Source organism: Diplotaxodon limnothrissa, linkage group LG20, assembly GCF_057381915.1.
Source record: "Diplotaxodon limnothrissa isolate DT_005_m linkage group LG20, D_limnothrissa_male_GT1.1, whole genome shotgun sequence".
NCBI classification, from domain to species: Eukaryota; Metazoa; Chordata; class Actinopteri; order Cichliformes; family Cichlidae; genus Diplotaxodon; species Diplotaxodon limnothrissa.
Genome location: NC_140615.1, coordinates 29,161,927 through 29,215,176, shown reverse-complemented (window position 1 = coordinate 29,215,176; position 53,250 = coordinate 29,161,927). Strand labels below are relative to the sequence as shown.

At 45.3% G+C, this 53,250-nt stretch overlaps 1 protein-coding gene across 3 annotated transcripts; it reads left to right on the top strand.

Moving 5' to 3' along the window:
• The first annotated feature begins 3,322 nt into the window (after window positions 1–3,322).
• Window positions 3,323–47,037, top strand: flna (filamin A, alpha (actin binding protein 280)). 3 transcript variants are annotated; one of them, XM_085344829.1, is made up of 49 exons: window positions 3,323–3,614; window positions 12,417–12,883; window positions 23,013–23,264; window positions 25,083–25,180; window positions 26,582–26,729; window positions 26,851–26,969; window positions 27,044–27,121; window positions 27,252–27,414; window positions 27,495–27,695; window positions 29,069–29,206; window positions 29,826–29,952; window positions 30,026–30,162; window positions 30,249–30,445; window positions 30,891–31,004; window positions 31,087–31,230; window positions 31,307–31,430; window positions 31,614–31,774; window positions 31,872–31,962; window positions 32,878–33,047; window positions 33,186–33,303; window positions 33,514–33,626; window positions 33,923–34,072; window positions 34,193–34,511; window positions 34,780–34,953; window positions 35,038–35,200; window positions 35,276–35,436; window positions 35,565–35,732; window positions 35,836–35,959; window positions 36,349–36,505; window positions 36,578–36,767; window positions 37,868–37,891; window positions 38,382–38,629; window positions 39,692–39,766; window positions 40,415–40,514; window positions 40,607–40,747; window positions 40,839–40,967; window positions 41,068–41,241; window positions 41,690–41,851; window positions 41,982–42,185; window positions 42,267–42,419; window positions 42,502–42,624; window positions 42,771–43,037; window positions 43,125–43,262; window positions 43,438–43,553; window positions 44,406–44,538; window positions 44,629–44,805; window positions 44,898–45,116; window positions 45,209–45,406; window positions 45,793–47,037. In XM_085344829.1, the coding sequence occupies exons 2-49, from the start codon at window positions 12,514–12,516 to the stop codon at window positions 45,975–45,977; spliced, it is 7,635 nt and encodes a 2,544-aa protein (XP_085200955.1). In that variant the 5' UTR covers window positions 3,323–3,614; window positions 12,417–12,513; the 3' UTR covers window positions 45,978–47,037. The 3 variants fall into 3 exon arrangements, with proteins under 3 accessions (XP_085200955.1, XP_085200957.1, XP_085200958.1); XM_085344831.1 differs by lacking the exon at window positions 37,868–37,891; XM_085344832.1 differs by lacking the exons at window positions 37,868–37,891; window positions 39,692–39,766.
• The last annotated feature ends 6,213 nt before the right edge of the window (window positions 47,038–53,250 follow it).

The window sequence follows — 53,250 nt, the reverse complement described above, 5'->3', positions numbered from 1 at the left end:
GTGTACAAGAACAAGAGATGAAAAGTAACTGCAAAGTAACCATTACTGACATCACTTTAATAATTGAAGAGTTCAGCTTTGAAGCTTTGTCCTTGTTCATTCCTGATTTTTCGCTGTTTTCTCTCAAACACATTATCTTTACGTACGTCTTTTCTCATCAGCGGTCCCTTCCCACTGGGAATGTCTGTCTCTTTGCCTGTGACATTTTTGGTCTGTGTAGTTGCAGCTGTACTTAAACACTGTGACTTGTCCTGCTTTAAAAGGAGCAGTCAGGCCAGCCCTGCTCCTTTTAAAGGAGGACAAGTCACAGTGTTTAGGTACAGCTGCTGAGCCCACAGTGTGTCAGACACAGCCCGACAGGAAAAACTTTATCTTTTCTTTTACAGTCTGGTGCCCAGTTGTCACACTCTTTAAGAGAGAAGCCCTTCGTGTGGCATTAGAGCTCGTTCATTCCTCAGTGACGTTGTGAGTTTTCCACAATTTTATCACACACTTTCATATCAGCTTTCACTCTTCACTGATTTAATCAGACCTCTATCACCGTGTGAAGAAGATCGGATCAGCGCTGTCTTTCTTGAGATCTGTATTTCCAGTTATGAGTCATTTATTTCTGTAGCTGCAAACAGATAACAAAGATGACGATGAATTCATTTCACAACACAGTAATGGTCCATCATATCGAAATCAACCATGAAGTATTTATAAAAGATACCGTGATGCCACTCATTAATTCTGGATTTCAGAGCCAGGAGCTTCAATTTTAGCTTTCTGGTTGCCATCCATCAAAAATAAAATAACTGAATCCGATGCACATGTTGAATTTATAATGTTCTAATAAGTTCTAAATTCATTTTTCTCTCACTGTTTAAGTAAACCTACCCCTGAAGTTATAGACTGATCATTTCTTTGATGGTGGGCAAACTTACAAACTCAGCTGGGGTTCACATCATGTTTTCCCTGACTTGACCCCTCATCTCTGAACTGTTCCTCAGACCTGATTCTGGGGACCTCTGCTGCTTGCTGTCACTCTCATCCAGTTCACTGTCCTCACCAAGGGGCTGACCTTTTGACCTTAACTGTCCAATCAAATTCTTTCCTCCCATAAAATTTCTCTTAACCATTATTGCCTAAAGACAATGACCTAACTCCACAATGTTGCCCTGAGGCAACAAACCAAGAAAGGCTGATTTAGTAAATGAATTACAACAATTAAACAACTAAAAATAGGATTCAGATGTTCTTGAACATGTGCATATTTTTTAAATATGCTTATTTCATTAAAAATGCATAAAAATGACAATAGCCTTAGCAGTAGCTAGCACTCTGTCACATGCAGATTTGGCACCAACCCCCAGGTCAAAGGTCAAACCCTCTCATCGTTTTACTGAATACCAAAGTGTTAAATCCAGAATTCAAAATCCTGCTCCTCACATACAAGGTCTTAAATAATCAGGCCCCATCTTATCTTAATGACCTTGTAGTACCATATCACCCTATTAGAACAGTTTGCACTTGTACTGTACTAGACAATACTAGAGTATTTAAAAGTAGAATGGCAGGCATACTAGTTATTATTCATCTCTGGCTCTCTTCCACAGCTTGTCGTCCTTCCAGTCTTGGCAGATGGCCCCGCCCCTCCCTGAGCCTGGTTCTGCCGGAGGTTTCTTCCTGTTAAAAGGGAGTTTTTCCTTCCCACTGTCGCCAAAGTGCTTGCTCATATGGGGTTGTTGGGTTTTCTTTGTTTTCTCTGTCTTATTGTAGAGTTTTTACCTTACAATATAAAGCATGTCTTTAGTGTGCCTCATACACCATTTAGCGTTTCAGAACACAAAGATCTTGACAGTGAAAACATTCATCTCAAGGCTTTGAATGAAACCTCAGTCAATGATGTCACAGTGGCTACACTCATGTTTTATATACAGACACAGATTTTTCTCCCTAAAACGAAACCTTTGTTTTTTGCTTCATCTGTCTTCCACTCACTTATATGCGCATGTCTGCAAGCATGTATGTGTGCGTGTGTGAACCAGTATGTATTAATCAGAGCCATATGTCTGCAGTTGTGAGCTGGTCCAGTCGATCAGTGACATCATGTGTATGCAGTTACCTCACCGCAGGCTCATCTGTAGCAGTAAACACACACACACACACACACACACACACACACACACACACACACACACACACACACACACACACACACACACACACACACACACTCACACAGATGGGACTTTGTGACCTTAAAGCACAGACTGAGCTTTTCTGTAAAGCTCTGTAACCTCCCTCCTTCGGCTCCCTCTCATCTAGGTCCTGTCCTCTCTCACACTCCATTTCTAGGAAGACAATATAGAGAAAATACCACCATTATGCAGATCACACTTCTCCTAATACATGAAGATATCCTTTTCCACTGTGACAGCTGTGACAGGCTCTGAACTTACATAAGTGGAAGAAAGTGAACTTGATGTATGGATGGAGAACATGTTCTAATACGCTTAGGAAAACTATTAAAAGATATTCCTAATGTTCCCTACATAATACACTCTCTCCGTTCTTGACTCCACTCTCACTTTCACCTCCCTAAACCTCTCTATCTCCTCCTCCCCTTCCGTCCATCCTCCCTCCAGACTGATGAACTGTGAGTAGAGGGCACAGCAGAGGCCGAACATTCTTGTTTCCTGAGCCAATGCTCAGCTGGAGAGCACTGAAACACAGTGTGTGTGTGTGTGTGTGTTCACACATACACATACAACCTCCCCATGTTGAGTCAGAGCAGGACCTGACAGAGAAACTCAGCTCCCTCAGTCTCGCTTAACAATAACAGATAAAAGGAAAGAGAGCAGGGCCTGAAAGACATATGACCACACAGAAATACCAGGCAAGACGGATGTGGAGCTTTACACACACTCACACACACACTCACACAGACACACACACGCACTCACACACACAGACATACTCACACACACATGCACTCACACACACAGACACACACACAGACATACTCACACACACGTACACACACACACACGCACTCACACACACAGACACACACACAGACATACTCACACACACGTACACACACACAGACACACACACACACACGCACTCACACACACAGACACGCACTCACACACACACACCAGCATACAATAAAAGTGGATGAGATGAGAGCAGAGCACAGACCGGTGACATCATACCTATAAAATCCAGGCGCGGTCGTGACGTCACCAAGTAAAAAAGGCAGACAGCGAGAGACAGAGAGAGAGAGAGAGTAACACCCCCAGCACCTCTGATGCTTTACCCGTTTACCAATTAAGGCTCTCACGGTGCAGACAGAGAGAGAGAGGGGGATCGAGAGGTGGAGGTAGAAAAGAGAAAAAGAGCAGAGGGACTATCTCTTTCTTTTCTTTTGCGCCACCAGTACCAATACACCCATTTCCCCCCACCGGGACTGAGCGTGGGGAGGGAGCTCCGGGACTTCGGTACGGACACACACACACATAAACACACCCTCTGTGACCACAGCAACATCTGCGCGCAGACGGAGCGGACAGAGAGGCGGAGGACGCACACACAGACGACTGAAGATCACAGGCTCCAGCACACAGGTGAGTTCGGTCCCGATGTGAGGAGGCTCCTCTCACACTGTGAGGCTTCCTGCGTGGCATGTGTGCTGAAGTTTTCTGTGTCAGCTCCGTGGGTATGTTTGCAGCGGGCTGGAGAGGCTCAGCCGTGAGTGTCCGCTGCTTCTGCCGCGGGTGCGGTGAATGGGTTTTCCTGTTAAACTTTGAAGGAGGTTCACTGGGTGCGCTTGGGGCTTGGCTGCCCTGGTGGTCCACGATTAGCCCCACGCTGTTCCTGCGTGTAAACTTTATTTGCTGGTTTTTGCGCGCGTGCACCGCAGCAGCGGACTCCCCGGTGTTACAATTAGGGGTTCCACACCAAATAAGGTCATCCGCGGCCACTGGTGCTGTTTTACCGGGGGGGCAAGTGGTGGCCGCGTGCGCCCTCCGCCGCCGGGAGCGGGAAACCGCAAGAGCACGAGCGCCGCCCGGTCCACTTTACGTTGAGGACGTTTGAAAATGACCCAAGTGTTGACCTCCCGAAGTATCAGCGATCCACTGACAGCAGCCCGACTGAAGACTCGAAACGGCAAAGTCAGCTCTAAAAGTGCACCTGTCCCAGAGTTTACTCTCTCTTGAAATAATTATTCCTTCCAGTCTCGACTCATTTGATCTAATCTGGATATTGTTCAGAAGAATGGTTGAATTTTCACGTAACACATTTCAGAAACACAGCTGGATGATCATCTAATTCTCAAAATAAGGAAAAGAAACGATAAGTTATGCAGTGTGAAGGTTAGACCCCTCCTAGTGGACCACACCTTTCATCCTGTGATAGCTGGCATAGGAAAACTGATCGATGAAAACATAAAAATAATGAGTCTGGCAATTATCAAAAAGATGCCTGCCAAGTATTTGTCAGTCAGTCGGTAATAATCATAATAAAGCTTCAGTTTCATTGAGTGCCTACACCTGATGCACATCATTGCAACATGTTTTGGTTCTTATGGTCAGCGGCTTCTCAAAGTGTGGCCAGATGGGAGGAAAGCTTTCACGCAGCTCCCATGTTCAAGGACAGCATGACCTTCGTTACACTTCATTTATCCACATTTAATAACCATACAAGCAAGGCAGCATTTCTCTTTAGTTTCAGCTCTGCTGTTCTTGACATCATTTGCAGATTAAACTGCAACAGCATTAACACATGCCACTGGAAGACTGGGAGGCTTACATCTATGTATCAGTACTTTACTATTTATAAGTTGTGATGAAGCAAACCGAACGCTCCGATCCAAGTCCAGTTTACAGTGTGGCAGTGTCCTTTCACTTAGCATTTGCAAGAAGCCTCTAAAGAACTAACTGTTGCCTATAGACATATTATATACAGTTATATAAACACAAACGTTCTTTTCAGTTCATGGCAGAGTGTAGGAGATAATCTAAGTCCAGTCCAGACAGTCATGTCCACTTCACCAGTAAGCTTCCAAAAACAGAAAAGTGCTGTCATGATGGTTGTTTGGTGATGAGACTGCAGGACCTGAATGCGCCTCTTTTGTTCTTAAATGTAACCAGTTTTTTTTTAAAGCTTTTCTGGCAGGTGATTTTACGGTGAGGTCATAACATTCCTACTGAGCTTTCATCTAAAGCGCTGTGGAGGACTGTGGGCTTCCTGTGCTCTACACAAACTCTGAGCTCCTCAGCTGACCTGTATCAGACACATCACCTTTACTTGGTTTTTACTGGTTACTAATTGTCACATACAACATGTGTGATTTAAATGAAATCAACCCCCCCCCCCCCCCCCCCCTCTCTACAGCAAATTTAAAAGTTTAGCTTTTGCCATGTGAATGCAAACTCGATGACATATTAAAACTTAAATTCCCTAAAACAGAAAAATGTATGCAGACTTGGTGTTTTTCATGCAAAAATATTATGGTTAGATAAGGCCTACAGTAAAAGTCTCGAGCCACCCCCACATTTTATTCGATTTTGTTTTTTGTGATCTTTTTAAAGTGGTCCTTAAGGGAGTACGTCTCAGATGTTAGTGTGTGGGCATTGGCTGCTTTGTCTTTCATTTTCAGCCCAGTCCTTGTGCCTGACCTTTTCTAAGCCATTTCACTGTGACCTATGATTCAATCAGGCATAAAAAAGGCAGCTAAGAATGAACCAGTGTGTGACAACACATAGTAACATTTTCATTTGTAATGCTGTTCATCTGTTAAACCATCTTTAGGCACTGTAGCAGATCCAGGAAACAGAGTTCGGTCAGGAATCAAATGGTGTTTCTGAACTAACTGATGAGCTATGTGGCCTTAAACAAAACAAAAAAATGAGTGGAGGGTAAAAAAGTATCAGGTCTGAAAAACGACATACAGCAGATGAAAAGTATGTCATAGTCATATCGTTAAGAAAGGAAAAGATCCAGCAAAGAGCTGACACTGGACCGTTTGGGTAGTTACTAAGAAGCCGTTCTTGAATAAAGGAAATGACTCTAAAGGTTGAATTATGCTAAATTACACAAGAACGTGACTAAAAATCATTGGAAACAGCTTTGATGAGATGATGACCATGATTTTGAAATACTACAGTGAGTGTCTACAGATGTCTGTCACACATGGTGGAGGCTCTGTCATGGTTTGGGACTGGTGGTCCAGACTTAGGGTCTTTTTTAAAGAGAAGAATGTCTGGCTCCTTACCATCAGATGTTGATCCATCATGCAATTCCATCTGGAAAGCATCCGATTAGCAACAGCTTAATTTTTCAGCATGCGATCCCAAACACACTGTCAACAAAGTAAAAGCAAAGCTGAACAGAGAAATACACAGTGGTGGACTGGGCTCCAGACTTCAGCATTATTGAAGAAACGTGGGGTCACCTTGAACAGCATTCGGTTTGTAAAGAAGACTTTGAAACGTCCCCCAAGAAACTACTCCTAAATACTACTTAAGGAAATCACAGAAGGCTTGAATAAGAGAGTTCAGACTGTGTTGAATAAAGCTGATCACACCAAATATTGCCTTCCAAGCTCGTTAGGATTCTCAGGTTTTGTCTCATATACTGTGTTTCTATATATGTTCACTTTCAGATGTCTCAGTTAATTTCCTAGCAAAATATATCCAGTGAGTGGCAGCTTAAGACTTCTGCATACCACCCACTGTCTTTATATTTAATCAACTTTCAGAAAGTTTTTCTATAGGTATCTATAGATACATTTGTTTTTGTTAAAAAAGTTGTTTAAAGGCAAAGATCCAATTAAATCCACTAAAATGAGAGGTATTAAGCTAAGCGAGTTAGCTTTTCCACAGTTTGAGGACCTATGGCTGTCCTAGCATGGCTGTTCTAGCATGGCTGTCCTAGCATGCCTCCCCTAGCATGCCTCCCCTAGCATGGCTTAGCGGCGGGGTCAGTAGCCGCTGTTTGGGTCAGGTGTAGCCAGCACACCACAGATGTCAGGCCAAAGACTTCCTGTTCTGTGCAGCTATTAGTATTTGCAACGCCAACTAAAAAAGGACAATGAAAGCTAAACTGTTGATGCTTTCGAGGCTTATAACTTCCTCTTATGATTTACAAATGGATTCACCTGCATGCAGACAAACACCAGGCAAATGTGGTACTACTCAGACTGACTGGATTTCTGCCTCTCTCTCATAAATATAAAGATGTATATACTGTGAAGACAAAAGAGGATGCTGGTGTGGTTCATCTGATGTAAACATCTCAATCAAACGTGTCCTTATTTGACATGTCTTGTCCTACTTTCAGCTAACAAGTGCCACCGTTACCACACTGTCTACAGAAACTGGAGGGGAAAACCATAATTTAGGTGTAATCTCTGCTTCTGACTGGCTGTCTCCACACTGTCTTGCATGTAATGTGGCTGGCAGTGTTATCGCGTGCAGTGTTACATTTCCTGTGCTGAGTTTTGCTCTGCTCATGCTTGTGGCTGATTGGGTGGGGTAAGTGATGAGAAGCTGAAGCTGGGACAGGCTGGTGCTATACAGCTATATAAGATTCACTCAAGTGGAGACTGAGTCGACACCTTTCTGTGGACTAGAGCTTATATTCGATATTTGTATGAAGACACACACACGCACACAAACACACACGCACACACACAAACACGCATGCACACACACACACACACACACACACATATATACCATGCCCCATAGACAGGTCGATAGATTTCACATTTGACTATTTGATGAAAAATACTACAAGACATCCGAAGCTCTTCCCTTCTTCTATTTGTTCCATAAATCAGTGGTTTTCATCTCTCAGGTCTTCACTCGTACCTCTGTCTTAGCACTACAGCCTCTGGGTTTCGTCTCGGCCGATTCAGGGAATGAGGCATATACTCCTGCACAAGCAGAGAATAACAGTGCCACATTTAGTTCTGCAACCTTCTGTTGGATTTGGCTCACTGAAATCCTTTCTCAACACTGACGTGGTCAGGTTGTGTTTTTACAGCACTCATTCATGTTCTTACCTTATTGTCTTTGAGCTTAGAGTCTAAACTGAGGTCCTGATGTGTGGGTAAGAAGCTTGAATGACACATTTTTCAGTCTGTCTTGAAGCATTAGTTAGATTAACACTGATGCAGCTTTTGGGCACTTTAATGAAGTGATTTTAAGTGATTTTCTAATTAAATTTGTGTGGTGGTGGCAAAGTCCTCAACAGCACTCAGCAGAGGAGGCTGCTGTACATTTGAACTCAGTGATGATGTCACAACAATCAGTATAAAAAGTGGATACGTCCAAAAAGCAAATAATTGGAACACTTCCAGGACAGAGAAGTGTAGTACCATAATCAAATGCTAGGGGGAGACAAAGGACAAGCGAGAGAGCTCAGTCTTGCCTTGGTGAGCTCTTGCCGTCCCGCCCTGCGTGTTGTCTCCTGTTTATTTTCTAAATTCCTCTGGAACAATAGGCCTCTATATGTGCTGGATATTCTGCCAGCTTTCTCGGCTTTCACTTACTTCCAGGCAGAACTTCATTGAGCTCTCTGGCATGAACAAACCACAGATTACCCCCCTCCAAGCCTTTCCACTCCAAGCATCTATTCACTTCTTCTTTCTGGTACATTGTGTTTATTTGGCCTGTTTTCTGCTCTGCCACTGTTGTCGCACATTGCACACTGTAAAATGATGTGAATTACACAATTAAACCAAAACGATCTAATTGTATCGTTCGATTCTTTAAGTGACCACAGGATGATAGAAGCATGCTGGTGCCACTCGGTGTGTGTAGCATTAACGGGACGCTTTTATTGGGGTGTTATTAAGTCTGGAGGCTCCGTGGTTGTTATGGGGGTGAAGAGCATTCTTCAGATTCTCCTTTGACCAGACACACACACACACACACACACACACACACACACACATACACACACACACACACAAAGGCCAAGCATTCTTGATGGCTGCTGGCCGCACTTTGGCTCCTGGCACTGAACTCCTTATTTAGTCAAAAAGCTGCAGAGTCACATCCAAGCCCATCTGTAGAGCTACTGCTGGTGTGTTACTCACAGGAAAAAAAGGAATTTAAAGGTCAGGGTACACAGATAATACTGACGTCCTGCTTAGAATACATAATCAGATGTTGGACACTACAAAGCAACAGAAACCACTGAGCTACAAATCTGGTAGTTCATCAAACGTCCTGTTCAGTCCTGCTGGTCACACTTTGGAAATAAGTTGCTAATATGTCCGTATCTTATTTATGTGAATATGAATGCTGTACTTTAGACTTTTGGCCACCATGATGCCTTTTGCTTTGAGGAGCCAAAAGTGGCCATATTTAAACTCACCTTTAAAGGGTGAAGTGCCCAGTTCCCAACTAATAGTAACAAGCCTGTTTAGCAAGCTTCAACCATAAGTTGTATGTGAAGGAGTGGACTAACAAAAACCTCTGACACATTGCACTGCACCACAACAGTGGTACAGACTTATTATTTGTCAGATAATTTCATTCAAAAACCACAAGAAGCACCCATCTGATGGCATAAAGCACAGAGCTTTCATGTTATAGCTTGGCTGTAGCTCAGGTGGTACCTTCCGATCTACTGATTGGAAGGTTGGTGGTTCGATTCCTGGCTTCCCCTAGTCTGCATGCCAAATATCCTTAGGCAAGATACTGACCCCAAATTGCATGAGTGTGTGTGAATGTTACTTAGAAAGCACCTAGAAAAATGTGCTTGTGCGAATGGGTGAATACACAAGTTGTGTAAAGCGCTTTGAGTGCTCAGAAGAGTACAAAAGCGCTATATAAGAACGAGTCATTTTAGAAGCATATTTGCATCAGACTGCTAAGTGGACTGCTAAGTTATCAGCTATGGTTAGTACGGTTGGTTAGACAGTTGCATACATGAACTGCAATGCGCAGGCACGCATATCTGCTGGTGAGGTGAAAAAAAGTGGAGCAGCAACATCGCGAATCATCAGCAAAGATTTTTTTTTTGTTAGATGATCCCTTAAAAATGCTTAAAAGACACCAGAGCACATAGTCAACACGTCCCATTCACAGGTATCTGCCCGTGCCAGCACACCAGTGGATTACCCACGTCTGATTTAACACTTAACAAAATGTAAATGGATCAGATCTACCCACTGTACAGTTTTTATGAAAGAAACTAGCACTATAGAGACCTCCATCACCAGGCTGTGATGGTGTTTATTTCTATTATGAAATCAAGCAAACTGTGTGGAGGGACGAGCTTTTCGAGACTGTGCCCATTAGAGGAAGAACAGTTTTGGCCATCAGCTTACTTCCTTACCTCTGAAGGTCAAAGCAGTCACAGAGCAGCGTGCATGGAGCTGGTGAGAAACTGTAAGCTTCCTTGGTGACCAGTATAGTACCTCACCATGCCAGGCTGACAGCTGCCAACTGTTCACCTCAAAGCTTGCTTGATGCTTCGTTATAATATTGGCCATCATATTTTTTTGGTAATCCTAAAAAGAGCAATCAGCACGTGTCTCCAATGCAGAAGACAAAGTGATGAAAACAGTCGATCCAGGCTCTTATCAGACTTCATCATTAGCCTAACATGTGTTAGTGTAGAGCACATAGCTGATCTGTGATCACGCTGCTGGGCCAGTACAGCACACTGGTCCACAGTCCTGTCTTTACTGACGGGGCTGCACACACAGCACAGTGATGTCACACACAGACGAAGGCAGAGGTTCACACTGTGCGCTCAAATGCACAAATAAGCACACTGTCCATGCTTGCACAAAAAAGGAAAGTTGAACAACACTGAATGCATTCCAACGCACACAAACAAACAACAGTGAGTCTCTGATCTGCTTATCCTTCCAGATAGCTTAAATATTTACTTCGCCTGGGACCCCGAGCACAAGATGAGCTCATATCCTCACAGGGACCGTGCAGTACGTCTGCTGGAAAATCTGTTTGTCGAGCTCTGAAAACAGCCCCTCTGCTTCTGTAGCCACAGCATAGCATTAGGGATAAAGGTCCGGGGGGGGGGGGGGGAGGTGTTATGTCCTCGAAGGAAATACTTGTGGGTATTTGTAAAAACTGAATTAAGATGACAATATTAAGAGTTTTAACTTTATGGCACCATTAAGCTTCATTTTTAAAAACAGCAAAAAACTGCAGCGAAAACTTAGAAGACGTACAGTCAGAAACACTCCACTGCAGCTTACAGAGCAGCTGTACTTTGTAAATTTGAATCATAATAACAGCATTGATTATTGGATTTATTTGGGGGGAGCTATAGCAATAATGCTAGTTAGATTCAGCTAAACTTGTTTGCTGTCTGAAACCATTTTGGAAACTCAGACAGGAGCACAACCAGGTGTGAGACAAACATAAGGTTATCATATGTGACACAGTGATACAGTTCAAAGCACACACGGACAGAAACAAAGTTGCAGGTATTCAAATAAAAACTTTAATAACAAGTAAAAAGGAGCTAAAACACAGAAGGAAACAACAGCTGAGGCTGAGCAGGTGAAATCACTCAGGCTCTAATGAGGGCAGGTCAAAGAAGGGAGCAGGTGAAACCCACAGGAGGAACTAACGGTGTGCAAACTGTCACATAGTCCCACAATGGGACGCTAGGAGGTCCAGGATAAGGACAGTCTTTGACAAACACACATGAAGACATTACAAAGACTACGGAGGTAATTTCACTGCTTTCTGATTTTTCAGTGACATCACAGTCGTTGTTTCCTCCACACAATACTGCCGGCACGTTGTGGCCTGATGGTTATGATCATTGGTGTTTGTCCTGGTGTAGCCAGCGCTGTCCATTAGTTTGGGGACAGTTTAATGTACCCATGACTGTTAGCTTCAGACAGGAGCCTGTTTACAAAGGTGCTTCAGCGGAGGACAAACCGAACAATGACTCTCAGACTACTCGTACTTCTGACTTGAAGCTGCAGCTTGAGGTTTCTGTCAGCCCGGAGCTCTTTCTCTGGACACCGCTAACTGTCTTCGTTAAAAATGGCTAAATGTTCAAACACAGAGCAGCTGTTCTGACTGCAATGAGTTAAACTCGGTAGTAAAATTAGCGAGATGCTCGTTTGCTGTTAAACATGGCGTAAAGTTAGAATGTGAACAAGTTTCAGGTTTCTTACACCTCAACCGCCCCAACACAGGACATTTGGGTTTCCTTAGCTGAGCCAGGCATAAGTTTGGGACACAGTCTAACGGGGCTAAATACCATTCTTCGTATTTGTTTCCCATTTTTTTCCTGATTGTAACACGGATAATGAAGCTGACTCGTCCCTTTCCGTCCTCAGCCGCCTACTTTCTTTGCGAAACTTGTGTCTCTAGGCTGTTAGTAACTGTTCTCTGCTCTCTTTTTCTTTTCTCCACAAACAGAGCTAGAAAGTGAGAAAGGGAAGATTGAGAAGACTCCACCCAGGGCGAAGGAAAAAAAGAGAAGCCAGCGAACCAGGAGACAGCCGAGACCATAAAAATGAGTGGTTCCCACCCCCGGCTCCACCAGAGCGCCGCGCCCGCTCCAAACGCTCTCTCCGCGGACAAGGACGCAGAAATGCCCGCTACAGAGAAAGACCTGGCCGAGGATGCGCCGTGGAAGAAGATACAGCAGAACACTTTCACCCGCTGGTGTAACGAACACCTGAAATGCGTCAACAAGAGGATCGGCAACCTGCAGACGGATCTCAGCGACGGGCTGCGGCTCATCGGGCTCCTGGAGGTCCTGTCTCAGAAGAAAATGTTCCGAAAGTACAACCAGAGGCCCACCTTTCGCCAGATGCAGCTGGAGAACGTGTCGGTGGCTCTGGAGTTCCTGGACAAGGAAAACATCAAGCTGGTGTCCATAGGTGGGTCCGATAAGTGTGTGTGAGTGCCAGGACGCGTGATTGATCCAGCTTTACTCCAACAGGCTTCTGGAAATGTTTGCTGTTCCTAAAGAAGTGGTCACATTTGATTGCACTGTAGTAAATGGTGATCATTTTAAGAGCAGCCCACGACCGTGGGGCGCAGGAAAACCAGTTATGGAGCCCACTAGAATATTTTCTGTAACAGAAGTGTTTAAACGCGCACCAGCATTTCTGAAAGGGTTTTCAGTGAGGCAGCAGGCGTCTCCCTCGGGTGACCGGGGGCGCAGGGCTTTTGTCTCGGTCTGTTCAGGTTTGAGGCCGATTGTTTTGGGAGGAGGGGGTCTGACTGTGCTGTGGGGTCGGTGGGTGGGGTGTTTTCAACCGCCTGAGCCGGCCGGGCCTGTGAGAGCCACGCTCTGTGGGCCTGCCCCAGACCTACTGTGTGTGTTGATGTGGTGGGGAGAGCTCGGGCTGGTGCTGGACTGCAGCAGACAAAGTTTGAATTGGCTCTGCCTACATGCAGCTGCATGCCTGCTCACAGCGCTACTGATGTTCTGCTTTCTCATATTTCTCCCAGAACAGTGCAGATGTCACACAGCTGAGTCCTCACTATAGTTCATTATGCAGGGTCTGTAAGAGCAAATGCAATGCTGCCTCATCACCTGGAGTAAAGACAGTCTGTAACAGTGTTATCTACAGAGTCTGTGGGTGGAAATGCGTGATAGCTCTGTGACTCAGACATGAGTGGGTCTTTGTCATCTCTGGTGTCTGGCTCACTTGGTTTCCATGAACACGCTCCTGCCTCCAGCTGCTCTGCAGGGGAGACGATGGGTGGCTCTAAATTTGGGAGGTGCTGCTGCAGAAATTGCGGTTGACAATTTTAAAGTACACATCTGATACACTCTTCACACACATCACCCTCATTTTCTCAATACATGCAGCAGTTTGTGTTTTACTGAAAGCAGTGCTTTGCTGGTATTTAGGGCGAAGCACGAGTGAGCCTCTGTTTGTTCCTCCTGCTGACTCACTCATCCTTAGCTGCTCTTTGACTCATTCCATCTGAAGATGAGAGAGGAGCCTGCTTTTCTTTTACTTCCTCCTTTCATTGCAGAAAGTGGACACACCCAGGCAGCAAGGCTCACCACAAATTGCCAAACTGACATCTCTTCAGTGTGATGCACATGCTCTCTGCTTCTCTGGGCTTTATTCTTGTTGTTCTTTGCCCAGTTTGGGTTTTCAGCATATTTTCTCGCTGATAACTTATCAGGTTTCCTTTCATCTTGCATCTTGATGGCCACACCTCTTTCATTTCTCTTTTCACTTGTCTTTTTCTCATTTACTGAAAATGCAACAGTTTCCAAATAACAGCTGTGTGTTGTGGAGCAGTCCATCCAACCCCAGAGACGCAGGTGTCCAGTGTTTCTTATTTTACAGCGTTGCACTGGAGGAAAAGGCAAACGTGTCCTCACTGAACTCGACAGACGTTCAGTACGTGACCTATAACTTGTTCAGTCCAAGAATAAAAACTAGAATAGCTCCGAGTGATTAACTGTTATCTCCTACACGGCCTTGGTGTAGCTCTGTCTGGAATAACGACTCCTCCCCCTTTAAGCCCACTTTGTTCTGATTGGCTGTCCTTATCCACAGTCTTATTTTGGGCTACTGTGCTTGCTTGAGATTTTCATGTGTGAGATTCTGTCTTTCTCACTCGGGCTTCACTCTGCTCTCAATATGAAGAGCGAACGTCAGCACAAACTCCCATTCTCGTACACGCCCTCTCAAAGCCTCTAACTGGGAAGTATTACAGGGATTTAATGGAGTGCAGGCTACAAATAAGAGACGGGATAATCATTTTGTGAAAACAGAACTATCATATTCGGTACTTTGGTATTTTCTGACAGCTGATATTTTCAGCATAAGCAGGATTTCAAGAATTTTTTCTTTTTTTATGTAAATGTCTGACTCTGGCTGCATGTCAGCAGCAGGTAGAGCACGATTTGACAAACACCGTGCTGTAACAATCAGTGGATTTCTGTTCTGTCAAATCATTTTTTTTATATTTTTATTTTTTATTTTTTTTTAATGCCAGATTTTTGACTCTGACACAAAGCGAAGGAGAGATGCACCAGCAGCAGAAAGTGTCACTGTTTCTACAGTCAGCTTTTTGAACCTCTCTAAAGATTGGTTATCACCTTTCAGCATGCTGCCTCAGTCTGACAGTAAAATAAATGAACTTTGCTTTTTGGGAAGGGCGACATTAGAGAGGCTGAAACTAATGTTGCTGGTTTAAAGGCAGAGGCTCCGTGGATGGGCTGCAGGAGATGTATCTGGAGAGGGCCGACCGGTACTGAGCTCTGTTACAAAGGGCTCTCCTTCACCGGCTGAGCCAGGCTGTTTGGCAAACGCTCCTCTTACAGATATGTCATGTTCTTCTTTGCACAGGAAATGCAACACTGGGACCAGCAGCGTGTCAGCTTTAGTCTGATGGTTTTTCTTTTTTCCCTTTAGGCTAACTTTACTGAAAGGTTAACAAAATCAGTCTAGCAGAATCTCCCATAGAGATGCTGTGTGTCTTTTAATCCACCTTACAGCAACAGACTAAGATTCCCAGATTTATTAACCAATAATAATATTGGTCAAATGGACTTATTACACATCTTTGGCTGTAAAGTTTAAAAAATCATCACTTTTCAGGAACAATGTAAATATTCTGAAAAACGAAATGTGAAGCAAAGATGGTCAGTTCTGCTTTGTGTGTTCAGACATCAGTAGGTTGTGACTAGAGCAGGGCGATATGGCCAAAAATATTTATCACGATATATATTTGAAAATTTGCGATAATGATATAACCGACGATATAATTGATGCGAGACAAAATACAACTCCACAACATTACTAGCGCAAAAAGACAACCTTCCATTTATTTTCACTTAAACAAGAAGCTGGTTTTTATGTACATTAAAGCTTTATAAAAATGTAACAGTGCAAATGCAAATTCCTTGCTGAAAGTTTAACCAAAAGGCATTTCCAGTAGAAATGGGCTGACATATCCTGAGCACAACCATGTATAATATCCACTGAAGTTAAAAAGAGGTGCTTTGCAACATTAAACTGCAGTGTGCAGTACGTATTTTTCGGACCGTAAGGTGCACGGGATTATAAGGCACATTAAGCGAAACAAAGCAGTCAGATAAATCAAACTTTATTAAACTCATTCTTCTTGCTTCCTCCACTTCTGTGCCATTGATTCATTAATGTTGAATTCTCTGGCAGCTGCTCTATTCCCATGTTGTTGCAGTATATTAATGACTAACCTCGTATTGTGGATGGATTATCTCAGTTGTTCTCCTGACTGAAGTTTGGTCCGTTTACAGCATCCTGCCATGTGATTGCATTTGTCTCTAACCATGAGGAACCTTCACGTTAACTTTTATAAGTGGAAAAGTGTTAGTGTTCGTCCTCCAGCTTCACTGTTTATGTTATGCTAATATAGCTGTGTCGCTAGCGATCACGTAGCACATCATTATATACTAGCTAGCCCAACTTCAGTAACCCTACAAACGTCACTGCTGTTTAGTTTCCTGTCTTCATTTATGTTGGAAGTGATAGCAGAGCTGTACGTTTGATTTTTTTCAGAAATCTCTCAGAACATGCAATATCATGCTTAGGTAACTAGCGAAACTAGCGAGCTAACTTCCGCTAACTTCCGCTAACTTCCTGCTAACTTCTAACTCCGTTAAATGTAATACATTTTGTTTTCATGGATGCCTGGAAGTTAAACTTTATAGTTACACCTGGTAAAGCAGCAATGCTGATCGTTTTATTAAAGATGAAAGAATTTAGACAGTTTTTAACTCTAAGTGACGCTGCAGTGTTGTTTGACCTGAAGTTACGGAGTTTAGGACCCAGATTACTCCCAGATTTAAGAGCATCTTAGTCCGACAAATACGACAATAACAACGGCCGCTTGCATGTTCTGCAAAAAAATGTGCTTTGTCGTGTATCTGACGGACAAACACCAAACCAGTTCCACATCACGGAAGTTGCACCATTTTTACAAACCAATTCTGGTTCATCTGTTTCACTCAACAATCGGCCATGTGCGTATGAAAACAAAGGCACTGCGCATGCGCGTTTTACTCCCATTCTATCGCGATATTTCATTTTCCTATCGTTGCCTAACATTATACCGGTATTACCGTGAACGGTATAATATGGCCCAGCCCTAGTTGTGACTGTGACACTAAACATGCCTGTAAAGCTCGTCTTCTGATCTTTGCTGAACCATTTGAGTTTTGTCTGTAGGACAAACCAGAAGAGTCGCTTTCACTTAAACAGAACTTGTCAAATGGGCCTGCTGACAGTAAATCCACAGGAGATAAATGGTTAAAGGAGACTCTTCCTGCCAAACCTTGTTTGCTCCTTCAGCTGTAAACATGGTGCCTTTGCATGTGTGGTTCGCATCGCTCGTGTTCCTGCACGGCTCGGCCAGCATGGTATACGCCACAGTGACAGAGTCCAGACTTCACTGTAACCAGGCTCCAGCCTAACAGGTAATCTCTCTGACAAAGCCCCACATGATCTGGCAGCAGCAGCAGACTCATGACTACTGATGAATCCAAAGACCTAACATGGGTTCAGTCACAGAGGCTGCCAGCAGCAGGCAGTGGTGTTAGCAGTGATCCAACAGCACATCTCATGCAGTCGTTTAGTTTGCTGTGACTATAGAACATCTTACAAGCATCTTCTGTATAAATCTTTAGTTGTGAGGAAATTCCTGTTGCATCCTTGTGCAAAGACGGTGTAAGTGATTGTTCCCCTGCCCTCATCACACCCATGTTTGTACAAGCTTCATCCTATTTGTGTCTAAGTGAAATGGAGCTTTAACAAACATTAGCTGTTCAGCAGATTAAGACTTGTTGTCCTCATCAAATATTCCTCTGTTTGTGCAGAGGTTCATTCTCCATCATCATCATGTCGGCAGCATCTCTGTTCCAGCCCGTCAGCCAAACCCAGATTTGAAACCCTGCTTTGTATGAACTTGACTGAGCCTGTGCAGAAAATGCAGAAACGGTGCATGAGTGAATGTTGTGCCAAGCTCTTCCAGGCTTGGTGTGGAATCATCTTCATAAATTGCAGCTTCCTTGTGTCTGCTGGTAGTGGAGGTAAGCAGGTTGAGACAGACGCCTGTGTAGTAATAGCCAGCTGCTCCCTCCTGTTATGCTGTCCCATGATAATGAAAAGTTTTATAGAAGTGATCCCAGGACGATGAAGCATTTAAGGAAGTTTGTTACAACTGTAAGGTGCTGCTTGCACGTGTTCCTTAGATGATTGGGAAACATCAAAGCACGTAAAGATGTTTAATTGCTGTATACAACAGATATGTGATTTTGCACAATTAAGTTTCATACTGTCAAACATTAACTTCCCTCTGCCATGTTTCTACTTTTGCAACTTGGATGTCCACACAGTGTGGCACCATGGCTCTACAAATAACCTGAGGAAATGGGTGCCAATTTAAGCCAGTGTTGTTGATCTCTGACATTAACCAAAGAGAAGGTGTTTAAAGAGCCATGTGATGGAGATGGATACGTTTCCTTGGTTAAAGTCAGATTCTCCTGGCTGCAGTGACACCTGAGCTGCTAGATGGAGCAAACTGGCACATTCAGTCTTATTGCTCATTAGCCAACATATGAAGCTACACTGATGCTTGTGGCTGCATCAGTTATCAGCTTGGTGGAAAACTATTTGAAACTTGGACCATGTTAATAAGCAGAATTCAGCGAGTGGTGGGTTCCTTTTTGAAGTTAAGCTACTCCCAAAACCCGGAAAACTCCTGTTTTGGTCATAACATGAGTGCTGCACAGTTCCACTGGGAACGCTCACTCACCAGTTTAGCCTGCTGTGTTCGGATGTTATGATCTTAAATGTAATCTTTCAGAAACATGACGATGAAGGAAAGGAGAGCCTTTGGTGATGAGGGCAGAGAGGAATGCAGGTCGGGCTGCGATAAGCTCTTAGCCACTCAGTTGGGTCAAAATGGATCACTTCCTGCCAGCTCATTATCATTAGCACAACTTCCTGTCTGCACAGGCAGAGGGGGTTGGTCATGTGGATCCTGGAATTAGCAGAGTGTGTTCCCATTCAGTCCAGAGGTATTCTGGCTATTCCATTACATCATATTTGGAAAACTGCCACAACTCCCCATGCCTCATGTTCAAACTCAACAAGCACTTTTTCCAGCACACATTTAAACTGCACATAAACAGCAGACACATTGTTTTTCATAGATAATGTCTTATGTTACTGTTGTTATTACGATGTCATCGAGGGAATAATCAGTACTTTAATAGTACTTCTCAGCGGTTTCCAGGAAACGCTTGTATTGTGTTCCATCATTTGACATGGTACCCATGTCCTCCCTCACCTCCTGATCATCCTTTTGTCCAAGGCCATTTTCTCTGCTTGCTTCACTCAGATGAACACATCCCATCCTCAGTGTGTGCTGCTGTCAGTGCAGCCTTATAAAAATGTCCCATGCAGCACTTTCACTCCCCGCACCTTTTTTCTTTCTTTCAGACCTCCGCCCCTTCTGCCTCTTTCCTTCCCTGTCCGTCCTGCCTCCTCCCCTCCCTGTCTGTAACCAGAGCCCAGGGAATTGGGGGTGGTGGGGGGGCCCTGCCAAATCCAGTGTGCTTCTGCCCTTTTAAGGCTAAAAAACCAGGAGGAACTTTTTTTTTTTTTTTTTTCCCCCCAGCTTAGGGAGTGCTGAGGGGAGGGAGGATGAGTGGAAGGAGTAGAAAGGAAGAGGAGGAAGTGTAGTAGCTCCAGTGTGGCTTGGTGCAGTCAGAGGAAGAAGTGGGAGGGGAAGAACAGCTGCAGGCCACAGATTTCAGCATTTGGAGCTTTTAGCCTAAACTCTGTATAACAATAGATTACATTTAGTGTATTGGTATATGTGGGCCAGCATGAACAAAGCAAATGACTTTATTTTTAAGCTTTATTATGAATGTCTTTTCTTCAGTCTCCCTGTGACTGCAGTTACATTCTCAGCAGCTGCTCTGTTTCCTCTGCTGCACGACTCCAGATTAACCACGAACTCTGACATCAAACTGATGAGTTTCAAGTCTTTGTGAATCAACATAACGCTCATTTTGGAAATGATGGTCCCATTGTTTCTCAGTGGGACTTCAACACTAATCTTTTTATTTTTTCCTCATATGTATGTTACACATACACGTATGGTCATGTGACATGTTAAGAATTTCATTAAAATTCCTTTCCACATGTGAGCTGGAGATGATATTATGAACGTACAGAGATGGTGACAGTCATGCTACGGTTACACTTCATCATTATTGTGTAAGGATAACATGGCCGGGAGAGGCCTCGGGACTGCTGCTTGTTCTTCAGTTTACAAGCTCTCAGGACTAATCGGCTCCAGATGTTGCTGTACAGTCTGAACCGTGCAGAGCGCTCTCGCTCCCCGTGGTCTCGTTGCTGAGACCAGGTCAGGGTACAGGTCACGGGTTGTGATGATGTCATGTAATGCCACAGGAGGGCTGTGGAGGGGCTGCTGCAGTAACGATGAGCCATACCAATGAATCATGGGAGTTTTAGGAGTAAAAAGACCACAGACACTCCATACGGTAGCCTCCGTGGTACACACAAGCTTGTTGCAGGGGGTGTATGAGTCAGCAGAGGGGGGAGTCTGTGGCAGCATGTGTCCATATATGGGCTCTGTCAGGCTTGGTGAGCTGTGCTCTGCTGGGAATGCTGGCAGATTCCTTGAATGTTTAGTGGCTTTTGTGTGTGCAAGACATGAATCAAAGACACAGACTCAGAGCTGAATGAAGTCCTAACAATATTCCTTTATAGGGGACTGTCGTGTTGAACTAAAAGCAGCAGATTGTGTTCTCTTAATTGTACAAGTACTAAAACTAGTAGTGTTGTGTCTCTGCTGGGATGGCTGGCAGGCTGACACGCCTCTACTTAGCTGCTCTGCATTCTTGCTACACGTACCAACCTGTGGTCTTATTCAGACTCTGCTATCAGTACTAATAACAGTTTATAAGTCCTGGGTTTATCTGTCCCTAGGCAACATATCTCTGCACCCCTCCGCCGCTGCCTCTTTGCTTCTTTCTCAAAGTTCCCACAGTAGCTGGCCATCCAAGCATCTGATCCAGTTCTGTTTGATCACCCCTATGGAGTGTCTCTCACCCACCCACGCCAAACAGAAGGCAGCTGACATGTCATGTAGAGCAGCCATGGCTGCTCGAGAGCATGCTTTTCTGTTGGCGCATGGATTCAGACGAGCAGCCAGCTAAGACAGATTGTCCCAGTTCTGCATGTGCACAAACAGCTCGACTTGTTGAAGGTTGTTATGGGGAAAAGATTTCCTGTTGCTGTTCTGTTCCTCATCTTTATCTGCATCATGCATCCTCTCGCTGACTCCCAGAGAAGACCATTAATGCTGCAGTAGCTCCAGCAAAGGGCTCGGGTGGTGTCACTGTGGTTGAGGCTGGTTTGCTGTCACCAACAGTTATTCCAGTGTAGCTGTAAATTCAGGGGTGGGGAGTTAAGATTGCAATGAAGACTAAAGCTCTCCCAAACCCTGCAAAACAAAAACGCTGCACGTAAAAGTGGGGCTTTGTTCGTATTTCAGAACTGGATCTCAGGTTCTTCCAAGAATCTGAACTTGGCCCCATTATTTCCTCTCTAACTAATAATCTGATCAACATCAGCTTGGAAACGCACAAACACTGCGCCACACCCGTTCCTCAAGGCCTGATCTTAGGACTCATTGGTCTTGCTTCTTGTGCAAGCTATGTGCATGCAGTAGCATTTATGTGGGCCGGTATGTGTGCTCATGCCCAGGCTAGCTTATGGTTGCATCACCTTTTACTCAGCTTGCAGCAGTATGTGGTTTAGACTTGAAAATAGAAAAATGCAAATACAGAAGTCGGTGTGCTGTTGGTGTGGTCGTCACAACTGGAACTAGTGTGTCAGTGTCTCAGTTTTAATGTGATTCAGCTCTGCATTCATCATGGCACTCTCTGTTCTGGAAGTTCTCACGCTATCGTCTGAATTCAGACAGTTCAGGCTCTCATTCAGATGAATTTCATGTCTTTGTCACGCTTCAGCGTCACTGTTTCATTAACACAAATGGAGTTTCAAAAATGGTCAAGTTTTATTACACTGCAAAAATGCATCAAAGACGTGTGAAATTAAAATTAGTTCAAATAAAAGGTCAATCTTATTTATATACACATTTATTACACTTAAACTCACTGTGCTCATGAGTCATCCACACAGAGTTAATAAAACACCATGAAAGGAATTGGTTGGCGTCTTCATAAATCCAGTCTGTGGGGATTCCAAGCTGGTGTACTCCCAGTGCTGCTTTCAAGCCCAGCTAATTGGGAGGGTTGCATCAGGAAGGGCATCCGGCACAAAATCAGATGAGTCCATCCCCAACCGCTGGGTAAATAGTGGAGCAGCCTAGAGTCCATTAGAAAATGACTGTTTTTACAGAGTCAGCGGGACTCTGTGTACATCCTGGAGTTTAATGTACTGAATCTCCTTTGATGTAAAGCAATAATGAGGTAGGTAGTTAACAAGTCCATGACTGGTACATGGTGGTCAAATCTGCCGTCCTTGAAACAAATGCATTTACACTCGACGTATCCTCCAAGGTTTTCATATTAAAGCTTTGCAGCGGTGGCCCAAACCATAAACGGTGTTGCTGTACTGCCATTTGAGGACGTGCACTCTGTCCACCAGTGTCAGAAACCCGGCTTTTAATTTGCACTGTTATCCTCCTACTTTTAAAAAAAGGTTTGGGCTCTGAGTTAATGTCTTTTGAAATGCAGTGCTCCAAGAATGGACACATCTTCGACTTATGACAACCACTGGAAATTAGACCATCTGAAATATGTTTAAAGGGGGAGGGGCATGTATCCAGCCAAACATTAGATAGCAGGAGGAATCTGAGTATTTGAAGTACAGATTACTTCATGTCCTTGGCTGAGACCTTCTAGTCGTGCTTTGCTTTATGGTGGTCTAAGCTGGTTTCTAAAATAAAGGAACTTTGTGCGACTGTTTAACGTGACTCATATCTGGTCCCCAGACTCTAAAGCCATTGTTGATGGAAACCTGAAGCTGATCCTGGGTCTGATTTGGACCTTGATCCTGCACTACTCCATCTCCATGCCCATGTGGGATGAAGAGGAAGAGGCAGATGATGGCAAGCAGAAGACCCCCAAGCAGAGGCTGCTGGGATGGATCCAGAACAAGCTGCCTGAGCTCCCCATCACCAACTTCAACAGAGACTGGCAGACCGGCCGGGCCCTGGGAGCCCTGGTTGACAGCTGTGCTCCAGGTGAGCTAAACAGTGGATGTGTTGAGGTGTTCTGGGGTCTTGGGTGTGTGGGTGTGTTTACCCTACTGCTAGGGGCTGATCCTGAGACGAGCCCAGTACCAAGAACGAGATGCATCTATTTCAGAAAGACGAGGCTCCTGTCTCGATGTTCTGCTGCTCCAGTGAAGATTCAGTAGTTTTAAACATGTTCTTGGACACATGCTTTAAAGCACTATACAAATACAGGCCATTTTAAAAATTAGTCGCTTATTTATTTTATGTTAACCGATAAAGAATCATTAAATTTGGAGTGTTCAGCGATCACACCAGTGTGGTGAGAAGCTACTTTCAGCTTGTCCCACAGGCTCACAGTAGCAAGTCTGCATGTTTGAGTTTGACACCAGTCCTTCCTGACCTGACCCCAGAGGGGACTTGTGTCTTTCACTTCCCGAGGGATTGTGTAAACCATGTTGCTCTCATTTGGTAATGCGGCTCACCAAGTGAGACACACAAAGGTAGTAAATAACTACGCAAACAATAATAAACAAGAGCCAATCACAGTAAGTGACACTGCAGTGAAACAGAAAACATCTCCGTCACAAAGCAGCAGAAATGCTGAGGTGTGTGTCTGTAGAGATGCTAAAATCAATAATCAGGCCAACACAGTTCAGCATTCATTTAAAGCTGACGTGTGAAACGGTCCTCGACCTGTGTGCAGGTCTCTGTGGCACGTAGTGACACATTTCAGTCCAGCAGCTAGAGAGGACTTAAAGATTGTGGAACTAAGCAGTGCACTGACGCAACACTACCACTCAAACTGCACGCCAACCTCGCCTCATACGTCTAACATTAAACACACAGCAGTGACTGACAGCTGGAGGTTGGGTGAGGGGAAAGCATGATATTCTCACGTGTCAATAAAACAGATGGGAAGAGTGATGATGAGCAGCTAGAGGGGGGTACAGAGCTCTGTCGGGGGACAAAGGAGGTTTCTGTTTACATGCTTGGAGTGTTTGGCGTTGCTATGGCTCACCAGCAACCTCAAGCTGGAGACGAGGCCTCCACAGAAGCAAACAGATTTACTGCAGCGTCCTGAAATGACAGCCATCAGACTTACCAGCAAGTAAATAACTGCTGACATGGCCGCATTTCCAGGACAGGCTCATCATTCAAGGGCAGACATGTCTGGGAGCCAGAGTTGCCCACACCTACGTACTGCTGCAGAGATTAGACATTCTGCCTTTATCTTCTGGATATCATCAAGGCTACAAGTTTGGAGTCAACATGTTGTCCTTAATTAGACAGACTGGCTATAACAGGAAGCACTCCATGTCTAATTAATCAGAAATGCTGTTTCACTGTGTAAAGGGGATCTACTCTGCTTTTACTCAAACTTCTTATTTATCTTATACAGCCCTGGCACAGCTCCTCAGTGCAACCTTAAACAGTGGCTGGGTGGGGCAGAGCTGTATGCTTCAGATGACCATATTGGGGATTTCTGCTCTCATTGTCAAGACATCTGAGTGTTGGAGCCCTCTGAAGCCAGGACACATGATTTTAAATTATGCAAGTGTTAATAAAAAAATATGGAGCAATGACAGAAAATTAGCAAAGACACGACAGATCCACTCTCGGTGGTGAAATGCAGAGCTAGCTGAGCTTATACATGTCATCAGGAAAAATGTCCATTCTGCATTAGCATTTCTAGCAAGTTCAATATCATTAAACACTTTTTTTTTCTCATTGAGATCTTATACTCGTCATAATCAGTACAGCCAGTACTATAAATGAACCCTTCTGCTTCATATAGTGAATCCATCTGACCTCTTATTCCTGCAGGTCTGTGTCCTGACTGGGACCAGTGGGATCAGACAAAACCAGTGGACAACGCACGTGAAGCCATGCAGCAAGCTGATGACTGGCTCGGCATTCCACAGGTGACCTGATAATGAAGGAGTAACATTAAAAAAGCTGGATATTGGAACACAGTTCAAGCACAATCATGTTTTCCCCATAGCTAACGTTTAACCAGAGTTATCTGCCTTTTGGAGGGAAATGCACTGCTTCCTGCTGGTCACTGTGACCAGTCACAAGTGTTTTACAAATAAGCAACCGTTCACTTTTGAACAGATTTTGCATATAAAGCAAAAACCTGCTTTGAGTTAAGGTGGCTTTGAGGATGACTGCATCATCTGCAGTTAATCTAAATGGAGGTAAAATGATGGAGCCTTTCACTGAGGACTGGTCATTGAAACTTGTTGGAGACTCTCATCCACAGGCTGAGAGGCTTTACAGAAGCTGCTGACTGATGGGTCTTTGGGCCTCTGGTTAACAGCAGGTGAACTTTTAAAATAAGAGTGTAGAGGTTGTTCACCAGTAAACTCATCGTGTTCTTTCAGACTGTTCATCGTTTGCAGTCAGTCTGCCATTAGGCTGGTGTAGGTGATCATGCTACGCTCTGGAAACTATGACTGAACTCTTATCCACACCTGCTAATGACTTCACTCCCTCCGACACCAAACACAAGGAAGTGGTGCATTTCCTGAGGGTGATTGTTATCTGCAGTGAAGCTTTTTCCTTTTGGTCACCATCACAACATCTATCTTTGTACAGCAGCTCGTTTTTGAATCCTTACACAGTGGTGCAAGTATTCTCTTATCTGAGTGACGGTCCCAGGTGATGGCTTCCTTTTTTATTTTTTTTTATTTTATTTTTTTATATAAATTGGTCAGTGAGCGGCCATTTTCATACCTGTCCGATTCTTGGTTCCCCCCCCAAAGACCCCCTCAGTCTTATGTAAGGCTACAGAGGGTCTTTGGCAAACTAGAAACGGTAAATCTGTTCTGGTGCAGTCATGTGGGGAAACCTGACATTTGAGCCCCTTTTCAGCATTTACCAGGGAGCTTTGAAAGTGAACTCAGTTTCCTGTGCCGCCTGTGTGGCGTTGCTGTGTGTGTGTCAGTACTGTTGGCATGATTGGCACGCTGTAGCGTGCTGACAGTTGGCTCTGTGGTCGCTGGCGTTTCCGCCTTCAGCCGTGCTTCTGCTAAGAAACTGTCGGCGTCCTTCCCCTCCAGACTCTGTGGTTTGTCTGGCTCCTGGTTTGCGTGCGACTGTCTCAGGTACTTTCTAAATGCGTACAGCACGTGTGTGTGGTTTTAATCACACAATCAAAACATCACTGGGTTTGCCTGTGGGTAATCTCCACGGTAACTGATCAAGCCCTGCCTCCGTCTGCACAGCTGTCACCTTGGTTCTCCTACTACAAACATGCAAACAAGTCGTGGGGAGGGCTGCCCGCCGTTACATTTAGAAAAATGTTCCTCCTCGTCTCCTAGGTGATAACCCCTGAAGAGATCGTGGACCCCAATGTGGACGAGCACTCAGTCATGACCTACCTGTCACAGTTCCCCAAAGCCAAGCTCAAGCCTGGAGCACCTCTGCGACCCAAACTCAACCCCAAGAAGGCGCGTGCCTATGGCCCAGGTATGCCGGCATGCACGCGCATCACCACATGCAGCTGATGCACCTTTGCTTGTATCCACAGAGAAACTGTGAGCCTCATACTGCAGTGAGACATTTTTAACATGTTGTCTGTTGTGTGAAGGCGTCGAGCCCGTTGGTAATGTAGTGATGAAAAAGGCTACGTTCACCGTGGAAACCATCAGCGCAGGAATGGGAGAGGTGCTGGTTTACGTGGAGGACCCTGCAGGCCACAGAGAGGAGGTCTGTGATCCATCCTTGTGTGTAACTTCTACTTTCAGTTTTGTTCATTTAAAAACGATTGTGTCTGTGTTCAGGCTAAAGTGACGGCCAACAATGACAAGAACCGTACCTACTCTGTTGTCTATGTCCCCAAAGTGACAGGCATGCACAAGGTGAGTGAAGAATTCAATGTTAAAGATGTGAGAAATAATCCCTAAAGTAATCTTTCAGGTAGAAAATGGGTTTTGCTCCACAAAGCAGTGATTACAGCTAACATGCCATTTTCCTGCTCTCCTTTTGTAGGTGACTGTGCTGTTTGCAGGGCAACACATCTCTAAGAGCCCCTTCGAGGTGGAGGTCGGCATGGCTCAGGGAGACTCCAGCAAGGCCACAGCACAGGGACCGGGCCTCGAGCCCTCAGGAAATATTGCTAACAAGTCCACTTACTTTGATGTGTACACAGCAGGTAATGTAGGTTTGTGCAGCTAGCTGTAACATCAGGCCACATGGAGTGTTTAACTGTGCGTTTCCTCCTGTTTTTCTAAGGTGCTGGTGTTGGAGAGGTGGAAGTGGTGATCATGGACCCTGCAGGGAATAAGAACACGGTGACGTGCACCATTGAGGACAAGGGTAACAGCAGCTATCGCTGCACCTACAAACCCACCCAGGAGGGCCAGCACACCATTTACGTGACCTTTGCTGGTGGTCAGATCAGCAAGAGTCCTTTCACAGTTGATGTGGGAGAGGGTGAGCATATGTTAAAGCTTCACTGAGTGTAAATCTGGGAGGATGTCACTGCTAACTGAACACTTCTACCACAGCAGCCGTTTTAAAATGTGTTTCTGCTTCTCCTGTGTCTAACCTCTGCTGTGTTCCTCTGCTGGATGTTATGTCCTCTTCTCTTTGATAGAAGCCTGCTGGCATCTGTCCTCTCTCTGGAACAGCCTCTTCCTTCCTGGGATCTCTTTGGTACCTACTCTGTCGTGTGTGTGTTTTCCCCCTGTAAACTTGCTGTGTGTGTCGGCTGCCTGTAAACTTCACGTGACTCGAGCGTCCACAGTGGTGTGAATCTCCTTATTTGGTGTTTTCAGCACATTCATGAAGAAACACATTCCCAGAAAATTAAGCTGTAGTGTGTTTGATCAGGAAATCAGTTCCTCATTACAGCCAATCTGTGGTCTTAAGTTAACAGTGACCTGGGTTACTAAGAATTATATTTACATGATTTAAATAGCTTTTAGCAGAACGGTGGGTGTGGCTGCTACCTAATAGTAACTCACTGTCTTTTTGAGATCCAGTAAGACGTCCATGCAGCCAGAGTCTGTCAGACAGAAAACAAATTCAGCTTGTATAATGGGCTCACAGAACAAATGCATTTGCTTTGGTGTTAAATGGAAAGAGCTGCACATTAACAAAGTAGTGAAGGGTTGCCACTTGCCAAGTATAGGCTCATCCCCTACTAACTGATAACGTTTAGATCATGGTCGTCCTTTAAAGTGAGCCTGTGGGAAACAACAAGAGCTTGTAAAGAATTTCCTCAGTTTCACAATCGGGAAAAACCAAAAGTCATTAAACAGCTCTGCTGCTAACCAGAAGGTCCCCTTAGATTAGGCTGAAAGACATTAAAAACAAAGTAACTTTGGTTTAAAACAAAACACAGAACAATCTTCTGCCATTAATGTGGTGTCTCTGTGTCCAGTAGCTTTTGCAAGTGCAACACATCTGAATACAATAACATGGACCATATCTTGAGACACTTTATCTTCCTGGAAGGCTTCCTTTGCTTTCTGCACTTGGTCTCGCTGTGACTCAGCACTGCTTTTTACAGTTTTAATAAAGTGATATGAAGGGATATCCCACTTCCTGTGTGAGGATAATGGCTCACTTCCTTCCCTGTGGTCTAAGAATTCCCTCTGCAGGAAAGGATGGGTGGATAACTGGGGGCATGCAGGGTAGTAGGAAGGAGAAAATAACATTTGCTTTCCAACAGATCTGGAGTGTGATGGATGGTTTGTGTTTAATGTCATTCACCTCACACTTCATTGGTCTTGTCCCCACTGAAATGTGGTCATAATGTTACTCGGAGCCGTGCCCGTCTCACTCGCTCTGTTTGTCCACAGCGTGTAACCCCAGCCTCTGCAGAGCCAAGGGTCGTGGTCTGCAGCCAAAGGGCCTCCGGGTGAAGGAGACTGCAGACTTCAAGGTTTACACAAAAGGAGCCGGCACTGGGGAGCTGAAAGTCACCATCAAGGGCCCCAGTGAGTTCTAATCCAAAAGTTCATATTGGTTTTTGTGCTTGAGGTGGGATTAATGTTTGCAATCTGAAGAGAGAAAGCCCAACAAACAAACACATCAGTAAATGAGGTTGTTGGATTTACAAAGCCCCAGATAATCTTTAGCTAACTGACAACAAACCAACAGAACAGTGAAGACAAACGAGCGCAGCCAGCTGTTGTCACTGAAAGAGTAGCTCCTGACGTCTGCAGCCCTCCTCTGCGCTCTTTGACATTCAGACTGTCTTCACTGTTCACATCAGTCTTTGACAAATGCACTGTTATCACAGCACAGTGAGCCAGCTGCACAAACACCAGCCTGATCAGGCTGCAGAATCTGCTTCTTGTGTCCAACGGGAACAATTTTGTGCATAAAGCATTTTAAAAATGTACCTTTTTTTTTTTTAATGCAACCTAAAATGACGATCGCCTCAGAGGATTTCTACTCTGAGCTATGGTTTTGTTTTCTTAAATGTGGTTCTGAGCAGCCAATGAATCTATTGTTTGTGGTTTCACTACAAACAGACTGGGGATGCTTCCTCCTTCCTAAAATGATAAAGTAAGACTGGATTAAAGAAATAATGCAAAGGCATCTTGTTCACAGAGGGTCTGGAGGAGCCGTGTAAACGGAAAGACCTTGGAGACGGTGTGTATGGATTTGAGTATTACCCCACCACAGCTGGAACATATTCCATCACCATCACCTGGGGAGGACAGCACATTCCACGCAGGTACACATGGGCGTGCAAACAAAACACTGACTCCAACTTGTCAGTGTGACTGACCATTCGATGCTCTGTTTAGTCCCGTGGAGGTCAAGATTGGCACCGAGGCTAGCCAGCAGAAGGTGAGGGCCTGGGGTCCTGGACTGGAAGGAGGCGTTGTTGGTAAATCTGCTGACTTTGTGGTGGAGGCTGTTGGAGACAATGTCGGTACACTGGGTAAGTGCCATACGCGGGCATGGAGTCGGTCCTGAAAGCATGTGCAGATCATCTTCAGTTTCTTCTCTGAAACTGTTGTTCTTCAGGTTTCTCTGTGGAAGGTCCGTCTCAGGCCAAGATCGAGTGTGATGACAAGGGTGATGGATCGTGTGACGTGCGCTACTGGCCCACAGAGCCTGGCGAGTATGCCGTCCATGTGCTCTGCAACAATGAGGACATCCAGCACTCTCCCTTTATGGCTGAGATCGTCAACCCACCAGGGAAAGACTTTTACCCAGACAAGGTATGCGCCCACCCAGAGAGATGCACATGGAGATTACGGACGAGTCCATCTAACAATCTTTCTTCAGTTAAGATTAGTTTTCATGACTGTTGCCTCAAGGCCTGAGATCATGGTGGGAGTGGATGGGTTAAAAACGATTGTGTGAAGGCAAAGGGAGGCTTCCTGCACCCAACACTTGATGCAGTTCTTGGTGTCAGAGGTGACACACAAGGTTTCAGGTTTTAGATGAATTACTTTTTCCTGTAGTGTGTTTGGAAAACTGCGTTTTTAATAGGAGACATTCTTTGTCTAATATTAAAAACTGATCTGAAACATGTCAGTGTGATAAATATGGAAAAAGATGGTAAATCAGGAAGGAGGCAGATATGTCTTCACAGCACTGTAGTGTGTAAATGCTATTCTGGCTGTAGTACATGTGGGGTTTTTTTGTTTGTTTTTTGTCTAGGTTAAGGCGTACGGCCCAGGCCTTCAGAGCAGTGGACTTGCTGTTGGAAAACCCACCGAATTCACGGTCGATGCCAAGCAAGGAGGAAAAGCTCCTCTGAAAATTGTAGCTCAGGTATGTCTGGGTTTGTTTATGACCAAAAATATGGTAAATGTGTATTAAATCTGAGTGAACTAATCCCTTGTCCTCTGCACAGGATGGTGAAGGCAATTCTGTGGACGTCCAGGTGAAGGATAATGGCAACGGCACGTACAGCTGCACCTACACCCCACGAAAGCCTGTGAAGCACACTGTGATGGTGTCCTGGGGAGACGTTAACATCCCTGAGAGTCCGTTCAGGGTGAGTATGCTCTGCTATGCAGGCTTCGCCTTTTCTTCTCACTGAGTCTCCTGAGTTTTGGTGTTTGTGCCCACAGATGAATATCGGAGCAGGCTGTCATCCAAACAAGGTGAAGGTTTCTGGGCCTGGAGTGGCAAAGACGGGCCTCAAGGCCTTCGAGCCAACATACTTCACTGTTGACTGCTCAGAGGCTGGTCAAGGTAAAGCTCCAGAAAACTGAGAGTAAAGCGCGCAAACAAAAGATCCGGTCAAAGCAATATTCCAAACAACAACATGTTTATGAACAGATATTATAGGAAATGTATTTCACCCAGCTGCTGTTTGAGGCTGTAGAGCTTTACCTATAACATGCTAACGTGCTAACCTTTGCCCTCGGCCATCAGGTGACATTAGCATAGGCATCAAGTGTGCCCCGGGAGTGGTGGGACCTGCAGAGGCTGACATCGACTTTGACATCATCAGGAACGACAACGATACCTTCACCGTCAAATATACTCCCCCTGGAGCAGGCAGCTACACCATCATGGTGCTGTTTGCTGACCAGGTGACTCTGAATCCTTGAGTATTTATATCGGTTGGAAGGCAGACTGTTTCCACGACTCGGGGTTTATTGTAATGTTTGTCTTCCTGTTTGCGTTCAGGCTATTCCAATGACGCCCTTCAGGGTCAAAGTGGATCCTTCTCATGATGCCAGCAAAGTCAAGGCGGAGGGACCGGGACTCAGCCGCAGTGGTAAGAACACCAAGCCAGAGGGCGCTAACAAAAACAGGCGTGGCCACATTCGATTGGCTGTAGATTGAACGCTCAAAGGTTTGACGGTCAGTGTCAAACTGCATGGAACAACTCTTCATAGCTCTCAATGCTTTAACATCTGTAGCAAGAACTTGTTTGACAAAACTGACAAGATCCAGATTAAAATCACAAGGATTTAAAAACAAGAATAAACAGGGTTAGAGCTGCTTTGCTAATGGAAACGGGTCCCTCTGAGCTGTCATGTGACAGTCTGACAGAGGTAAGATGGCAAAGATGAGTCACATAATAGGATTTATTTGTACAAGTCACTGTTCCTGCTCATTAGCTTAAGATGTTGTCATCTGGGGGGGCGGGGGGCTGAAATGATTGTTTTGTGACAGACTCCTGTAAAGCTGTGGCATCCCAGAATAAATGTATGAAGCTGGATCACACTTATTAATCTCTTAAGAGTCAGACTGGTACTGCACACCTATAATCGTCACTGTACACTGCATATAAATAGACTTTATTTGAACTAATATAATTCAAATCAGTCATCAACTGCTTCAGTTAAATGCATCATTTTAATTTAGCTCAAGGTAGTTTGGTGTTATTTTACACTGCAGAAGAAACGCTGTGCTAAGCTGGGTAGCATTTTAAATCTGTTACTTTAAGTCTTTTATATATCTGCAGATACATATCTACATTATATATCTACATTTACACATCTTAATCTTAGTCTTTTGTCTGCTGTGAGCTGTTACCCGTGGACCCTGAAGCACCCAGAGCATTTCCTCCAAGTTGTAAAAGTTTCCTGCTTATTGAAACGTGTTGATACAAAAGCTTGTATGACATGCTGGGTGATTACTTTTATTCTAATTAGACTCCCTAACCCAGTTGAATGCTGTCTTTCAGGCGTAGAGCTGAACAAGCCCACTCATTTCACCGTCAGCACTAAAGGAGCAGGAAAGGCAAACCTGGACTGCAGCTTCAGCGGCCCGACCAAAGGAGAGGCTGTGAAAGACTTTGAAATCATCAACAACCACGACAACACACACACTGTTAAATACACACCCGTGCAACAGGTGAGAGAAGAATGCTCCCACATGCAGTTGTGCTACGTTGTATCATGTGGCTTCTTATCAGAGCAGTAAAGCATTCTTCTGGCTGTTATGCATCATATTAAATGGGATTGTGTGGATCGCTCCTCTTTGCTGTGACAGGGTCCACTGGGAGTTGCTGTAACCTATGGTGGAGATCACATTCCCAAGAGCCCTTTCAGCGTCGGCGTGGCGCCCACACTGGACCTCAGCAAGGTCAACGTGACCGGCCTGGGAGACAGTATGTACCTGTGCCACTGTTCTTGTCCAGCCACACCTGACAGCAAACCTCAACCTATATAAAGCCTACTGTCTAACATGACTGTTTTCACCATGGCTTTCTCCCTTGCATGGTTGTCAGTATGTTGATGTGTTTATAAAAAAAAAAAAAATCTAAGCTTTTCAGGCAGATCAGAAGTGTCAGTGTGTTTTCTTTGGTCTGTTCTTGCAGAGATGACTGTCGGCAAAGATCAGGAAGTGACTGTCAAGTCAAAGGGTGCTGGGGGTCAGGGCAAGGTTGCTGCCAAAGTGACTGGACCAGGAGGGAAACCAGTGTCCAGCAAAGTATGACACCAAATCTCCTTTCTTAACAGGACAATATAGGAGTCAATGTTTTTCTCTTTGAGTCTTAAACCAGTTTCATCCTGTTTTTGGTTTTTAATAAACATTTTATTTATCCTTATTGGTAAAATCAAAGTCCACTCCACCGCTGTCTTACACCTCCAGCCACTTATTTGGTCTCCCTGGAAGTTCTCCTTGGATGTTGGAGAACTCTCCCAGTGTTCCAGCACTCTTTCAGTGCCACGTATTTCTCTCTCCTCATGCCTCTGGTAAAGTCACGTTAATGTGTTTTGTTCCAGGTGGAGCCTGGGCTGAGCCCAGAGACTAGTCAGGTGAAATTCATTCCCCGGGAATCAGGACCATACCAGGTTGAACTGACTTATGATGGAGTGCCCATCCCTGGCTCCCCCTTCACCCCCACAGCTTACCCTGCAACAGACCCCTCCAAGGTTGGCCACAAGCGCTGCTGGATCTTCTTAAACCTGTGTGAAGTGAATTGAATTAATTCAGCTTGACATGCTTGCAGATTGGAATCATTGATCTTTGTTCTGTGTCACCTTTCCTCTCAGGTACGTTGCTCAGGCCCAGGTTTGGAGCGTGCCAAGGTTGGCGAGACAGGGGAGTTCATTGTGGACTGTACCAATGCCGGCCCTGCTGAGCTGACTATTGAGATCATATCGGACAGCGGCACTGAGGCAGAGGTTCACATCCAAGACAACGGAGATGGAACCTACACGATTACCTACATCCCTCTGTACCCCGGCTCGTACACGCTCACCATCCGCTATGGTGGCCAGGATGTGCCCAACTTCCCTGCTCGGCTCAACGTGGAGCCTGCCGTTGATGCCAGCGGTGTTCTGGTGTTCGGACCAGGAGTGGAAGGCAAAGGTGAAATAACGTGTGTGTGTGTGTGTGTGTGTGTGTGTTCCTTTTTTGTGGGGCTGGTGCTGGTTTCTTCCTCCCATTATCACCATAGTCTTATTGATGGGAGCTGATCTGATCTGTAGATTATTGCAGAATTCAGATGAAATTGGGCCCCAGCTTGTGTGAATAACGTTATGTGAAGAATAAAGGGAGCTGTGTGAAATGTAAATGATAGACTGGTCTCATTTTAAAGGACATGAGCTTATGTGTACTGTATGTTCTGTCCTTTCAGGAGTCTTCCGTGAGGCCACTACAGACTTCACTGTGGATGCTCGCGCTCTCTCACAGACTGGAGGTGACCACATCAAAACCCACATCAGCAACCCCTCAGGGAGCCGCACAGATGCCCTGATCACGGACCTTCGGGATGGAACCTACAATGTGGAGTACACTCCCTATGAGGAGGGTGAGTTAAAGTGCAGCAGTGGGTACAGTAACTGAGCGTTTTTCTTCTTCTCCACTTTGAGTTGAGTGTGTGTGTGTGTTTCAGGCCCACACACTGTGGAAGTTTGCTATGATGGCTCTCCGGTACCAAAGAGCCCGTTCCGTGTTGCTGTGACTGAAGGATGCGACCCGGCTCGTGTTCGTGTGCACGGCCCTGGTCTGAAAGGTGGCACCACCAACAAGCCCAACAAGTTCACTGTGGAAACCAGGTGAGACGAGTTCATGGTGGTGTGTCACAAATCTGTTTCCTACTCCTATTGTGAAAGTCTTTCTTCCCCGTGCAGAGGAGCAGGTACTGGTGGCCTGGGTCTAGCTATGGAAGGTCCGTCGGAGGCCAAAATGTCCTGCACTGACAACAAGGATGGCAGCTGCAGTGTGGAGTACATCCCATACGAGCCTGGCACGTACAACCTCAACATCACCTACGGAGGACAGCCCATCACAGGTACCGAATACTGTTTTAGAAGTAGTAAGAAATACAACTGTGAGAAGAACATCCTTTTGAAATGTACTCATCCCCTGTTGTTAAGCAGAGGCCTTAAATATCGTTTCCCTCGTGCTTGTTCTGAGCAGGAAGTCCGTTCTCTGTGCCCGTCAGCGACACAGTGGACAGTACCAAGGTGAAGTGCCAGGGTCCCGGCCTCGGCAACAATGTCAGAGCCAACATTCCTCAGGCGTTCACAGTGGATGCCTCCAAAGCTGGAGTTGCCCCACTGCAGGTCCGAGTACAAGGGCCCAAAGGTGATCTGGCTTCTAACATTTCTCCATCTATGATTAACAGTGTACCAGAGAGCTCTTAGAGGATGTTAAACTTGGTATTTGGCTTCCTTCTGTGTGTGTTCAGGTGTGGTGGAGCCTGTGGAGGTTGTGGATAACGGTGACCAGACTCACACAGTCAACTATGTTCCTACTCGAGAGGGACCCTATTCCATCAATGTGTTGTATGCTGATGAGGAGATCCCACGCAGGTAACTCTCAGGCAGTGTATCAGCCTAAATATGCACAAATTTTAATCCATTTCCTAATATCTAACAGTGATGATCAATGTCTGCCTGTGACCAACACAGAAAACACAAAACGATGTTAGTTTTGTTTTTCTGAATAGAACCACATTCAAAAGCCAGTAATAAATCTTTGTAGTTCCTGCATTATTAGAATGAAGTAGCTGAAGTCTGGCTGGAATAATAACTGTGCTGTCCGGGTGATCTGCATGCTTTACCACAGACGGTCATCTGTCTGCATGGCTGACACAGTTCGTTTCATCAGGCTGCTAGTGAAACCTCTAACCTGCCCGTGGTTTACTCGGCTCTGTCGATGAGACTGTATCCCACAGCCAGTCCTTCTCTCTCTTTGTCAGCCCGTACAAGGTGAAGGTGCTGCCCACCCATGATGCCAGCAAGGTGCGTGCAAGCGGACCCGGCCTCAACACCACTGGAGTGCCCGCCTCTCTGCCGGTGGAGTTCACCATCGATGCCAAAGATGCAGGCGAGGGACTGCTGGCAGTGCAGATCACTGTGAGTGCTTGGACCACACAAGCATGGAATCAGAGCTGCGATGTTTAGCTAACGCTTTGTTTTCTCCTGAAGGACCCAGAGGGGAAGCCCAAGAAGGCAAATATCCGTGACAACCATGATGGGACCTACCTGGTGTCTTATGTGCCAGACATGACTGGCAGATACACCATTCTCATTAAGTACGGAGGAGACGAGATCCCTTATTCACCCTACCGAATCAGGGCTCTGCCCACCGGAGATGCCAGCAAGTGCACCGTCACAGGTATGTCCAGGACGGGCTGCTGCAGTCATAGACGTTGAGTTTTGTTATTCTACCAACTCAGTCGGCTGTACTGCTGATCAGTGTCTCATCTCAGCAGGAATAATTAGTGAAACATATTGTGTAGAATACTGACACACAATGATTTCCAACATATCTGATTGTTATCAACAGTATATGCCCCACATTTCCACCTGTTGCTCTTAAAATCCAGAGTTCCTGCAGGCGGGAGAGGTCAAAGGGTTTTTACTCAGAGCCACAAAACGTTTCTCTCCTCTCTCGTGCAGGAATAGTTGCTCGTACAGGATTTTATATATTGCAGAAAATGTTGCACAGTTCTTTGAGCGGTGCAGATTTACAAATGGGTAAATACTTACAAATGCGTCTACAGAACACAAGGATTGAGCGCTCGGCGTGTCTTTGAACTGAAGAGTCAGGATCTGGTATTTAAAGTCGAGCGTTGAGGAAGTTCCAGTTTAATCAGTCAGCTGTAATCACATGCAGAGCTTCTGGTTCTGAAAGCGAAGCTTGAATGTTTTCTAACAGCCAGGTAGGACTACCTGCTTTGGTTCTTTAAGTCACCTGATGCATGACATCAGTGAGTTTGAGCTCAGATGATAGAAATCCTGTTTTTGGTTTTTATGAATTAGTCAAACATACATGAATGAGACACTCTTTGGTTAACTACAATGGCAACGATTGAAAGTCTTCCTACCCACCCACACCTGAGGGCTCACGGACATTTGGCTCCACAGATGATTATGTGAGTGGTTTGTTGGAGGTCATGTGATCTAGAGTGCCTCTCAGTGTACCTGCAGCTCGTATCTCAGTTTTTTTTTTTGTTTTTTGTTTTTTTGTGCATTGGTATGTGGCATTTCTCACGCTGTGCTCCTCAGTTGCACCCTGCACACTCCTACTCAGCCCGGCCCCACACACACACACACACACACACACACACCGCCCCGCTTCACACTCCCCCACCGTTTGTTTCATCCAACTGTTTGGAGCACAGTTATTGCCACCCGTCACCTCCACCCCACCTGACTGTCTTTTATTTGTCACTTTTCTCTGGCTCCCTCGCTTCTCACCGTTCCTACTTTCAGTCTCAATCGGCGGTCACGGTTTAGGTAAGCCTTTTTATCATGTAGAGGACCTTCTGTTGTCTTTTTTCTCAGCATGGAGGATAGTGGCACCAGCTTTCAACAGGACATCCCATCCTTTTGCTTGTTTCTCTTCTATATTTCACTTTCCCAGACTTTTTTTTTTTTTTTTTCCTCCCCCGCCTTCCATCTCATTTTACGCTTCCTCTCTCATAACTGTGTCTCCATTTTATATTGGACAAACTAATGGACTAACAGAGTAGGTAGAAAGGCATGGTGGAATGGCACTCTGGCTAATCTAGCTTTCTGTTCATACATGGAAACTGTAACTGTTATTGGTAACAATATATGAGCGATGGTAATAACATGACTAGATTCAGCTTTAACCTGGTCTTCTGGTTGTGGAATGTGCATGCTGAATGTTGCGTCTGGCAGTGCGTTTGTCTGTGTAAGAAACGACTTAATGCATTTTTTGATTTTTTTTTTTTTTTTTTTTTTTTTTTTTTTATATCTGAAGGTGCCGGTGTTGGCCCAACTATCCAGATTGGCGAACAGACGGTTATCACGGTGGACGCCAAGGCTGCCGGAAAAGGCAAGGTGACGTGCAGCGTCTGCACGCCAGAGGGGGCGGAGCTTGACGTGGACGTGGTTGAAAATGAGGACGGCACATTCGACATCTTCTACACGGCGCCACAGCCTGGAGAGTATGTGATCTGCGTCCGCTTTGGAGGGGAGCACATCCCTAACAGTCCGTTCCAAGTCACGGTGAGTGATCTGCACGTGTAAGCCTGCTCTGCTAGAATCTCATGAAAACTTCTCAGTGTCAGATACAGTTATCAAGAATGACCCTCAACTTGGAGAAGCAGAGTTCAGTCTTAAGCTGCATCCACAGTGAAAGCAGGCTGCAGCTTGAAGCTGGTGACGCGAGAATACAAAGTCACCGACATGAGACGATTATGGGCGAGATAACTGACAGGAAGTGGGCCCAAGATAAACTGTCCTCAAATTCTAGGCAAGCAATTTAAGTGAGCACTAATAAGGGCTGTCCAAGTTAACGTGTTAGTGTGGATTAATCCGTCATCATGATGAAATTTATTTTATTGCAATTAACCCATCTGGAGTGCAGAATCACTCAGAATCCCTGAAATGTTTCTGTCGACACATTTCAGGCAGTTTGTCCAAAGGTTGTGCGTTAGTCGAGCCCTGCTGCTAGTAAGAGTGACAGAAACCACCGACTGAAGAAAACTCATACACAGTCCGAGATTCCAAAGCCCTGATTTAATGTTTTAAAGTCACACATGTTGTGTTGCTGTGGAAGTGGGTCCAAAAAGCAGCTTTGGTCAGTATAGGCAGAGTGTAAGCACGTTCTGTTTTTCCGGCTACAAAGGTGGACGTGGGAGCTTTTATAGGACAATGAGGTGCAGCTTTTGTCACACCTGTATTGGCTTCATTTGTCATTGCTCAGCCCCTTCATACTGACTGAGTACTCTCAGTAAGATGGTGTAGAGGGGCGGGGCCTTTATGAGGACAGATTTTAAATTCAAATGAGCAGCAGCTGATGTAGACGTGGTAAGAATTACAAGTTGATGCAGAGTGTTTGTGTTGCTCGTCGGTACAGTAACTACTGAGCTGGTTGTTTACCAGCAGTTACAGGTTTGTCAGAGCCCTGGACCACAGATGCTTTCAACTACTTCCCCTACAGAGGCTTTGGTCCTGACGCCTGCAGCCGTTTCTCTAAATCACTTTGACTGCCGTTTTAATCCGCTCCAATGCCTTATCTTTTTCACTCTCTCAATTCCCTCCACCATCCCTACCTACACCCTCCAGGCACTGGAAGGAGCTCCATCAGACCAGCTCATGCAACAGAGCCAAATGCCCCAGTACTACAGTCAACAGCCCTGGGTATCTAAATCCTCAGCCTCCAGTCTCTCGGCCTTCTCGGCTTCAGTTTTGCTTCTCCCTGTTGTCCCTTTGTCGTCTATGGTGCACATGGTCTCCTTTCATCATTGTCTGCTGTGTCTCATTGCAGGTGTTTCATCACTGAGAGGGTGCTTTCTCTCGTTTCTCTCTCCAAACAGGATGCCAGGGACACATGGACTGTTCAGCAGAGCTGCATAATGTTAAAGTTCAGGGTCCAAAACCTACTGTATGAGCTAAACAGTGGTTTCCTTCGTAGCATGGGACCAAATTATATATTTACTCAAGCATTATGCAGCCCTTGTGGACAGTGCTCCATGTCGACCTGGCTTCAGAGGGGAAAAAGGCCATTTTGAAAATCCTAAATTTGGCCGTCCCAGCTACTCCACGTTTTTCAAAATGGCTTCCCGATGTTTTGTCCCCATCCTGCTCTTGCAGCTTGTCCGTACCATCATCCTGACCACAGTCGCCATTATCATTCCATCTCATCGTCTCATCCTCTGTTCATTGTTGGCGTTTTCCTCTTCCATCCCGCACTGTGTTCACTTTGTGTGACATGTTGTCACTATAACCAGAACGGTTGCCACAATCTCTTAACAACCTGTGATCTGACTGGTGCACTCTGTCTCTCAGGCAACAGACCGACCAATGGGAATGAACGGGCTGGATGTGGCAAGTCTGAGACCGTTTGACCTGGTGATTCCATTCACCATCCAGAAAGGAGAGATCACAGGTAACGTCTCCTTTATAAACGCGTAATTTGATCATAGTGATGTGTGTGTGTGTGTGTGTGTGTGTGTGTCATTGTGTTGTCCTCTGCTTCAGGTGAGGTCCGAATGCCATCGGGCAAAGTGGCTAAGCCTGACATCACAGACAACAAAGATGGCACGGTTACTGTCAAGTACGCTCCCACAGAGGCCGGCCTGCACGAGATGGATATCAAATACGACGGCATCCACATCCCTGGTATCTGCACACATTTAGGACTGTGTGGGCTCTAAAGTGCACTGAGAAGATGGTTTGGACGTGCGACACTAACCGCTCTGTCTGCCAACAGGAAGTCCCTTGCAGTTCTACGTGGATTACATGAACAGTGGTAATGTCAGTGCCTATGGGCCTGGCCTTATCCACGGGACTGTCAACAAGCCAGCCGTCTTTACTGTTAACACCAAAGATGCTGGAGAAGGTGGGTAACAGTTACACCTGTGGAGTGCAATTATATTGGCTATGACTTACCTGCCGCCTCAGATTTGAACACATGTGACGCCCGCTGATCATCTTTGTAGGGGGTTTGTCTCTGGCCATCGAGGGTCCGTCCAAGGCTGACATCAGCTGTGTGGACAACCAGGACGGAACCTGCACCGTGTCTTACCTGCCAGTGCTGCCGGGAGACTACAGCATCCTTGTTAAATACAATGACAAGCACATCCCAGGCAGCCCCTTCTCTGCTAGGATTACTGGTAACTCTTTCTACATCAGAGTAGACCTCCATGCAGCCCACACACTACAGTAACGTAGTTCCTCCCTTCCTGCTGGATCCAGAGATGTTCCAAGACTACATGCCTGGAAACTGAAACGATAAAAATCCAGTTAATTTAGCAAGGATACGTGTGTGTGAGCCGACAACAGCAGCGTTGCTGTTAACACGTTTTTATTGGCTTTCCCACTGCTCCTGTAGCACACACCACCCTCTCCTCCAGTCAGGTGTGGGTCGGCCTCCCCTGAACCCACTGCTCCACCCCCTCCCCTGCAGCTGAGCCACAAACCGAACCCCCCCCCCACACACACACACACACACACACACACACACACACACACACACACACACACACACACACACAAAAAATGATAGAAAAAGTGCATTTATGCCATTAGCGTGTGCCCTAACAATCACTACTGCATCTCTAGGTGACGATTCGATGAGGATGTCCCATCTGAAGGTGGGCTCGACTGCAGATATTCCACTGGACATTGGAGAGCTCGACCTCAGCCAGCTGACAGCCTCTCTTACAACACCCTCAGGGCGAGAGGAGCCCTGCCTGCTGAAGATGCTGCGTAACGGTCACGTTGGTGAGTGTGCGTCTAAGTTTGCTAAACAATGAGTCATCAGAATATTTTATGGTTCCCTAAGTATAACTGGGGGGATGAAACTGGCTGCATGCTGGTTGGCGCGTTGTTAACCCTCCTCTGTCTGTCTTAGGAATATCCTTTGTTCCCAAGGAGATTGGCGAGCACCTTGTTAACATCAAGAAGAACGGTCGTCATATTCCCAGCAGCCCAATTTCTGTAATGATCAAGCAGTCAGAGATTGGTGACGCGAGCCGTGTGCGTGTGAGTGGACAGGGGCTGAGCGAGGCCAGGACCTTTGAGCCTGCAGAGTTCATCATCGACACTCGTGATGCAGGTATATGCTCAGTGAAAGCATAGATGCTGTCATTTTATTTTTACACATTCATATTTGTCATGCTCATCTTTGATGCATTAGGCTACGGTGGCCTGAGCCTCTCCATTGAAGGCCCCAGCAAAGTGGACATTAACACTGAGGACCAGGAGGATGGCACCTGCAAGGTCACCTACTGCCCCACTGAACCAGGAAATTACATCATCAACATCAAGTTTGCTGACCAACATGTGCCAGGTGCTTACATGAAACAGTCGGATTACAGAGGAGGCACATGTTTTGGTTTTGTAAAAGTGAATTTGTTCATGTGTATACACAGGAAGTGCTTTCACGGTGAAGGTAACAGGGGAGGGCAGAATGAAGGAGAGCATCACCAGGAAGAAGAGGGCAGCATCGGTTGCAAACGTTGGCAGCCAGTGTGACCTGAGCCTGAAGATCCCAGGTGAGACGAGCAGGAACTCGTATTTAATTCTCCATCTGTGCTTGGGTGTAAAGGGGGAGGTTACAGCCTTCTCACGGTTAGGTTCTCTTATGCAGCTGACGCTAGGTGATCCTCATGTTTGTATGTCTACATCTGTGCGTCCTCAGAGATCAGCATAGCGGACATGACCGCTCAGGTGACCAGCCCCTCTGGTCAGGTTCACAAGGCTGACATCATGGAGGGAGAGAATAACACCTACTGCATTCGTTTTGTGCCCACTGAGACCGGTGTGCATACAGTGTGTGTGAAATACAACGGCGTGCATGTGCCTGGGAGCCCGTTCCAGTTCACTGTCGGCCCCCTGGGTGAGGGTGGCGCTCACAAAGTGCGTGCTGGAGGGCCAGGCCTGGAGAGAGCGGAGGCTGGAGTACCAGGTTGGTGTGGTGTCTGGGTTGTGAGTGCAGAATCCAGTGTGTAATTTTACACTGTATAGCTAACTCTGTTTTGGCATGTGTGTGTAGCGGAGTTCAGCATCTGGACGCGGGAGGCTGGGGCCGGAGGGCTCAGTATTGCTGTGGAGGGGCCAAGCAAGGCCGAAATCGCCTTTGAGGACCGCAAGGACGGCTCCAGTGGGGTTTCCTACATCGTGCAGGAGCCTGGTGAGAAGAGACAGAGCCTGTGCTGCACACTGAATCACATTTCTAGTTTAGTGTGGTTTTATGCTTCAGTCGTACTCTGACCCTGGTCCTCATATGAGTGCGTGCGTGTGCATGTCGTCCTGTCACTGTTTTGTGCTTAAGTGACACTCTCACTGACTGATGGTTCCCCGTGTAGGTGACTACGAGGTGTCGATCCGCTTCAACGACGAGCACATCCCCGACAGCCCCTTCATCGTCCCCGTGGCTTCGCCGTCAGACGATGCCCGCCGACTCACTGTTGCCAGTCTTCAGGTGAGGCTCTGAGACACGCACACATCCGTATGCACACACCACCAGGCCACAGTACACCGCATTGCAGCAGCAGAGTGTTGGTGACTTTTGTGCTAGATCATATGTAAAGAGACCAGCCTTTTATTTCTTTTTACTGTAGCAGCTCGGTGAGGGTTTTTGTTTTTATGTTTTGAGCGTGGATACCTCTGACGGCAAGTCAGCTGTAGTGGTTTGTTTTGCATGCACTGGTAGCAAAGGTACAGACATGGGATCACCATCAGCTGCTGCTGCATTGCTGGGCAGTGCAAGGGCTTCTGGGATACGAAAGGACTGTGTGTGTTTCTCGTGCCTCATTCTAAAGGCTCCCAACAGCCTCTCGTCTCTGAAAGTCTTGTGGGCGCTAAAGGGTTAAAGAGGTTTAACATGGGCTGTTCTTCCTGTTCATTCATCCATAGAGCCATGTGTCAGTGTCACATCACACGGGCCTTTGTCATCACTGCATACATGCGTGATACCAAGACACTGTGTGGACGTAGACTTTGGGTAGCACGACTCCAAAGTACCTGCTGCTCACTGAAAGCATATCGCGCGTTCTCTAATATATTACAAAATGAATGGTCAGACCACCTACTAGAAGCACTTGCAGGAATCTTCATGTGCACACGGACGTGCACAAGCAAAAATATGATGCATGCACACCTTTTCACTGCACAGCCCTCCTCTTTAGCCTTGTTAGCGACTTCAGGTAAGCTATGTAAGAGTGGTGGTTATGATGTGGTGACCTTTTGCTGACTTGCTGTGGGCGGCAGAGGCATGGGGGTTCATTTTGTCCTTCGATGCAGTGTTTAATTCTGTGAGTGTGTTGTTGAGCAGGAATCGGGTCTGAAGGTGAACCAACCAGCGTCATTTGCTGTCAGCCTTAACGGAGCAAAGGGTGCGATTGATGCCAAGGTCCACAGCCCGTCAGGAGCGCTGGAGGAGTGCTGCGTCACTGAGATTGACCAAGGTAACCTCAGGAAAACCAACCCTAACCCAATCAAAGCACTTGCTAAGCTGATGTGATGTGTTACACACTGATCTGCCTTCTGTTTGATAGATAAATATGCAGTCAGGTTCATCCCCAGAGAGAATGGTCTCTATCTGATTGATGTGAAGTTCAATGGAAGTCACATCCCTGGTAGTCCGTTCAAGATTCGAGTCGGAGAGACCGGCCAGGCCGGAGACCCTGGGATGGTGTCTGCATACGGACCAGGACTGGAGGGAGGCACCACAGGTAGCACTTTCACCCTGAGTGCAAATCAATGAAATTCCTTTGCCTGTTTGATGTCCCCTATATCCTGCCTGTCATGTGTCATTTACCTCCAGGAACATCATGTGAATTTGTGGTGAACACGAGCAACGCAGGGCCCGGGGCTTTAGCGGTCACCATCGACGGGCCTTCCAAGGTGAAGATGGACTGTGTGGAGTGTCCCGAGGGTTACAGGGTCACGTACACCCCGATGGCACCCGGCAACTATCTCATCTCCATCAAGTATGGCGGTCCTTACCACATTGTGGGAAGCCCCTTCAAGGCCAAGATCACTGGTGAGGAGGAATATTTTCATCATTTTATTAAATGTAAAATACTGTAATGCCTTCAGCTTTAACTCGCACTCCTCTTCCTCTCTGTCTTCTAGGTTCCAAGCTTGTGTCCAGCCACAGTATGCATGAAACCTCCTCTGTTACTGTAGACCCTGTGACCCGTGCCATCAGCTGTTCTCAGCAGGGCGCTCCTATCAAATCCGATGCCAGCAAGGTTGTGGCTAAGGGCCCAGGCCTGACAAAGGGCTTCATTGGTCAGAAGAACAACTTCAGCGTTGACTGCAGCAAAGCAGGTGTGTAAAGCTAGGATATGCATGAACAGAACACGGGTCAAAGCGCTATTCAGGATCAGATGTTGTATTTTGTGGTAAAGTCGTAAGTATGACAATAGAAAATCCTGCGGTGTGGCAGAGCTTTCATATGAGCTGCTTTCACTTGACATTTAATCTGTTCATGCAAATGGACATCTGAAGGAAGGCCCGTACTGCCAGCACTCAGCGATGGTAGTTTGGTGAAGCTGTTGTCAGGACTCGTCTCTGAGGAATGGCTGTGCTTGTTTTAGCAATGCAACATTGGAGGAATTGTCCACACCTTTCAGCAGTGTGGCTGCTTCTGCACGACACGCTCTGGGGCTGATTCTGATCTGATGCAATCACTCACCTGATAACATCTTTTGCAGGTCGTAACATGCTCTTGGTTGGCGTGGACGGTCCTAAGGTCCCATGTGAGGAGATCCTTGTGAAACATCTGGGCAACCGCATGTACAACGTGAGCTACCAGCTCAAGGAAAAGGGAGAGTACATCCTGGTGGTGAAGTGGGGCGACGAGCACATCCCCGGCAGCCCCTACCACATCACAGTTTAAAAAAATAAAAAAGCAAAAATCCAGCTCTGCAGATTAGAATTGTACCACTGTTTAAAACGACGTTCTCCAGTTTAAGCCATCATTGTGTACAGCTCCACGTCCCTCCCATGTTACCAATGACTTCATCAGTGTTGCCCTCAGCCAGATTCCAGGATTGGATATTTTAAAATTCCATTCAAAGTTCAGTGCATTGAATATTCCTTTGTCTACAGTCAGTTGCTCCATTTTCTGTTTTCATTCTTCTGCTAAACACATTCAGTAAACTTGGGGACGAGAACGACGCACCTTTTTCATTATTACTGTAAGCTAGCAGTCAGTCGTGCCTTAGGCGATTTTCAGTGGATTTATGAGAAGCTAGTGTAGCGCCAGTAGAGTCTGGCCCCCTGCTTTGGATGGAAGTTACTGTTTACACTGGAGGAGTTACTCTGACATACACACAGTAAATAATGGATTCACTCTGATATGAGCTTCTATGAGAACACACACATGTCTGTTCATTACACCAGAGTGTTCATGATGCTCTGTTACTAACCCAGCTGTTTTACCTGCTGCTAGTGTGATCCAGGTTTAGCCACTGCTGTTCTTAGTAGGGAAGACGCATTTCACAGTAGCTTGCTCGTCATCCCGACACTGCTGCCTGGAAATGCCACTTCCTCGGTTTGTTGTTTTTTTTTTTTTTTTTTTTTTGTGGAAAGCGTGCCACCAGTAATGGCCATCCATGTCCATTAGGTTGTAAGAACTCTGATAAAGAGCCCGATTCCCTGGCATGAAACGTGAGTGTGCAGTGGCTCACTGCCTTGTATGTTAAAAAGGGAAGTTTCCAAAGTTGTGCTTAACAGAAGGGCTGACAACGACAATGATGGTGTGGTTCATCGCGTCAGAGGGAGTGGACAGATGCTTGTTTTGTTTTTTTTGCTCAGTGTTTTAGATCTCACCAGTTTCCCCTTCAGCAACACCCACCCCTCCCTCCTCCACTCCCTTTGTCCTTCCATCTGTGTCTAATCTGTTTCTGAACAAAAAAAAAGAATCTTGTCCAAAATAAAAAGGCTTTAAAAATGATTGTAAGACAGTATTTTGATACACAATAAAGTTGTCTAAGTATTTTTCTGTCATTCTAATGGTTGTCTCATTTCTGTACATCCATCAACTCTCTTCCGCTTGTCCATTGTGTCAAAGTAACTGACGATAAAACAAGGAGATTTTAATTTTCGTGTGTGTGTGTGTTATATTAGGAAGTCACAAGCAAAAGGAGAACACACCATGGCACATTTAAACAAGGACAAATAATTTATTATTGAAGTAAACATCAAACAGACGCTGTCAGTTCAGCTCTAAGGAGCGGGCAATCATAATGAAGTTTGAGTTGTAAGCTGCGATTCATACTTTTGGCCACCAGATGTCACTAAAGAGGCCTGAAACTCTTCGGTGCTTCAGAAGGCTTCACTCGGCCATCACTACATGTTAACACATCAGCCTTGATTAACGCAGAGTAGTTTGGACCCGGAAGCAGGGTTCATACGGCATCACTTAACAACCGGTTAGCTGTTTGGCGGTTGTTGAACTAGTTTTGTGAGATTCTGGCGTTTCTGGCAACATACATTTAGGGTTTAATGGATCGAAATGAGATTATTCAAACTAAAATTTATTTGAATTAGGAAACTGATACTTTTAAACCCATCCCTACAGTAGCGGTTTTTGATATGGGTGGTTGCCCGGGGCATCGTGGTGGGGGGCGGCATTACGGGCATCGGCAAAAAAAATATAAAATTGCTGGTTCTCATGCTCCCTCGACATCAGCCAGCGCATATTGGGAATGGCATAGGCACCGATCGGTTTTCTATCGCCCATTTGCTGGCAGTAAGGACGCCCTCCGTTTGCAAGGTGCGCCTGCTGCTTGTGGCACAGGGAGGAGAGTGGGGGGGATTCTCTGGCTGGCTGGAGCAGCATCTACTAACTAGGGCCGGGTATCGTCACTGATTTCTAGAATCGATTCTGATTCACAAGGTCCCGAATCGATTCGATCCACGATTCGATTAAATTCGATTTGAATATGGGACATTTTGACAGTCAGAAATATAATTCTGATCAGTAAATTTACATATTTTTGTATCTATAAAAAGGAAGCTGGCACACGCAAGACTTTATCAAAGGTGTGAGCATCACAGCAGAGGCCTTTTTGTCAAAGTAGCTGAAGATAAAACAGAAAAACATGAAGGTTTTCCTGGCCAAAATTATTCTGCAGTACATCAAAAACGAAAGAAAACCATTAATGAACATATGAACATTACCTCTGACATTACAGCGGTTTTATTAGAGACATGGCTAAGCGTTTTGCATTTTGCATAATTTTAAAAAGTTTAAATTTGTTCAGTAATGAACCTCAGAAATTAGGTTTTCTTTTCAGAAGTATGTAAACGGAAAAAAAACAGCGGCAGACAGCGCTGTAAAACAACGGTAGAGGTGTGCGTAACAAGCAAGTGAATAATGCAGAAAACAGTACAGAGAAAGAGAGAGAGAGCTGTGCATGAAGTGTGGTGGAAGCAAAACCGTAAAAGTCAGAGGGAATTCATGACAATGTTTATGTGAAGCGTTGTTTGGATCTTCTTTTGCTGCTGGTTCAGTCAGTTTTATTTTTATTGTTTGGAGAGAGATAAAACTAACAGCTTCAGAATCAGCGCAAAAAGGGCGTGAACACAAAGCGCGGACCGGCCGAAACATCAGAATCAGCGAGCTGTCGGCTTTCAGCCCCGACCGTGTCTGTGCCCTCAGGTGAGAAAGTCACATCTCACTGATTCTGATCCGCGGGTCCGCGCTTTGTGTTTGTGTCTTTGTGCAGAATCCATGTTCCTGCTCACATTTACTGTCATAGCTGTTTGGTGGTTGTTAAAATTTTGTGAGATTTCACCTGAGATTCTGTCATTTCGGGCAAAATAAATTTATATTAAAAAAATCGATTCAGGATTTTAATGAATCAATTTCACGTTATCCCAGCCAGAATCGATTTTAATCGATAAATTGATCATAAAAACCCACCCCTACTAATAACCAACTCGCAAAATAAAACAAAATAAAAACAAAACAACAAACATGAAAACACCAGACATTATGATACAGACTTATAATTTTTTGAAATTCTATACCCGAAAAGTGAGCGCGAGAGCCCTCAGTGTGCATGCTCGCTGCTGAAGTCAAAGTAAACTTTATTGTCATCTCCACTACATACAGTCCAGTATATACAGAGACGACAAGGTTCCAGTTACAGCAGTGCAAGTAAACAAACAGTAAATATAAGAAGAGTAAGAAAATAAATATACACTTTAGGACTGGGGTAAAGGGATCAATAACAATTTAAAATTTATAATTTACAGTTTGATGATTTAAAGTCTCACACAACCCGTCGAAAGGGGAGGGGGGGGGGGGCTGCTTCCAAATAGAGCACATATTATTTATAATGTTGTAAATCCAAGCCCATTATGTATTCATGATTTGAATCCTGGGTTGTGTGAAATCCCAGAAATAAACCTTAGACAAAGTGAATCTGTGAACTAAGGTGTAGGTCTATTAGGTTATGTTGTTGCGATCCTCGAGTTGGGGAATTTGTGTTCATACTGTAGTGCAAAATTAAAACCAATGTAAGATGGACAAGAAAAGTTCAAAGCCATCAGGTGCTCAGTTTAGAAAAAAGAGAAAAGAAGAGGAGGAGAAGCGAGCAAAAGATACAGGTGAGCAGATGTGTCATTGGATAATGGCAGGTCATCCTGAAACAATCAGAGTCAGAATCAGAATACTTTTCCCTAAGGAAATAATGTGGATCGCCACTGCATCCCTATCCCTTAACCCCCCAAAATCCCATGCAAAACCTTCACCACAAGGTGGCAGTGTTTCAGCAGGATTTTACTGAAGGTGTCCGCGTTAACGCGTTACTGTCCAAGCAAGCACCGAGTGCGCTACAACGTAATGGGAAATTCACAGAGAAACTCGCGGATTCTTCCACTGACCGCTGCGGCACACCTGCACCAGGGTAAACCTGCTCCTGCTTTACAGGTGAAAATAGAGCGACAGGACCGCTAGTCTTTGACTTAATTTATTTTCTGCTGTGTTTTACTTGCATCTATTTGAAAGAGTGAGTGTAAACACAAAAAATATATATATTTTATGTGCTGGAATGTGCAGAAAATAGGTTTAAATATTAAACAAATTTCTTCCAGTAAGAGAATGTTGCATATAGTTAAATTTTTGCTTGATGCATGAAGTTAAAAGATTAAAACTAATAAAACAAGTTTTAAAAAGAGATGTTTCCATTTGATTACATTTTGTATGGATTATGTAGAAAAAGTAGAATTGGGCTGAAAGATCTATCACTTTATCACCTATTCAGGTTGTAAATCGTGTTTTTAAAAAGTAACTAAGTAACTAAGTAATTAATTACTTTTGAATATAAGTAATCAGTAAAGTAATGGGATTACTTTTTGGGGGAAGTAATCAGTAATTAGTTACTGATGACTTTTTTCAAGTGACCAACACTGCTTATTGCTAACTATTCTAAAACGGTAGTCTCTTCTGGCTCTCAGAATAAGTCGGTTATGTATAATAGTAACATAATTTTGAAAAAGCCAAATACCAGCTTGAATAATATTGGACAGACTGGATACTTACTATGGTTCCCATTTTGTAGTTCAAAGTGGTCTTATGCCAAAATAAAGCCACGCCCTGTTTTTACCTCTAACAAAATACTTTGAGGACTGACATTGTAGCTGTTTATTTGCATTCTTCTGATAGTTTAACTTTATAAAGTTAAACTATCAGAAGAACACCACTGCAATCGGGAAATATTTAGGTATTAATGTTTCTCCCAAGCTTGCAGATCTAACTAAATTAAACCATATCCCACTTTTAAAGAAGGTAGAAGGCGATCTGGCTAGATGGAAATGTCTACCCATATCACTCATGGGAAGGGTTGCCGCTATAAAAATGATAGTCTTACCAAAATTAAATTATTTATTCTCAATGATCCCAATCAACCGCCACAAGATTGGTTCAGATCTCTAGATTCATGTATGTCCAAATTCCTTTGGAAAAATAAACCCCCACGTATAAGCTTAAAAACACTACAAAAGACCAAGGATAAAGGAGGATTAGAACTACCTAACTTTCAGCATTACTTCTTAGCCAACAGGCTTCAGTTTATCTCAGGATGGCTAAAACATACCCTCTTAGATGAACCTTGGCTAGATGTAGAACAAGCACTTTGCAATCTAGAGATTTCAGATCTACCATTTATCAGCTCAAACATCCAACGACATGAATGCTTTAAAAGCATCAGCATCAGCTCTTCTCTGACAGCATGGTGGGAGTTTCTAAAATTGACGGCGTCTTCATTAATCCCATGCAAACGTACACCTATCTGGAACAACCCTGACATATTACAAAACAATAATATGATAAACTTTTCAGATTGGAGTGGTAAAGGAATCAAATATTTAGAACATATACTAGAAGGAACAGAATTTATTTCATTTGACAGATTAGTTACACAATATGGGATCAACAAGAAAAGATTTTTAGAATATCAACAAAAATTAAATCCATAGTAAAAAAGAAATTTAAACCGGGTCAAGTTGAACTACAAACACCACCAAGTGTGGTTCAATTTCTTACTCTTAAAACCCCCAAATTACTATCCAAAATATACAGAATGCTTTCTAAAACAGATGAATCAATATCACTTCCTATTGCAAAATGGGAAGCGGATTTATCAGTTAACTTAGACCTAAACTTCTGGTCTCAGATTTGCTTAAAAACCTTTCATCTAATTAGAAATCCCAGTCTTCAATTAATTCAATACAAAATATTACATAGAGTGCACTGTACAGGTCATCGGATGTTCAAGATGGGCTTTACGTCTACCAACAACTGCTCACACTGTCAAACCAATTCACCGGACAATTATATCCACGCTCTTTGGTTCTGTCCACCAGTTCAGAGGTTTTGGCGCGAGATATGTGAGGACTTATCGAAGTGTCTGAAATGTAAGTGATAATGTCACTACAGATAAGAATATAGCCCATATGGTTTTCACTGCCCTATGCATAGCCAAGAAAACAGTCCTCATGAACTGGAAAAATAAAAATAATCTTAATTCTAACCAATATAGAAATTATCTATTAGATTACATTAGTCTCGATACAGCCTCTGCCACCACATCAGATCAATTGCTCTGGGCTCCTTTGATTAGCTCCATCACCTAGTGGAGGTGGGGGGTCATAGTTTGGTCCCACCTTCGCTGTTGTGATTGGTGTGGGGGTAGGGACAGGCTTAGGGCGTCGGGGGGTTCCCCAGGAGCATTTTCCTTGGGGGCCTCAACCCGGGGTAGCGGTCATGGCCTATTAGGGGCTCTGTTGGCTCTTAGGTGACGGTTTCCTCGTGGCTGCGTGCAGCGGGGCTAGGGGAGGGTCTGTGCTGACGGACATGGGTTACTGACCTGGTAGCCTGGCTGCCCCTGGGTGGGTCCGGGACGGGCGTGAGGTTCTGGAGGCGCTCCGTCTCTGGGCTGGGGCCCTGGCCGGGCCTCGGGGGCTTGGGTCCTGGTTGGTGTGTTGCCGGGGTTGTATGCGGGTATCTGTATGGGGGCCCGGCCCTGGCGCAGGGTTCCGCCAGTGTATCGATCCACCTGGGGGGCTTTTCAACTGGTGGGGGAGGTTGTTACACCTTGCAGGAGCTCTCCTCTCTTCAGGAACTCTCTCTGCAGGAGGGGGAGATAAAGGAGAGGTGGAGGAAGATCTCAGCCTGGGCGTCTATTGCCTTGTGTAGTCTGGAAGATGAGTGGATGACGGGGTGGGTACAGTTTTCTCTGTGGTGGTGTCAGGTGGGCTGTCACAGGCTCTGTCCATCCGGACCGGGGCCCCCTTTCCCTGGCGGGTTGCGGAGTATGGGGGTGCCTACTGGGGTCAGCGGGGGAGCTGGCCCCAGGGAGGGGTCACTTGCCCCTCCCTTCCTTCCCTCCCCATCTCCAGCTGCCTCCCTCTTCCCACTCCACCACAATCACCCACACATGCAGGGCCTTGGGGTAAAGGTGAGTCACCAGGGTGCTGTCAATGTCACAACTTAGACATTCACATTACTCACACTCTCATAACACATACATATAGGATCTTGGGGGTGGGCACGCTACACGAACTCCAAAAGACCATCAGGGTGTACACCTCACCCCTGGTGTTGTTGCCCACCTCTCAATTTTAAATACACGTAGACACTGAGGGCTATCAGGAGGGGG

What these genes read in the sequence shown, in the direction of transcription:
- flna (XM_085344829.1), top strand. Translation starts at nt 12,514, where the DNA reads ATGAGTGGTTCCCACCCCCGGCTCCACCAGAGCGCCGCGCCCGCTCCA. An exon ending in CGGAGGACAGCCCATCACAG is followed by an intron (nt 35,437 to 35,564) that starts GTACCGAATACT and finishes TGTTCTGAGCAG; the next exon opens with GAAGTCCGTTCTCTGTGCCC. An exon ending in CCGAGTACAAGGGCCCAAAG is followed by an intron (nt 35,733 to 35,835) that starts GTGATCTGGCTT and finishes GTGTGTGTTCAG; the next exon opens with GTGTGGTGGAGCCTGTGGAG.